This window comes from Dufourea novaeangliae, unplaced genomic scaffold, assembly GCF_001272555.1.
Source record: "Dufourea novaeangliae isolate 0120121106 unplaced genomic scaffold, ASM127255v1 scaffold56, whole genome shotgun sequence".
Classification (NCBI taxonomy): Eukaryota; Metazoa; Arthropoda; class Insecta; order Hymenoptera; family Halictidae; genus Dufourea; species Dufourea novaeangliae.
The window spans coordinates 4,421,467-4,493,555 of record NW_015373942.1 but is presented as its reverse complement, the minus strand read 5'-3'; the positions used below and the strand labels follow the sequence as shown (position 1 = coordinate 4,493,555).

General features: G+C 36.0%; 4 protein-coding genes across 4 annotated transcripts; 3 read left to right on the top strand and 1 right to left on the bottom strand.

Moving 5' to 3' along the window:
• Window positions 1-14,807: 14,807 nt before the first annotated feature.
• LOC107185787 lies at window positions 14,808-26,184 on the top strand. Its single transcript, XM_015573546.1, is given in 5 exon segments — window positions 14,808-15,262; window positions 20,825-21,069; window positions 23,029-23,179; window positions 23,373-23,517; window positions 23,519-26,184. Coding segments are annotated over 5 exon segments (3,309 nt in total). The 5' UTR covers window positions 14,808-15,129; the 3' UTR covers window positions 26,154-26,184.
• Window positions 26,185-31,708: 5,524 nt separating this feature from the next.
• On the top strand, window positions 31,709-33,241 carry LOC107185757 (tigger transposable element-derived protein 2-like). The gene has a single exon (XM_015573514.1). It carries the CDS (start codon window positions 31,709-31,711, stop codon window positions 33,239-33,241), a length of 1,533 nt encoding a protein of 510 aa, XP_015429000.1.
• A 1,026-nt stretch (window positions 33,242-34,267) lies between these two features.
• On the bottom strand, window positions 34,268-34,921 carry LOC107185897 (cysteine-rich PDZ-binding protein). Its single transcript, XM_015573671.1, has 2 exons — window positions 34,845-34,921; window positions 34,268-34,595 (listed from the first exon to the last, which is right to left on the bottom strand). The coding sequence occupies exon 2, from the start codon at window positions 34,568-34,570 to the stop codon at window positions 34,268-34,270; it is 303 nt and encodes a 100-aa protein (XP_015429157.1). The 5' UTR covers window positions 34,571-34,595; window positions 34,845-34,921.
• Window positions 34,922-44,696: 9,775 nt separating this feature from the next.
• On the top strand, window positions 44,697-71,343 carry LOC107185756. The gene is made up of 17 exons (XM_015573513.1): window positions 44,697-45,049; window positions 46,051-46,356; window positions 48,351-48,539; window positions 48,693-49,203; window positions 49,453-49,683; window positions 49,822-50,124; window positions 50,220-50,351; window positions 50,447-51,204; window positions 51,432-51,621; window positions 52,371-52,703; window positions 53,901-53,937; window positions 55,674-55,816; window positions 64,519-64,848; window positions 67,985-67,990; window positions 68,683-69,117; window positions 70,053-70,526; window positions 71,118-71,343. The coding sequence occupies exons 1-17, from the start codon at window positions 44,697-44,699 to the stop codon at window positions 71,187-71,189; spliced, it is 4,803 nt and encodes a 1,600-aa protein (XP_015428999.1). The 3' UTR covers window positions 71,190-71,343.
• Window positions 71,344-72,089: the final 746 nt, after the last annotated feature.

Here is a 72,089-nt window from a genome sequence, read left to right as displayed (position 1 = left end):
AGACACGATCCCGATCGCGTGGATAAAACAGGATTTTCAATGATCCTGATCAACAGGCCACGGATTTACGGAGCTGTCGATCGTTTCAGACTGATACACCGATATCAAAAAAACTATTCACCGTCAGACAGAAATCGTTGTAAACTCTAAACGGATCCACATCGTCGCTCGCGTCCCTCCGACGAGGAAGGTTCGAATGAAGCTTCGCGACGACTGGCAAGGTTCCCCACACGAGGCTCAAATAGTTTGTATTAATATTTTATATAAAGATGACACTCGGCCCTCTATTCGTTCAGTTCTTAGCCGACCAGTCAACTGAACTGTGTACGTAAAAAAATAATTATAAATTAACGGAAGTTCCATGGCACGCTCATCTCTGTAATGCGGATCTTTATGCAAAATAACATTTTATGAAGTAATGTACGAAGACAGAATTACCAAACGGAAACTTCGTTTGTTCTCCGATGGAATTTATCGGGTTCTGAATGAAACATAAAACTATATTAAATCTGATGGAAGTTTCATATTCTATTGCTTTTTACATACTCATAATATGTAAAAAGATACATACGTGTAATATATGCTGTAAATGCATAAAATCCGCAGTCTACTCGATAAATTTGCTGGAAGGTACAGGTGTACGAAATTTTCGACGCGACTCGAACCTTCCTTGCGTGCGTAGAAATCTCACGTTGACGCTTTATCTGCGGGTAAATGAATATTCTGTGATTTATAATTTTGATAACCACTGTGTACTTGTTATCTGATACAGTGGTTCCAGTTTGCAATTGTCGGATGATTCCTAAGGGCGCTATTTTATCAGTGAAATATGATTTCTATGCTGAACGCTATTAGAAGATTATCTTGGCATCCTGCTTTATGTGGTTTGGAAAATGCAGTATATTTTATTGTTATTTCGTGTAATCAACAGTAGATTCAATCAGGCAATTTAAGCTCGTATATTACGACTTTATAACAATCCTTCTGTTTTGTTGAAAAAAACAATGATTGTTAATTTTACATTGTAATTTTACATTATTGTTTGCATAGTATGCTATTCAGCTTGAAATCTTCTTGAATCGTTAACGATGACGAAAACTTTTTCTATCCTGATTTATTAACTTCGCTAAATCCATCGTTGTAAATACTAAACTGGATATCAATTCCAAACAAAACAAGCGTAAAATACCCGCAGTTGAAGAGTTAATAAAGTTTAGACATGCGTTGATCCATGCTGAAGCGCAAACACTAGTGACAGGACCAATTTCCAATATGTACTCATGAACATCAATCAGCTGAATACCTATGATTCGTTTCATCAAGATCAATTAATATCAACAAAATCGAATGATTTAATCAATTTTATGATTTGAAAAAAAATCGTAACAAGACTATTATTATGGAATTGTGTACTACTTGAAAATTACTACTTTTATTTCACGAAGTACCCATCTAGGATTCAAATTCAAGTCTATAGATTACCATATCGCATGCAACATACAGTTGATCCTGTCACTAACAAACACATACACTTGTTTTCCAACAAGAATATCTGGTTTAAACGATTGAACGATAATTCTTTATCAATCAGTCATCGAGTTGCTCTCGCCTTCGCTTGTCTCACGATTTTCGTTCTCCGATCCCGACATATCAAATTGCATAACGTTTGCTCGCCGTTCCTCGAGCCGGTAATTATGGTTACAGATGAAGAAGAAGAAGACAGGGGAAAAATGTTGAAAAAAAAAAAGAAAAGAAAAGAAAAGAAAGAAACATTTCGACGATTCGCCGCGATTAATGGATCGACCGGGAGATCGAAATATTTATGAATGATAAAAGCTCTAAATTCAGGGTTTTATCGCGAAAATGTAAACACATTGTTGTTCCCAATGGACTGTTAATGTTTGTACAGAGTTTATCAAAGAAACACGCGGAAAACACCCTGGTTCCGGAAACGGGGACGATCGGATCATCTCGATCCTTCGATTGTGTTCTCTCTCTCCTATAAACGGGTTCACGATCGTTCTTTCACTCTCGACTATTTCTTCCTTCTCCTCCACTAAACACAATCTGCCTTTGCAATATTCGCCCCGCCCCATCGTTTCTCATAATTAGACTGCGAATTTTGTGCATCTATAGCCTATAGTGCTGTGTGAAATACAGTAAATAACAAAACTTTCATCGGATCGAACGAGTTCTCTATTTTATTTTTAACCCAATAGGGTACTTAAGGAAAAAAAGAATTTCCTACTTTTGTTTCTTGTCTTCGTGAATTACTTTGTAACAATCTATTTTGCATAAAAATTCGCAGTCTACTCATAACCGTTTATCCATCTCTTTTCCACACACATCCGCGGCAAGTAACTCGGCACTCGGCCGAATTATACAATCTTCGAACGATGCAGGGTCGATGCGAAAAGAAAAAAAAACCGCTGCCGGTTGTTTGTAACGAAAGGTAGTGTTTCACGATGAAGGTCTTGTGCCCGTCGACTTGATCCTAATATTTGCTCGACCACGAATCCCGTTGGACGTGCACGCTCGCTTACGATCCCGTCATTACTGGTAAACGTTACAGCCAAACCTGCAGAAAGCCATATTTTGTCCAATGCCTGTTATAAACTTATGGCTACAGGTTTCATGCATGATTTGCTATAAACGACTTGCACGCACATAGGCAGCAAATTGACAGCAACGTATGCAGCAAATTGACTTGCGCAAACCTTGTTCCGTTTTTTCCCTCAACTTGACATACAACTTTTTTAAACAACTTTTGTCATTTCTTGCTGGCAATTTGCTCGAAACTTGTACACAACTGGTTATCAGGGCGTGACTATACCTCGTTACACAAAGAATTGAGCAGAGCTTAATGTGAAAAAGTTCGAAAAATAGATGACGGTTATTGATTTGATAAAGATTCTCTCAAGTTTCCTTTTCGTTTATAGCAATCTAGATTATTTTACTGTAAATACTTCACTCCCTCTACTTGACCGCAATCTAGGACAGGTTTTAGGTTAGGTTAAGCTTCAGTACGATTAGCCTGAGACTTTACACCACTTGTGATTTTTGTAGTTCTATATTTTCTTTATATTTTCTCTTTTTGGTATTGTTCTTGTGTATTTAGTTTTCTATGATATAATAAAAACCTTAATATATGAGGATTTTAATATGGCGACCAGGTCAATGACCAGCGGGGAATGTCTAACGCGAGAACAGTGAGCTGAATGTTTTGTAAAAATTATATATTCTAGGCCACGTTTATTACTTCATGGTAGCATAAAATGTGCATCGAGATTTAACATTCCGTAAACAATATTCATTTCAGATGATCAAAAACTTTCTAATACCTTATAACATTTACTGCGTATTCGATAAGTGTACTTTCGAGCGGTAGTATAAATGTTCGTGCTCATGTTTGTTCCATGTCACTCACTCGTCACAATCTACCCTTATATCCATAAAGAAAAATAGAAATGAGTGCGTCAACTAGTGCGAACAATCGCAAAGCGGGTCATCAACTGTCCTATAAGATCGAGTAATTAAAGCAGGGCAAATTCATTTAGTATGCATACTGTACTTTGTTTGTCAGTAAGACTGAGAAATTGGCATTAATGACGTGGGACTTTCATCAGGAACGACGAAAGTTCGAGCTAACCCACGACCAACGGGATCGTCGATGCAAATCGTACGAATTAGGTAGCCCTTCGGACCTCATAGCCTATTCTATACCTATAAATTTTGTACCTCTTCGTACACGATGATGATACCTTAACTTTAAATCTAAATCTTTCGTATACACATTGTACTCACGGCATATACACACTTTGCACACATACATACATACATATACACACACACACACGTGTATATATACGCATACTTCATCTCTACATTATTAATAATACTATAGATACCATTACGAGAGAATTTTACACTCTATAACTATACAGGTTTTTGTCATAAACGCAGGCTATTCGAAAATCCATACTTATGAACTTATTCAGGTTTTTTCTATCGCCAACTTACTATGGGACTAATATCGCTGAATTCTCACTAAACTCCGTAAAATATATATATTTGTAAATTATCCATTGTGAACGATATGTATCTTCTGGATCGTTTCGTCGGAAGCGGAACCGCGAAGGATGATCGAGATTAATCGTGTTCCGTACGACCGATTTTTCGAGAGTTATGACTACTTTTTCTCGTAGCTTTCACGTACAGATAGAAATCACGTTGAAATTAACATTACATTGTTCTTACTAAATTTGTGTTTATTATTTATACAAATGATTTCTAATATTTATTTGTTTATACAAATGTTTTCTAATGAAAGATCAAAATCATTTACATCCTTATTCAAAATGGCCGGCAGGGAACACGACTAATAAAATTACTATCGCGGTCCACTTTGCACCACACGGGATCGTACATAATACGTAATGTATAATCTGTATACATGTAAGTCGAATTATCATTTACCACTGTTGTACATCAGCACAAAATTCATCTTTTATTCTTAATAACTACAATGTGCACGCACGCACACGCACATGCGCGCGCGCGTGTGTAATCCGTATCGACGCGTGCGTATGCGTGTGTTCATGTACGTGTACTTGGAGATGACTATATAGTGAGGAAATAAACCATAAAGAGAACCATGAAGAACCGTAAAAAGAGGTGTATGTAGATCCTATGGCGAACAAAAGAGAAGGATAGTGTGGTCATAAAGTAAACACCTGAGAAAAGGGTTTTTATCAATTTTACCAATTTCATTTGAATGATTAATATTTTATACTACTTCAAAATACTTGAATGGAAAAAGAATTTACAAATAAATGGAAAACACAAAAATATTTTTTTCTATTTTTAAGAAAAAATTAGAAAGTTCGTCGAACAAACCAAAGGAAAACAAGCGACGTTGTCGCTCACCGCAAAAATGCGTAGAAGATACTACCAATCGCATTGAAACCTAAGTTTACATAATTTCATCTTAATTTTTAGTTTTTATTTGATCGTTAACATATCTTTTTTTTTCGTGCCATCATGATCTTCGTAAAAAAATCTATAACCACCTAATTTTTTATGAAAATATAATTTTTTGTAGCTAAATAAGCAGTGATTAACTTCACATTATAAACCAAAGTTCCGTAAGACTCGTGTTAAAGAGAAATTTTTATAACGTTTCTTTTTCAATAATTTTATCATTGACTTGTCGATTTCTTGGTAGCAATCGAAAGTTGAAGCTTTTAAGAATCTTCTGACAAATTATCAACTGAATTTATAATTATTAAAAATTTGTGGAAGTCACCTTAATTAACGATCTACGATGAGTTAAAGCAGAAGAAACAAAATTTCGATCGATCGAGGGATCCTGAGTGAAGCACCCAACCCTTCCTATCCCATATTCTTGTTATTTTTTTTCCCAGCACCCGAAACAGATTAGTATACAATATATTTAAGAACATAAATTGCATAACAAACAGTATAGCAGCCAGCTCACTTAGCCCTTTGCACTCGATTATTCCCTCTGAAAGGGCAATTGGTAAATCCCGAATGCAAATGATCGGACACCACGCTATATCTCTTCCACCAAGAGAGAAAAATATTCACGTTCAAAGTTAGTTTCTCTCTTAGACAAGTTTTAAGCATTTTTAACACAAACGAGGACTCTACCTGGATCGGACACGGCAATGAAACTTCCATCGACAGCACCATTTTTGCGTTCACCAGATCACTATTATCGTCACCTCCAAGTACGCATGTTACGATACATTACTAAGTTTACTGTTAAACTGGAATATATTAACATACGACGCAGTACGAAGACAGGGAGAGAACAATTGTTGATGACGTTCGATAGCTTGCTTCCCGTTTATCAGAAATTTAGTTTTTCTCAGAGGCTAGCTATAGACGAAGATTACGAAACAGAGAGAAAGATAGGGGAGAGAAAGAGAACGAACGGTAGAGAAGAACAAATGTTTTTTCCGTATGCGTGTGTGCCTTTGTGTTTGTTTGTGTGTATGTGTGACAGAGAAAGTTAAAGAGAGAAACATGAAGAGGCTAACTGATTGGTACACGAATGATTGTGGGAGAATGAGATATTGAAAGAGTGGACGGAATGAAAGGAAGTGTATGGAAGGTAGCAAGAAAGGTAATGAAGAGAATAGAAAAGAAGGAGAAAAGAGTGATGATGACAATAATAATGCTAAGCGGTTCGTACCACAATGAACACGATTGGTAAATGCTGTTGTGGTGATCATGAACACACATTAAAGGTTAGTTCGATTACAAACGTCATTGTAATGATCTTTGCGTTTATCGATCTGTACATTTAGTTTCGAAAGGTGTTACATTTATAGTTTATAAACCGTGGATATTTATTCGAATTCGCGTTATTATTAACTAATTTCTTAAAAATGGATATTTCTTCGAATTCGTGTTTCTATTAACTAATTTCTAGAAACTAGTATCAAATGGAAACTCGATGAATAGATGGATACTAGGTACAGAAAAAAATAATGTCTGTATTAAATTTTTGTGAGACTTTCTGTTTGATTCTGTTTCATTGTGAATATATAATTCAACCCGATTTTTCGTATATATTGAAAAATGTATGCAAGTGTTAAAATATGAAAAAATCAGGAACCCTGGAGCGAGAGATCGATCTGTGAAGATATAAGGTGAAGTAAGAATAAGCACTCATGATGTTAGATGGTAACCACTGTTTTAAATATTGTTCATTCTTTTAAAAACATTGAACGTTTATTTACTTTTGGGCAAGTAATGTCCTTGAAACATCGTTAGCGTTTCCATCGACTGATTTTTATCTATAAAAACTTTCGTAATCGTCATACAGTGGATAAAAAATGTATGTATTTGACATTCAAAGTTCTTACAATAAATACATTAACCTGAACAAAAATTAGTTTAGGAGAAGCAAACACACTGTTTGAAAGCTTGCTGCAATAGAACACAGACGAAAGTAATATAATTTCTTTTTGCGATTTAATCCAAATATCTGTAAAATTATTTTTTAAAAAGTGACCTCGTACCGATATCGTTATTACCCACTGTATGTACAACTTCACTTTTTCATCTTAAAATAATCCTGTTCATCGACATTGATCAATTTTTTCTTTTATTCAGACTCGAAAGGATTCGTTATTGATTACGAGATTCATCGATCATTGTGGGACGAGTCGCGGCGCGTAGCCGTTGCATGAGTGTACGAATCATACAAAAAAAAATACTATAAAAGTTTAAATTGTTTTATATTTTTGTTACGCCTCTCTGTGATATAATAAGGGCACATTCACCTCACCCTGTATATGCATTAATCTTTGTATCGTATTGATTAAGGTGAAAAAAACTTTTTGAAGAACAATCCTTGCCAAGCCCTTTCTAATCACCAATTTCGGGATTATCTGCTCGTGCGTACCGTCGCGGATTGCGAACGGGATAAATCGATAACTTCGGGTGCTCGAATCGAAGGTCTCAAAGTGCAACTCGCAAGTCGCAAAACACACTATTGTACATTAACGGACTTAAGGGAATTGTTAAAAGCGTTTATAGATGACAATGCAATCACGCAGACTGAACCATTTGAAGCGACTACGTGAAATTTCCATGAGTATAACACTATTTCTTCGAACAGGCAACATGTAAATAAATAGGTATTATTATTTGAACGGAAGGAAATGAAATTCGGAAGAGATTGAAACCGATTCTCACGATAGAAAAGTTGTTTTACGACGCATTGCATCGCAGAGTTTATAATGTTTGATTCTCTTGTCGTGAGAAAATCTGCGAATGATAACACTGAAAGAGAAAAAAAAAAATAGAAAAAGATAAGATTTCTGATAGTAGGTTTAATTGGTTCAGTCTGCCCATCACTTTTTTTCTAAACGAGAGAGCTCTGTGAGGGTGAATTATCTGTGTAACCATTAAACAATTCGATTCATCGTGTGTGTACTTTTACTCTTTAAGTTTCATGATCTCGGTGTTATACGTGTCTATTTAAAAGTATAGATTTATTGAATGGAAGAAGTACGTGGGGGACGATTCGTCTAGATTTAATACATTCATTTTAGCAATAGTAACATATCCCTTAAGATAAGGTACGTTCGAGCTTGTGCTTGTGGAAGATATAAAGTGTATCGTTACACACATTAACATTGTACTGTACTTAATTATAAACCAATCCAAAGAAAAAGAAATGAAAGAAAAAACCAAGAAAAACTTTGCATTAATACTGCGAGAAATGAATATATTATAAATGAAAACGTTAATCGCTACACACAACGTGTAAATAAATACACGGAGAATTACGTTCTATTAACTATACATGATCATTGTTAATCATGGTTGCGGTTCTATTTACACGGTTCGTTTACTGAATAAATTCGAAACAAATATATTTGAAGTAACAACTAACGCCTTCTACTTTTGTACTCGACCGAAGGACTTGGAACCCCGTTATCCTGAAATTTTGAAGCAATAATGGTGTATTTTGGTCAGACAAGGCTCTTCTGTCGTTGTATTACCACAGACAAGGTATGAGAAAAGACACATAACATTCGATGCATTTTCATGTCCTGATTTTCTAGGATCTCAGCACGCCCATTGTGACGTCCCGGGTCCCAAATTAACCCCTATGTAACGCTACTTTTGGTTCTTGCTTCTATTCCCACCCTAAAGCATCAAAGTCTGTGGAGCAGACCGAGAATAAAGAAAGAAGGCGAATTAGAAGACAAAAAAGAGAAGTACGTTTGGGTGGACCCTGCTCTAGGCACGTGGAACAATAGGATTTTGGGACTTGTGTTTATAAGAATCGAATTAGGAATGAGAACTTCAAAAAAATCGATGAACAATATCAACTTTGAGGGCCTGTATTTTTTAAAAAATTCGTGGTGTAATAGAAACTTGTTTCGATTGCTCTTTTGATCTGTTATCTTATTTATGTATAAAAGTGTAGAAAAGCACGGGTTAGTGATTGCAACAAATAATGTGCTGGACGACAGAGTGGGATGGACGCACGTGAGTGAGAAATTAGTGTGAGCTATATATTTATATGGTACAATAAAATAGCCTGTAATAAACGAGCGCCTACTGTATGACGTCGTACCTAACCTGTATCACAGACGAGATAGAAAATAGACTTATCATCTTATGGGACTTTGTGTCTCATGTTCTAAAATACCGATCGTGCAAACAGTCAGAGATTTTTTGCTGCCCTCTACGTTATGAGAACGGTGAATTCGTGAATTACAGTAGAAGCCCAATAATTGAGTGTCCGTTAATTGATCACTAGGAACGCCCCTCGCTGCAACGTATCCCTCGACAAGTTGAAAATTTCAACAGAAATATAGCCAAATTCCTTAACATTTCCTCTACAAAATACGAATGTTCGAGCATGATTTTTCTTATCAGTTATGCCTCGTATGTGGTGGTGCGAACAGATTATATACAAAACAAGAAATTCTTGCCACTTGCATCTAGCCAGTAAAGAAACTAACAAGAATCAATTGATCAAAAGGAGCAAAAGCTCGCAGCCAATTGACTCATATTATTTGCTATATAGTTCGCCAACTTGTAAGTGATTATAGTTGCCAATTATATACCAAATAATAATGATTGCCCAGGTCTCACCACGTGGAGGTTGCTGCGAATGGAGACTCAAGGAGGATAGATGGAATCACAAGTTGCACATCTATTCTCCTTGTACAAATAATATAACATGGTACTTGTACAAATAATATAAAAGCACGTATACAACCAGTCGCCCGTGCCGTTTCGGACCAATCGTCCTACGACACGATTGGGGACTGGAGGAATAAAAACATTCACTCACCCGATGACTGAAGAGCTCCCTTTAATATTCTCTCTCGACGAATCTTGAAAAATGGTGCAGCTTCGCCCAAGGACATCCTCTGCAATGTTTGTTTATGCAGCATCTGATAAATCTGAAACAAAGGAACAGAACACCTAAGAACCTCTTCTCAAAACTCTAGCTGTTTCAGTTGAACAGTGTAAGTAATAAAATATAAGGATACTTACAATCTCTATTTGTAGAGCTTCGCCCAAAAATCCACTTCAGTGATGCACTGACTCTACTTTCGCGAACGAGTACTTTCAAGTAGAAAAAAAATGAAAATAAAAAACTATCGCGACCGAAAATCTCAACCGGCGAACAAATGATTCTACTTTCGCAACACACAAAGCAAAGAGTGTCCCGAAACTCTGAAAATAATTTGAGATTGTACGCAACAAACATTGACTCTACTTCCGCGAAGACCATAATACATCTCCGGTGAAGTCCTAATCGGCGCCAGTTCGCTCCGCGTAAACAGAAAAAACTTCGATGTAAACAAACACTGACTCGACTCGACCGCCTTGCACGCGGCCACCAAATACTGTGGAAAAAAAAGGGGGGAAAGAAATACAATACGGCGCACGTGCACCGGCTTAGCCCTTTTATTTTTATATTTTACCAAGTGTTTTTATCATGAAAATACTGTCATTCGACGATAAATATTCAAATATGAATTTAACTACGCAAAGGTACCATAGTTAAAAAATATTCCAAAATAATTCTCCATTGTTTCAATATATTATATTCATTACTGATATATATTTGTTATTAATATATTATATTGAAGACATTCGTCGTTAGAGTTTAAGAATGTTCGTTATTTCTGTCTACATCGCGTACCGAATTTTATAAATATTGAGAAAATCGTTGCAAGGATTAAAGCTTCGTTATTTACTTAAGCTTCGATGAGCATCGTAAACTACGCAGCTTCTATATGTATAATTAAACTTACACCTGAAACCGTATATAAATACAAATACGATGACATCGTAATGATAAACTCGAAAAATTATTAAAATTTAAACAATTTCGCGACCGAGATCCAGTAAACTATGAGTATTTCGAATTGAAACTTCTGGAACATTCCCGTTTAAATTTCCTAATGGTCAAATAAGAAGCCATATTGAATGCTTCAATTGCGTTTGAACGCGAAATATTTCTCAAAAAAATTCTTGTTTGCTTTCAGCACAGTTAATCAGAAAATCGCGATCAAGTTTACGGTCAAAACAGTAAAACTGTACTAAAATAAAAATATTTGGTGGAATATTAACTATTTTGTTGTAATACGTCACCAGAATTCACCAATTCACCATTACCCGCCAAATTGCGTCTAATGGAATTGGCATCGTTGGCGCGTTCTTTCTTGCCGAAATTCTGGAGCAGAAAATAAACGTTACTACCAAGTAATTATACTAAATTAACAATGACTGAGTCACAACGAAACAATTATTGACTCAAAGAGTATCGCTAAAGATTGCAAATTAAACAAAAACTGCGTAAATACTAATTGGTACCGGGAGAGAACAGAAATCGTGAAACCAGTTCACTTTATCCAGCAATACCGAGTTAATTTACGATTATTTGCATTGAATTGAATAGATACTAAACAAATGTAACGATAGAGTGGTAATGTAGATACTAATAGCATAAATAATTTAAAGTGAAAAGTAATAATACTTACTTCGCCACGAGCGAGATCACTACACGTCTAATCAGTCCAGCTTCCCTGAGACGAATGACCGTTAGGCTGGCTGACTGGCTGTCATTGGTTGATTCGGTTATGTATAAGGCCTGTGATTGGTGCGTCGGTTGGTGAAGAACGTGAGGATTGGTCGCTTTCCTGCTTGCTCAACTTTCTATTTAAACGAAATAGAATATTTACCGCCGAATTATATTTCAATATATTTTCTTATATGCACCCGAGATTAATTCAGGAGGGAATGACTATCATGAAAAGGAAACAAAGAGACACACACTATCCTCGAAAATGTGATATTCCACTTCCTAATAGATCGAAAGTATTAATTTTACTCCCGTCTTCTCGAAGTTTTCAATCCTCCAATGGTTCTCTAACGCCATCTATGATAAATATATCCTGTCAATTTGACAATGATGCCAAAATTTATGGAATACAATACAATAGATATTACCAGTTAAATAATAGATCAAAACTATTTTTCATGAAGAAAGCTTGACTAGCTAAGTTCTAGTTGGGTCGAAATTCATTGTTTAATTACTTCCTCGCCAATTACCAGAAGGTAATTGATTATGCGTATTAGGATTCTTATATCACGTTATCAGATAAAAAAAATATAAAAACGAATAAAAAGGATACGTGGGAAACGTAACATTACTAAAATGTTCATTAACGATGAAATTTAGAATAAGTTATCATATTTCATCAGTATTACAATATTCATCTCTTAAACCGAAGCATCGGATATTTTTATTCCCACCAAATCATATTGGATACACGTCTTATGAATGGAATATATAATGCTCCATTTGTGCTAATAATACTCAGAATTCATGCTTTATCGGTAACGTCGGGTATTGGCACTGAAATGGTAAGAGGGTTACGTAGTCCTCCGAACGTGGGACAAAAAAAAGCATTGGATGACAGGTCTATTCTATACCTAGTCAGTGCCTGTATGCAACAACATTATTTCAATTGCTCCTTGTTAATAAGGTATTATTAAAACATCTGTCAATTGAATATTATCAAATAGATCAGGAGCAATTTTTTGGTGCTATAATATTTGTGTAAAAAGGCCATTGCGGACCTATTTTGTTAACAACAAATTTTTGCTTTTTCTTTTGCGAATATCTCATTAACTATTAACAGTGCTGTGGGAACAATTTCAGATTCGGAAGGAGCAAATTGAGAGCAATTTTTTCAGATATAAATCGTTAAGATACGTTAACATTCGGCGCCAACTATTTTCCGGTTGATAGGTTTATCCTATACCTAGTCGGTGTCGCTACCCACCGCAGATTCCCAGCTCTTATAACGTAGAGGTCACTACAATTAGGCTTTTTAAGGTGTCGGTACCACAGTTTAGGTGGGCCACTAACTCCCATAAGATGAAATGTCTACTCCTATACCTCGTCTGTGGTAGGTCCATTCTATATCTTGTCTATGATACCGGCTAGGTGCAAGCTTGAACGTAGACATACAAATAATATTCCTATTTCCATGGGCCTGAACCATTTGTTCAATGTAAGTATCTGACGACACCATCTGGTGATGAGAAATGGTTGCAATTGGCTAATAACTTGAGCAGTTTACTATAGGCGGCATTACCGTAAACATGTAACAAAAAAATTGAATATTAATTCATAAAGTTATAACACCAACTAGGTATCGAATAGACCTATCATACAATGCTTTATTATGTCCCATGTTCGGAGGGCAATGTAGTATCCTTCTTACCATTTTAGTGTTAATACTCGACGTTACCAATAAAGCATGAATTCTGATAAATTGTTGTCACGATCGGTATTTCAGAACATGAGACACAAAATCCCATAAGATGATAAGTCTATTCTATACCTCGTCTGTGGTTATAAATTATAATCGCAATTGTTAATGTATAATACCGATTTAGAGTTAAGCAGAAAAAACCTGACCAAATATCATTATGTATCACGACGTATAAATACTGTAAATGTATTTTGTATAGAAGCATCATTCGCAATACTTTTTTTTTTATTTATTTACTATAAACAAGTTCTAGAATGATATACGTTACATATTATCAATGTTCGAAAAATTTTTTTCATTGTAATTACAAAATTTGAATCGATAACAAGAAAGAAACTCCTGCTATACGCTTTATAAATTGGTAATTATAATTTCACGCTTTAGAATTTCCGGCGTATAGAAATTAGACCGAGTTCTAATGCATATAAATTAGATAGAATCCTGCAAAAAACGGTACGCGATGATACGCTCGAAATAATCAGGCTTGCTAACGTGCATCTAACACCGATGATCAAAGTTAGTTGTAATTATTACTGACCAAAAGTTTCCAAACGACTCAATGATCGTTCAGTAATAATTTTTATTAATTTTATTATTTCCTACGGTATTTTATGATAATAATTTTTAATTTTCCGTTCGATGTCTGTCAAATTCTGTCATGTTCACCAAATTACGTGGACATTTACATTTCTCACCAGATGATTCCAGCGATACATTTCCCCTGAATACATAAAAATTATAAGCAAGAATTTCATGCTCACTGCCTAAAGAAACATCGTTCGTAAGGTTAACAAAATTTTTAATTCAAAAAAACAATACGTTCGATACACTTTGAAATACACACGAGCAAAGTATACACTCAAGTACAATACTAAAAAGCTATTTTATATGAACACTGTGTGGTTTTTGTTACAAAGACAATAAATACACGTGACCGAAGTCACATATGTAAATCTACAAACAAAATCTTGTTCCTGTAATTTAAAAATGGCTGCTACGGACGTTGGTATTCTGGTTCCGAAGAAAAAGGGTAAAAAAAAAAAAGAAAATGTACGAGATCCTGATCAATACACACGAATCGTTTCCTTACACGCCTACGGTTTGCATTCACGCAACGCTTCTAGGCTAGGTACCAGAAAATACGGTCAGCTCTGAAACGGTGAAGGAATGCCAGATTCCCCCACCATTGGTACGAATGCTCGTTTCCACTCCTGCCCCCCCCCCTAACCACGCCGTAAATCCGCGTAGAGGTAGAATCCCCACCTCATAGGCAGAAGCACCTGTTGCGCAGCTACCTGTTTTACTCGATCCATGGGTCCGTTCTCCCTCTCTCGTTTCCTCTCTATCCTTCTCTCACTCCTTGTCACTCTCTCTCTCTCTCTCTTTTTCCAGCAGCCTCCTTCTCTCTCTCTGTTTTTTCTCTTTCTCTTAGTATCGTGCACGGTGTCACGGCAGTAGGACGGTCTCCAATCCGCGGAGTGGTGATTCTTCGGTAAAGGGCAACGACTCGCCAAGTGAAAATAATGTCTCCTTATGCACATCGGAGGCAGTCGCGGTGAACAGTGCGGGCACGCGTGTGTAAAAGACCTCAACCGTCACGACGACGACGACGGTTCACACCACACGGCAGGAATTCCGTGTGATCCCGCCGGTGGATTAAAAAAACCACGGTGTTAAAACGCGCGCACACGGAAAGACGCCTCTGAAACGAAGCCGCGGTGCGACGCGGCCGGCCAACTTGGAAATGCATCGTACGAGAGCAGCTTGAGAAGGAGCAATGGAGGACGAGCCACGGGATACATGTTTCGGGGCAGGAAGCGTGGCAGGGGCTGTGATCGGTACATTTCTCACGACGATACTCCTGCTGATCGTTGCTGCCCTCCTCTACAGACAGTGGCGCAGGCACAAAGGTAAGCATCGAAGGTTGTGTATACATACATACAACCACATCCCTCTCGAGAGTGTCCCGAGGAATTTTGAAAATCACGGCTGCCGGCAACTGTATGTCATATGATCCCCGCCCCTGTTGTGTGTGAAGTGGACCTATCCTCGCTGCTACTGCGGCTGACAGATCGGTGCGCCGCGCGAGGTTTGCATTAGTGTCTGATCCTGTACGCCCGAGCGCGCGCTCTAGATAGTTACCAGGGATCGGAATATAACACATGTATCGGTCCTCGAAGCGAGGTTGCGGTTGTTGACGACGACTGGATCACGACTCATTCTCGCGGAATAAATGCTATTTTACTGTCGAGGACAAAACGGATTTGCCCGTCGTCGCGCGCGCGCGCGCTTACCTACTATACACGACTATGCGCAACGACGAGAAGAGGCGTATACACGAGAGGCCCCGATGGAATTTCTTGCGCAACGAGATGGAATTTATCGCTTGTAAGACCGTTCCCCTGGAGCCCACAACACGGTGGATAGACACGCCGAAATTGTACATACCGAGCATTTCGATCGAAAACCTTTTTTTCAAGTGAATCCTTTCGACAATGGAGGGGGGGGGGACTTTCGGTTCGTCACGAGGCGGCGGATAAGTAGGCACATAAGTAGGTGTAATTATGCAAGGAATTTGCGTGCGCGAAACATCCTGTAGATCAAAATGGCACGTATATACCCAACGTGGAGTGGTTCTATGGCACGTATACAGGGGAATCGAAACGTCTTACTTCGAACAAGTAAGATCTCCGAAGGATTCTGGGTCTGGAATTAGTCCGATGAATTAGAAATCGTGTAACGTTACGGATGAAACGCGTGGTGTCAGCGAGGAACAAGACGCCTGGGCGCCCGGTTATCATCGTACGACAGAGGCGATCCTTTTCGCTATTGCGTCGCAATTGATGCCTACTATATATCCACACGCAAAAGGCCAGACCTTGGAGTGCCACTCGAGATACACCGATGGTGTGTATACCCACCACGAAAGTCTCTCGGACGGGGACTACACTTGGCGCGCGTTGGAATCTCCGTTCGTGGAACGTTGTTTACGGCCTAGAGGACACGGAAAATATTTTCCTCGCGGTGGAAAATGCATTCCGTGTCTCTGTCTCTCTTCCTTCTCGGTTGGCTTTCTGTAACCGAGGTATCACTTTCTGTTAACAGATACATACCTGCTATTATCGTTGTCGTCGTTGCGTCGTGTGGTTTCAGTGGAATGCGGGACGCGACGTTTGAGAATACGAACCGTCGTGTGACGCCGCTGGTCGGAACGAAGGAGAGGAACGGGCGGAATCGTTTCGGAACCGGAGAGATGATAATTTGGCGCCCATCTTTATTCGAGTTATGCAAATCGTACGAAAGGAAACATAATTTGGGCGTTGAATTGTTCAGATTTAATACCGTGTAAAAGAAGGTGGGGAAATGGTTCTTACGCGGGTACAGAATTGGCAATGCGCAAATTGGTGGGGAATTTTGGTCTTTGGGTTTGGAGTAACGGGCAGAAGCTTGAGGTGCAAAATGAACGCGAGGATAGAGGTGGTTGTTATAGAATAATGGATGAATAGCACATGAAAAATAGTGTTTGTAAGGAATGAAAGGTTATAGTTGATTTTGGAGTGTCTGTTGGAGAACATTCTTGGAATAACCGAGATTTTATGTAATTTCACTGAGGTTATGTACATATTTGAGTATTGTTTGGCTCACGACATCTTTGCACATCGATAGAAAAATAAACGTAGGTACTTCTTTTAGGTGAAAAAACTTCGGTAATAGTTTGAAATGTTTTCGTAAAAATTCCATGAATCCTCTAACAGTTATTCTTGGATTAATTGCAAGTTGATATATCTGTTGTCAAATGTCATTGTTATGAAGACCAAAGAGATGTTAAACAGTCGACTTTATCTATAAAATCGTCTCTTCTGCAAAATAACTAAATTGTGATACATTGGCTAAATAACTATCATAAAATTGATACTGTCATGTTAAATTAAACCTACTCGTAAACTTTAAAAATGTACTAGAATTCCATTTGAGTCAGAACTGATCTACATGCTAGTTATTTAAAAACAAGGTCGTAGTTACTCCAGACATGTAAAAAAGCCATCTTGAAGTCTAAGCATTAGTCAATAAATGATTCCTGTGCGTACAGCGATCACAAGAAAATAATCGATAACAATCTGACCGTTTCGCTAATTTCGTTCAATTGGAAATCATCATAATGAAAAAGAAGAATTTCTTAAATCTCAGATCGCTATGTTTGTTACAGTCATAATAAGTCGTTATCGTGTTCTTCGAAACAGCAAATAAGTAACAAAACGCTGAATGAAAATAACAGCATGTAATTATATCCGTTGAAAACGATGTTACCCCCGGCGTATCAGGTTGCCTCATTCCGGATAAATGGATCACGAGATAATCAAAGACTCGGATAATAGAGATTCTATTACAATTAAATCTATTTCATGCAACCAGTAATCGATCCGACGATAAATACTTGCTACCTGTCATTAACTGTATCTTTTGCAAAAAAAAAACAGTAACCTAGTCGGTTTTGTAATTACTATTAAAATGTATTGAGTATTTATTGCTTATCACACGTCATCGATTTATGTGTCGTAAAGCACGTGTTGTGCACACGACAATATCTTTCAAAAATAGAACTTCTTATTCGATGTAATATTACTATTATTATTTATAATAATTTGTCGTTTTTAACAAACACTTTGACTCTTAAAACAACCAATTCAGATGAATTTATAATTCTGAAGATCGTGTTCCAATTAACAGGTAAATTAGATTTTTAGGATTTGTATTATTGTTTCTTTTATTTTTGTTTTTTTTTTGAATGGAATAAGTAAAACTGAACAGTTGAAGCTATTAGCGTCTCAGAAAATAGGTGATAGATAAGGAGTGATAGACGCGGAACGATAAGCGAGCTAAATCACAATGGTGTATTGGAATGTGAGCACCCTGTTCTATGGACAAAGAAAGAAAAATTTGTTGTTCATCGTTCGAAGGTTGTTTGAGAATTTTCCACTAAAAATTCAATTCCTGGTGTCACATGTTCTTATCGCGGTGTGACGAAACTTCTTAACTATTATTACCTTGCAAGAACAAGATATTGTAGCAGGACAATCGTAACGAGTAGTGTACTTGAACAGAAACAATTATATGAAGATTCATACTTCTGACGAAATTGCTTCTTGACGGAAATTAATGTACGAAGTACCTAGTTTAAAAAAAAAAACAAATTCTCTCTCGTAGATATTACCTACCTGTCAATTGGAGTAAAATATAATTGTGTGGGTATAAGGGAATTCTAAACTTACCAGTATTATAGAATAAACAAAAGGCAACTAGTGAATACACTTCGAGGAGTTGAAATAAGAATGTTTTACTTATTACTTAAGTAAAGAAAATATAAACTAATATGCAAAAATCTACAATTTACTACATATTGTTTAATAGTCAGAAGTAAAACATTTGTTTACTGTTCTTTGAACAGCTGGCAAAGAATCGAGGATCACATTAACCAAAATTTTATTATTACAATTAGAACGACGATAATATTATAACAAATGAAATCATTGGGTCAACATTTCTTATGAGTCTGAATTTTAATATAAAGTAACACAAAATTATACTTATTTTAAGGAGAACACGTAATGCATCAGAATGTTTCCGAAACAAAACAAATGTTCTGAATGTGCAAACCTTCCATTCTTTACAATATTCTTCAAATGAAAGGAATACAATTAAAATATAACACTTTTTACATTTCTCAAACGTAAAACGTAAACAAAATTATATTCTTTCCGTTTTGAGAATGTCGTGAAAACTCGAAGGATCGAAAAAAAAAATGGTGGTTCTATTATTCCATTTTGGTTTTCCAAACGTAAAATTCTAATGATCGGAAAATACATTCAAAGAGTGAACGGAAATAAAGTATGGTAGGAATGTGCGCTTTGGAAGCGCCAGAAAGGATTGTATAATTCTTGGTAGGCGCGTGTCCACATCTGCGTGGATGCACGTACACAGGCAAATAGGAGACACCTTGCTAAACATACTAAATAAGTATAAATCTGCGCGATGATGTCACCGTTTATGATGGCATAAACTACATAATAAGGAAACTAATATACTCTCTTAGACCGCCATTTTCAGGGATCACTTTTTTTTCTTAGAGTCTCCGAGAACTTTCCCCAATTTAACCATATAAGCTTCTTTTTTATTCTTTTTTTCTGAACATTTACTTGCGCAATATTGTCTCTATAATTGGAATAAAAACACCGTACGTACAGCGGCGATTCGTACACGAGCGTTTTAATATCATTCACTCGGGGACACACCTAACTCGCCGCTGTTTCTCCCACCACCGGTAAAACTCCACTTTCCTGCCGCTTATTAAGGCTCATCTGTACATGAAAAATGGCCATAAATGAGCACAAGTAAGCGGGATCAGGTCGATTGACAGCAACGAACCGAAAACCATTTCGAAACTGTGCGATATACAAAATATGTGTACGAAAATATCATCGGCCCTCAGTATATTTTTTATTGTCATAGTCGTAGTTTTAACGAACATTTAACACGAGTATTAGAGTATATCGTGACACAGTTTTGTAGGAACGTATTATACATATTACAATTCATTAAAGATTTGATTATGTAACTTATAGACAGTATAAGTTGTTATAAAAATATATTTTGAATAGGTTTGTATGAGGTGTACAATGTATATAATTTGTACATGTGTTATTGCACAAGATATCTACTGTTGATAATTATATAATGTTATTCAGGCCCAAAACTATTCGTCTCGTTAGAAAATGTGTACTGTAGACTTCTTGACCTATTGACCTACATAGAAGGTATCGCTCTATGTTATCAATAAATGAGTGTAATTTTCTAAATGATTATGTGTAACGTTGGAACCGAATCACTGTGTCTTTATGTTCTGTGTTTTTCTGAAAAATATAAGAAGATTTTAACAAATAATACATTTTACTGTTTACGTGAGAAGAAACAACTTACTAAGAGACATCAACGAATATTAATCTTTCAAATGACTTCGTATTTTAATGTTTGCTACCGATAATAATTCAGCGCCAGTGACATTACAACAATTATCTCTTTGAAATTCCCGACAAATCACTGGACAGCTAGGAAACATTTGCAGCAGACATAATAGAAACGACTCGTTTGAAAAACATTAATTTCTTCTGGAAAATTATTCTTAGTCCTCAAAGGGGATTCACAAGTACCCACACTTCGCCACACTCGTTTCAACGAAAGAATTTATTCATTAAATGGAAATAAGGAAGACAGAGATAAACGACTCGAGGAAGTCATTTATTCTTAGAATACCTGACTAACTTTCAAACCGAACAATCTGTTACAAAAAGTTGTTGTTGCACAACATCCAGATGCATAATAGTGCAGAATATTTAAAACTACAAATTTATATGAGAATGCACACGTCTGAAAAATTAACTCTTCATAGTCGTTAATTTTATGGCGAACATTTTCAGGGAAACACCTGGTACTGGTGACAGACCCAGAAATCGTCGAGGAAGCCTACGCCTTCGACAATCCGTGCTTCAAAGATGTCACGGCGTCGACGACGAATCGAGTTCGTGAGGGAACGGTGTCCGTGGCATCCGGAGACACCCCAGGTAAAGATTCTGTACGATGGTCTACCTCTTGGACGTCCCTTGGTCTGGGATCGCCCAACCGCAACGATAAGCGAAAAGCTCTCGACGATTCTTGTGTCGGAGTAAGTATTACATACATTTCCTTTCCTATTCTTCTACTTCTAAGTCCCCAAACACTATTCGATAGTGTTATCAACGCAGAGTAAAAGGGTCTAAACATTATTCATTCGTTACAAGTACAAAAGACTTGTACTATTTTATGCTGTGCACGAGGTCTGTTCAAAAAGTAACGGAATCTGACGGCGTAGAAATTTATATTGTCAAATTATCGACATATCTACGTTATCCCCATCAAGGTAATTCCTTTGGAAAGTCATAAACAGCTGAAGACCTTGTTCCCACTTCTTGAAATAGTGCTGGAAGTCTTTGGCTGATACTGCTTTCATTTGGTCTATAGTCAACCTATTGGACGTTCTTCAAAGTTCGAAGATGACGACCCTTGAAATGGGATTCGATTTTTGGGAATAGGAAGAAATCACATGGATCTAGGCCAGGGGAGTAAGGGAGCTATGAAAGAGCAGGAATACCCTTATTGAAAAAAAAACTCGTTCACTAAAAGTGCAGGGTGATAGTGAGCGTTGTCATTATGCAATAGTCAAGAAACCTCTGTGCAAAAGAATTTTTCACAAATATTCACTATATGAATATTTATTACAACTATAGAATATTTATTATTATAACTATAAATTATTTAAATATGAATAATTTAAAAAAAAGAAACCAAATTCGAGGTCGTCATCTTGGAAGTGTGGACAATATCCAGTAAGTTGTGGCAGACTTACTGAAAGCAGTTCCAATTGAAGACTTCCAGCACTGTTTCAAGAAGTGGGAAGAATGTCCCCAGTGGTTCGTGGCTTCCTAAGGGAACTATCTTGAAAGGAATAATGTTGATTAGTAGATAACTTGACGATACCAATTTCTACGCTATCACTTTCCATTACTTTTCTGACAGACCACGTATGCAATTGCGCAAGACAATGAGATAAAGAATTAATGAACATAAATGAAGGTCTTGTTTTACTTTGGACTCGATAGATTCTTCAGGTAGTGAAATGAATTTTTCTTTGTTTTTGATTTTTGCAATATAGACTAAAACAAGCGGTGCAAAGTGATTTTTTACAAAGCTTTGAAGTATACACGTTTCATTGCAATATGTGCCTAACATACCCGGATATTTTGCACGGCCAAATTTGGATGTGTTTACAGTTAATCTAGCCATGTCCGATACGTGCCTCCCCTGCGTTTCTCGATGAAGAGAGGAAATCCGTTGCGTATGAGCTGAATTACAAAGTTACTGTTTGAGCGAGTCTTACAAGTAAATTGGTTTAATTTGACACTGAAATGTTTCGAGCTACGTGTCTGAATTATTTTAATTATTGTTCTCCGTGTCCTACATGAAGACTTCTAAATATTAATACAATAAATTTATATTATTTCTGAACTCTATAATATTTGATCGTCAAATAATTCGGTTTCATCGTAAAAGAATAATTCTTAGTTAAAACGTAATTTATATATTTTTATATATCTTATGTATCTTCTTGTTTACTAGTACGAGGTCAGTACAACATGGAATAGAAATGCATAAAATTTTCCTCGGTTAACACTAGAACTACTACAGCAGTCAAAATTACTGGTTACTACACTCTTATAACGATGATTAGAATGTTACAGCAATGCATTTCTAGGATATTTCACAACTGTTATTGCAATATAAAAATGAAAAAATGAGTTAATTTGTAACATTGTATATTTTTAATAGTTTGTCGTGTTTGTCGATCCGATAGAAATAGGTATACGTTTATCGTCGGTAGTTCTAGTGTTAATCGGTGATTAAAAATAATTATCCCTGTTTACAGATTAAACATTGACCTAGTCTCTAATTAGATTTTTTACTTTGACTCAACATGTAATAGCTATAGGTTTCTTATGTTCTGTATTTATTACTTATTTAAACCTTTTGCCTATGCCTGACACAGACATAAATTCTGATTGCATAATGCATAATTTCGTCTGTGCAGCCAAAGGCTACGAAGGTTAGCGTAGTCAGCCTGAAAAGCCGGGACTTCACGGGACTTGGATTCAACATTTGCGGTAACATGAGGGAGGGAATCTTTGTGAAAGATCTCTTGCATCGTGGACCTGCCTCAGAATCTGGACGAATACATCCTGGTTAGTAATCGAATCCATTCCATTATAAATCCTTAAAAATATGCCATTTAAAACTAAGAAAAACAATTTGAATTCCCACATCTTGAGAACACACTGGAAGTCGTATGCAAGTCATAATTATTGACTAAATAAAATTATTATACTTTAACAATTACAACATGGATCTCAATCTTTCTACTCTGTATAATTCCAGGTGATCGTATCGCCAGTGTGAAGATCAGTTTCCGAAACATGGTCTACGAAGACGCCCTCACGATTTTGAGCTACGCGTCCCCGTACGACGTGAAGCTCGAAGTAGAAAGCGGAGGTACCGGCTCAAAACCAACGACACTTTTAAAGAATCGTCGCGAAACGGTTGTTCATAGTCGACCCCAATGAATCCGTTTGCTCGAATTACTCGACAATGAACTCGACCCTGAAGTCGACGAAATCGACGCCTATCAACCAATACGAGAAGCGTCATGAGGAATCGAAGAGTAATCACCAAAAATTTGGGATCAAAGTGCTGCCCGCCCTGGACGGCACGGTTCACCGTATCGAGAATCAAAACGAGCACAATACGAACCTCGAGAGACGAAACTCGAAGAAGATGGACACAGAGAAGCATCTGACCAACGTGAACATGACTTCTCTAATTGGCGAGAAGAAGGAGGAATCGCAGCGGCAACAGAACGCTCAGGGATCGAACACACCGAAGACCGACATCTTCGAAGCTCGCAGCGTGGACATGCCGGACAAGGGTGGAAAGGACAGAGAAACGTCGATTCACATCCCCTCAGAGGTACCCGCAGAAGTGCACAATGCGGCCATGGCCGCTCGTAGGAACCGAAAGAACAGCTCGGAGCTATTAAACGTGCAGAAAACAGTGGAACCGGTTGTTGAGACGGAGGATCAGCGGAATGTACAGAAGAACAAACGGAAAGCTCCCCAGCCACCAAAAGGCAACAACGACAGTGACGTTTCTTCTCCGAGAAAGGATTCCCCGGCAAAGGGGTACGATCTGAAGAAGGAAGATGAAATTAATAGTATCACCGATTATGCGGACTCTTTGACCGATTACGTGAACAAGGTGCGCGAGACCACGGAGAAAACGGATCCCCGTGGGGACCAGAAGGTGGACGGTTCGATCGTCGACGCGCGACACTCGGAATCCGACACCGACAGTGAAATACAGAACAGCTTCACAACCATCGAGCTGAATTCGGCTGACATTACTATTCATCGGACACCCATACCGGAGACGAACAACGACGAGGACGATGACGATGACGTGTACCGGAAAGCAGCGAGCTTGGGCGATCTGTCGAAGTACGAGTGCAGAACGTCTGCGACACTGGAGAGAGCTCAGAGTCTAGACATGACGGATAATGGGACCAAGAAACGAAAGGCGCCACTACCGCCGGAGGACATCAACGAGTCAACCGAAGATCTGACCAAGCTCGATCAGATGGACACATTCGACCGACGGCTATTGAAAAAGTCGAACGAGTGGGGCAACTTGGAAGACATGGTCTGGTGTAAGAAGCAGGAGACAGATGATAAATCGAAGATGTCCAGAACCGGAAAGAAGGGCTACGATTCTCTGGAACGGTCCAAGTCGGCCGTGGAAATCAAACTGAAAGACGAAGACGACTCCACGCCGAAGGAAGAAGCTTCTGCCGATGAAACCAGCATCGAGCTGTACAATCTTCCTCTAAGTAAGAGACTAACGGAGGAATTCATTCACGCGGAACGTATGTTCAATCCCGACGAAGACAATTCATTGGCCAGAATCGTCAACGATGGGGTCGTTGTCAAGAGTCCAACACCTGAAGAGATGGAACGGAAATTCAAGCAGGGCACGTCGTTCACCGTGAACGATTCTTCGGACGAAGACGAGAAAACAACCAGCAGAGACTTTGCCAAGGCTCTGAAACATTTCGAGGCGTTCTCAGAGAAATCACCTACTTTCACCGACACGTCGAAGCACCACGATCTGTTCCGTTTCAAGAACTGGAAAGAGGATGGATCGTTGCTGGCCAGCAACGATCCAATTTCGTACGCTGGAAGGAAGGAAGTTGAAGAGGAACCTATGGCCAAGATTCACGTGAAAAGAGGGTGCCACGTGTGCTCGGATAACTGCAATCGCCACGAGACCTGTAAGAAGAGGGCTTTCTCCTCGAAGAGATCCTCCACTCCGATACCATTGCAAGACTATTCCTCCAACTCGACGGAGGGCAATGGTTCCGATTCGATAACTGTCCCGGACGAAGACGAAGCGAACTCTTTACCTCATCCGCACGGGGCGACGTTAAAGCACAGGGGGAACACCAGCGAGACTTCGTCGATCGACTCGACGTCGCCGTCCAGACGAGTGATCGAGACTCCCACTAGTCATAGGATCGACCGGGAGAACGACGAGGACGAGGACGAGTACGAGTTCGGTTCCGGTGTGACCGTGAGCAGCAAGAATCTGTTCGATCGTGAGGATCGTCGTAACATTAACAATATCAGTGTGTCCAGTGGTGAGAACAGTGAGGACAGCGGTCTGGTCGGCGAGTCGATGGATTACAATCCCCAGGACTTCGACAACCGACCGTCCCTACCGAACACGCCGATGCCCCAGAAGATGACGTATATCACGGAGATCAAGCTGTCCCCTAACAAGGAACGACTGGTCCAAGAGGACAGCGACGGGAACAACGAGACGCTTTCCATAATCGGGAAAGAGAAGAAGTCTGCGCAGAACGAAATCAAAACGACGTCGAACGGCAAGGCGTCGAACAAGAAGCCACCCGTACCACCGAGACGAACAGATATCGCGAAGTCGAACAAGAGGGGAAACGGTGAGAAGCAGGTGATCTATGTGTCGGAATACAAGCCTAACGAGTCGAAAGGCAGCGACGACTCGGATACGAATCAGGAACTGAAACAGTCGGATACGAAGAATCTCGAACAATGGACGTTTTTAGAGGACAAGGAACAGAATCGATGAGGATTTTTACCGGTGAACGATATCGATTATTTGAATATCGTTTGGTTCTTGAGAGACGCGAATGCTTGCTCGTTCATAACGTTCTACAAGTACAATTCTTTTTGTTTTTATTGTACCCCATCAATATCGAAAACGCGTTTACAGATGAAGGTATGTAGCTCTAGTTGCAGACTCGTATCTTCCTTGTCATTTCGACGTGTTTCGTTGCGAGTACTGTGATCCAACAATGGGAATTCGATGCCGTGAACGTTGAAGGAACAATTCTGACAACACTGTGCTCACAGCGTTTGTCACAACGGACGAATCAGATTGTCGATCGCTATTTTACGCATGCATATACGTACGTGTTACGCTCATCCTGAATAGATCTGCTCTTGAACTAGTCGAAAAAAAAACAATTTTTATTTAGTATCTTCTTCGATCCCCCCTTCTTAAAAAGACTGGCTCTTGTTTAAAAAAAAACGTGTTTTTTTGATGTTTTGATAAAAGCGTTTATTGTTGTAATTAAATTGTATTTATTTTTCAACGTATACTTCTTTTTTGTGTTCGTAAAAAAAATTATCGCAGTTAGAAATTGTATTATACGTGAATTCCGTCTTTGTAAGATAGTGCAGTATTATGCAGTGTCACGTGTGCCGTTTAATCGTATTCATCTTTAGTCGACGTGTACCCTCTTCTTGAACGTTGATATTTTTTTCTTTATTATATTACTTTAAATCATTTTTTCCAGTGTTATTAATCTGTACTTGTTTCTTGTTTTTTTTTATGGTACGGTCGAGTACCACTTGAACGTAGAATGTATAGTGTATAAGAGTGTCCGTATTGCAACAACACAAGATATTTCAAGTCTGTCCCAAAAGTATCACATTGTTCGAATAACGTTTATCTGAAGTTTCAACGATTAATTGTTTATCTGAAGGATTTTTTACGTGGTTGTAATATAATTACGTGCTATTATTTAGTGATAGTCACTCGGATTTTAAACTTGAAAGATCCTGCTACAACGCCATATTGATTTCGTTTGTCAAAAATCCTTGAATTTCTTGAACGTGTAGACAGTTTTTGTTTTTGTATATTTATTTGTCTACATTGAACTATAACTGGACAATGACGTATAATGTTGTAGATATAAATATATATATATAAATGGAGATTATATTGCGGTTATAATGGTTGATATAATAATGGGATTGAAATTGCTTTAAAGCTACTTAAATGATAACAAAAAAAAAGTACAGTGTGTTAAATATTTGTTTTAAGAAAGTTTTCTAAGAGACTCGATTTAATCTGTAGAATTTAAGAATGGAGAAACAATAAGTTTATTCTTTAAGAGTAGAAGTATTCAAGGACTTCAAGAATTTTAAACTTTAGTCATCAGGGTGCTCCTAAATTATTTAACTAAACGATCCATTAACTAACTGATAAAGTTTCAAGGATAATCGTGGTAATAAAAACTGACAACAGTTTTGTGTAAAGAAATTGGAATTAAATTAGTATATTTAATTATTAATTATTGACGTGTATGAATTAACGAAAATTCATATGTCTTTGTTAAATACGTGCAATTATGAAAAAAAACGTGTCTTTCATTTTAATAATAGTTGTAAACGGAAAAGTTGTCCGGGATAAAAAAAAAGAATTTAATTAGAAATTCTTGTTAATTACAAAATCGTGAACTATACATATATGTATAGTAACAGCCGGGGCCGCGAAAGATTCAAATACCTCATGCTACATTTTTTTTATTACAACTGTATAATAAAGGCAGTCGACACATATTTATTATTTTTAGTCATTACTATAGGTCCGAGACATTTTTTTTTTCGAATGACCCTTGTTTAATCATATAATCTTTTTAAACGTGCCTCTTGTTCAAGTATATCATTCAATAACTTGAAAAATTCATGGTGTTCTTTTAATTCTTCAAACAGATAATATTAAACGGTGGTATTTAGTTGCATAACAAATTACAAGATTGAGCAAAGGATTCGAAAACGTCCTGTATATTCGAAACTGATTTGATATTTATTAAAGCTACCACTGCTTGCAGTTGTGTAAAAGTTTATTACAAACTTAACGACAATCTTAAATTATAAATAAATGATAGTTAAATATGTTATGACTGCGACTGTTGATGCATTTATTGCATCTCTGAATTTTCAAAGCATAGTAAAAAAATGATTTTAACAAAGTTCAATTCTGTTTCTGCATTATCATTAATATTGTGAAAACTCAAGTACATGAAATAAAATTCTGTTCAATTATAGTCTCCATAGTATGTAAAATTTTGAATTTGCCTAAACTTCCACAGTCTAGTCATGACAATGAATATAAAAATGATATGTAGTAATTTAATACTCACAATCAAAATTGCCCGACACACGCAAGAACTACAAATTTCTTCAATTATTCTATTTTAATGTTTAATATATGTAATGTTCAAGTTTTAACAATAAATCGATCACACAACGTGCAACAACTTAATGCTACGGACAGCGATGACTGCATTGCACAAATACTTCGTGACAAAAAATTGAACACGGTACAAGCGATCAGAGATTCGATATCTTTCTTAAGGCTTAAAGCTTAACAGGTACATAATGTATAAAAATAATTAGTGATTATAGTAGTGCACGTAAACGGTGTGTGCAGTTTTGAATGCGATATTGTTGGGACATTTTGCATGATTCTTGGTACATACAGTCGAAGAAGAAAGGTATTCCCACACTAGGGACTCCTATTACTAATTAACAATACTACTTTCACTATAATGTTAGATTAAGAATGATTTACTTCCAAGTACAGTAGAACAAGTTAGCTTTATATTAACGTATAGCCTAATGGAAATCATTCTTAACCTGTCGTTACACTAAAAATAGTATTGTTGTTTGATGGTAAATATTATTAGTGTATATGGGTACCTTTTTCTGCCACTGTACATGATGCTCACACAACTTGAACGACATCAACTCAATACGAGGCAAGAATGTGTACAAAATACTGAAACCACGTGGAACCTTTGTAAAAAATATAAATCCTCACAGGAAACCGTTGTTATCACATTCGAAACGGTTAAGTTGTATTTTTACGTTGCTCTGAGAGTGGACAGTGTGTAGAGTAACACGAAGTGAATCTAACTAATACGAAGTAGTGTTATTATTATATATACGAATGTTGTATGATATCTTTATTACTTTATTAACACAAAGTCGTTACGAATAAGAAAATAAATATGACAATTAAGGGTATTGTCGTTTTCAAAGCGCAGTATAATATTTTTTAATAAAAATGTTTTTAATCACCTAACTTATAAGACGCAAAAAAAAAGAGGAAGACATTGAATGATAATGGGAAAAAGTCATTTGGATTACCGTCGAAAATTGTGTATATTTTGAATATCTCTCGTGAAAATTGCATATCATTGTTTCACCGTGTCGATTGTATCGAAACATACGTAGAAATTAATAGGTCCCCGCTATGATTGTGGACCCGTGTAAAAATTTGTATTACTATATTTGAATTTTAATTATGTTTATTTTATATCATACGCAAGCAATAAGTGGTTTACAATGTTGTGCAATATGAAGGAGACAATCGCCCACGGCAATAAATTGTATAAATGTCTCATGGTTCAGAGAAATAAAAATTGTGCCAGAAACAGTTTCACATCAATTAGTTATACAATTATGTGTGTCACGACGTTTCAGTATAGTTGGCCGTAATCAAAGTTGGGGCACAATTCGAATAATTACAGTGATGCCCGTTTAAGCGTCCAGGCCTCGGAACCTTATTTGGACGCTTATCAAGATCGATAAATTTCCGAGGATTCGACCTGAGCGACAGAGAAATGATGATTATGAGTGAAATACCGATATCTTACACGAAGTAACACAGGCCCAATTCTAAAAACTGGAGGGGATAGTAACGGACACTAAAGTAGGCAGAAATGTGGACGCTTAAGCGGGCACCATTATAGATAGTGAAAAACAACAGTATCTAAGAGTATCTAGACCTTTAAACAGTTTATTAAATCAAATAATTATTTGCCAAGTGTCTACTCATTCCAGAAAAAGTATTATTCTATTATGAAAATTGGAATTTTCTCGTTTCATCAATTAAAAATGGCAATGTACTTTTTTTGATCTTTTATTCGTTATTCGAAACTCTTTATCTAGATGATGAATTTGCCCCCCTCTGGCTGTAACAACAGTGACGTACTATAATCAGCGAGGGTATAAACGAAATCGAATTGTTTGGTCATGGGCTAACAAAGGTACTCGCAAACAGTGGACAATATAATCAGAATGTTAAGCATCGTTGAATGTATCTCAAAATTGGTTGTAGAGATTGTTAATAGAAGAATTATTTACAATTCAAGTTTTAATTTTCAGAAGTTTAGTAGAAAAAATTATAATTTTGTGAACTATAGAAGGAAGAATTATAATTGTTGCAACTATAGAAGAAGAAATTTTTATTTTTGGAACTAGAAGAAGAAATTTTTATTTTTGGAACTAGAAGAAGAAATTTTTATTTTTTGAACTATAGAAGAAGAAATTTTAATTTTGGAAACTCAAAAATATCTCTAATCAGAATTGTTAAACCACCGAAGATTGCGAATTACTGCACACCAAAATGAAGGCTAATCCGGGGAAGATGGAGTTTTTATTTCAAGCCTGACCCAACTTATCTCTAGGTGTCCATTCGACGAAGAGGGTGAACTAGATACAGCAAGAGCAAGCGAGACGGAGGAACAATGAACGGTCTGCGGTCTACCTACTGCAGTCAGATACCAAGAGCAATAAAAGCAAGAAGGGGAGAATGAGTAATTCGCTAATGAAAATCAAATATACAGTACTTTTTATTACACTTTCATACAAATAATGTTACTATGCAGATGCTTGAAATTACTTTTCTAAAAATGAAACCAAACATCATTTAATTCAAACCATTTTTACTAGTATACACTAGTCAAATCCTATTTAACTAATTTAAAAAAAAAACGTGTGGAGAAATAAAAAAAATAATTCGAACGATGTCATGTTTAGACTCATTTTCATCGCAGAAACATCAGCAATTCAATGCTAATAATTTTAGAAAAATATAACGAAAATTCTAAAAATTTAATTTCGACTTGGCGGATGAATCATCCTAACCGCCTAGCATTATCACTCTTAGCAGCCAGCTGTCGGTCGCACGTCATGGAAGGGTCGCTCGAGCGGATTAAGCAAAAAAGCTGGTGGGGATGTCTGCGCGAGCACTAATCCGTGGTGGGAAGGGCGCACTAGTCCGTGGAGCGCTGTGAACGGTATACCACTCGAAACTTCTATAATCGCTACATTTCATACTCATTCTACGTGTTCTCCACCGCCGTGTGCGTATTCCCACATAGAAAAAAGGGAGCTGACAGTGTCCACTGATCCATCAAGCCTAACACATCAACAAAATATTGTATTTCGTAAGGCTAGTACGTTTAACTAACGCTTCCTGGCACACTACGAACGTTACGCGACGTCATATATTTGCAAAGCGTGTGTGCCCTCCGTTTCTCTTATATGATGTCCGCTGAACGTAATAACACGTATATCGTGCTCTCGCTGCAACAACGACTGGAAATTTTAAGGAAGCTGGAATACGGTGTACCGGTCAGCCAATTGATGACGGACTACGGGGTCAGCGTCGCGACGATTCGCCGTATAAAGAGAAACTCGGCCCAATTGCAGCAAACCTCGGCCACTTCGGGGCAGATTCGCAAGAGGATGCGAAAGCCTGTGTTGCACGACCTGGACGATCGTTTGTACGCGTGGTACTTGCAACAACGTGAAATCGGCGAGCGTATCACCGACGCCCAGTTCCACAAGAAAGCGTTGAAACTGAACGAACAGTTCGCCGGCCCGTCGACGTTCACTGCTAACAGAGGATGGATATGGCGGTTCAAGAGACGTCACGGTATCGCCGCCACCAAAACACCCACTGTGACAGAGGATACCGATGTTCCGACGAAAGAGCAGGAGGAATTTATCCAAGGCTTTCTATGGCGTCTCAACGAAGAGAATATACAGATCGAACACATTTATAGTATGGACGAGACGAACCTGATGTGGAAAACACTTCCTCCAAGAGTGTTGGCTCATACTGGAGAAAAGAATATTTTGAATAACGTACAAACGGACTGTGTCACCGTAGGACTCTGTACGAATGTCACCGGTAGTCACAAATTGCCACCTCTGTTCGTTCATAAGTATGAGAAACCGAGGGCCCTGAAGCATTTAAACCAAGATTGTCTACCGGTTGTTTACAAGACCCAGGAGAACGCTTCGATAGACAAGGATGTGTACGACGATTGGTTGGAGAATCACTTCAAACCAGCTGTAAGAAGGCATCAGCTCGAAAACGGTCGCCACGGAAAAGTGTTGCTGCTGGTGGACACTGATGATGCTCACATGCTAGCGAAACCACTAGAGGTGAAAATGGAAGAAGATAACATAAAAGTTGTCTTTCTCCCAGCGGACGCGAAATCGACCTTGAATCCAATGGGTCAGGGAATCGTGGAGATGGTGAAGAAAACCTTTCGTCATCGGGTGTTGCAGAAAGTTTTGGGTCTTCCTTATGGAGTAACTCAATTCTACTCGGATTACGATATAAAGGATTGTATTGATACGGTAAACGAGGTGTGGCAGGACGTGTCCCGGGTTGTCATCCGTGACTCGTGGCAAAAATTACTGGGCAACAGGGCAAAAGAAGAAATCTTAGTGAAGGAAGAAGAGCGCGACGCTGACGCGTCGAGCATTACCGGTATCCGAGAAACAGTCGGCGCCATTGTTGGTACGACGATCAGTCAACAAGAAATCGAAAATTGGCTGTCAACGTGTGAAAAAACGGAGGACGATCCGAATACCAAATGCGAGAAAAAATGTCCCCTCGTTCAGAAGACTCCTTCGTGCCTGGATGAAGAAGAAGTGGATCGAACGTTTTCGAATTTATTGCTCTGGTCGTTGAATCAACCTGAGTTTGTTAAGTTGCAGATACAAGTACTGAAAAAGTATTACGAAGAAATGCATAAACAGAGTGATCATAACATATTGGAATAAACAAAGAAAATTTTTCCGAATATTTTAATTTATAAAATTGAATGAAACTTCTTTACATGGTGTTGTACATGATTGATATTGTGTGGGGTAAGTTGATACCAACTAATACCCACTTGTACCTTGTTGGTTCTTTCCATCAAACCACCAATTTGTGGTAATAGGTTGGACGAATTACCGATAAAAGAACTTTCCCTTCGCTAAAATACTGTTTATTAAGGATACTGAGTTGATCTTTTGCAACCATGTACTGTACCACTTAGCAAATACTAAAAATGCATGTGTGTATGCATTTCAAATGTTTGTATGTATGGACATTAAAATGTAGTATATGAAGACTGCAGGTAGATTTTATATTCAATCCAATAAGATAAATTACCATAAAAATCTACCTATAAATCTTGAAATTTATTTTATAATATTGTTTAATAACAAACCATATACTATTGAACAAAAAACAGTTTTATTACAAAATAATTGATAAGTATTGTACATTTGTCAAATTCACATACATGAAAATATTTAATTAACTCTTATAAATCAAGAAATATGAAAGTGTCTAACTCAATATTTCTGTTATTTATTGTACACTCTTCTGCTACATATTTCCAAAAATATTTTGTAGCCTTAACTTACATTTTAACAGTATTTGCATCTGATTAAATAAGTCTACAGTAGTAAGTCATAATGCGTAGTTGTATCTAATGTATTTGACAGCTCAGTAGTAAAACATATTTTTGTATATAAAATTCAAAAAATTAGATTTCATAGAAAATCATATATTTAGTTTGTACAGAAGCTATACCTAGGGAGCTTTTACCTAGGATCAATTATACTGTTATAAAATGTCATTTCATACAATGTATTTACAATTTGTTGTTACAAGAAAAAAGATTTGATTATATCCTTTTTTTTTGTCAAATTATACAAGGCAAATACTTGCTTACACATTCTTATTATGAACATAATGTTCATTTTCATATGAAATTAATTCATGCCTACTAAACACAAACATGTCTTCAAAACACTTTAAGTAGCAGATTGTTTGTAGTTCTTTGTACTCATCAACTTTTTACCACACATTGCACATATAGCTTTCTTATATGCACATGATTGACAATAATGTGATCCAACTTGATGTACTTTTTGCCTGCATATTCTGCAAGTCTCAAACGCAGCTGTGTATGGATTAAACCTTGCCTTTCCAGCGGAAAGTGCTTTATTTTCTCCAACTTTACGTCCTCCACTCTCTACAGTGTTTCTAGCACCGCTTTTCCATGGATCTGGAGTTATGACTTTTCCCAATTTTTTCTCACACTTTTCACAAACCATTTTCAATCACACTTGAAACTCTATCCTAAAAAATTATGTAAAACATTCCATATTCAGTACCTATTACTATTTCCTTGTACAAGATTGTTAACGCTATTTTACAAAGATTACAAAATTGCATAACAGAGTCACGATATTAACTTTGAAAAAGAACATTTTTCGCAAATTAAATTCTATATTCGTAACAGTTTGATTTATCTTGCTCAGTATACAACAACCATAAATATCATATTATCTAATTGTAAAAAGTGACAACAAAAGTGTCTAACCTTACCAACACAATCGTTTGTGTCACAAATAATAATATGTTGTCGTTTTGTGCTGCGAATATCACAAATAGAGGGCGTATTGTTATTCGCTTGTTACTATGAAATTTCTAAATATTTAAAGATAACGTACACAAAGAGAATAATGTTTGCAAAGTTTATATCATTTTAGTTTACAAATTGCTACCTGAATCTATCAGGAAAACTTCTTCAGTCGATCCTATTTTAAGCATGGGAATATTTCGAAGAAAATTGTTTTAGGAAAATTATTGTTGAACACTAGCGAGAATCTCTAACAGTTTGTAGCCCTCTAGTGACGATCAAGACACATCACTACATGCTTCATCAATAAAAACTACGTGTTAATGTGTGTATGTGTCTGTCTATCTATGAATACACACACGTGTTTCTGATATAGCTAATTTTATATTTAACGTAAATACTGCGCTGTCTATTACGTTAAACAACTTAATCCTGCCACGTAAGGATACTTAAACATTTTCTTTCAACAGTACAGTATTGGTCAGTGTTTTTAATGTTGGTGTTTCAATTTTTAAATTTCACACGCGAAATTAATTAAAAATAAAATTAAAAATTTGCACTATAAAACAAAATGTGTATTCACTTAAAAAATTTTTAAATGTTGAAATGTTCAAAATATACCGCCCTATGTAATAATTTTAAGAAGTGAGACATATTTATTTAAATAACTTTCTATTTTTTTTACGTGTTTTCAACATTTTTTGAAAGCAAATATTCGATTCACATAAGATTAACAAAACAAAACAAGCTACTAAAAACAACAGAATAATCATAACTCTACAGACAAGATAATATAATAATAAAACATTTTTTCAAGTATATTCAAAATTCCTCTCCGTTGCTATCAATAGTTGTAATCAAACCCATTAATAATAGTTCCGTAACAAGTCAATTATAACACATTATTTAAAACATTAAACAATCATATATTTCCATAATTACACATATGCGTAAACATTTCCATCATAACTGTGTTGTCTCCTATTATTAAAAAAACGCTATTATCACAATGACTGATGTCATACTTCAACAAACTTTAACGTTCGTTGCACTTATCATTCAGAGTTTCCTTATCACTTTATCGTTTTATCGAAAGCAAACGTTCATTTCTACCCGACCAACATTTCTGCCTGTTACAGCCGTGGTAAATTGAATGGCAGTTCATCATGCCATAATTTCATTCCCTGTTTGACAAATTTGATCAATTTCATTATTGCATTGTATCGTATTATCATTATCTTTTATTAAGTAACGAGCGAAACACTCGCATTAATGAAATTAACCAAAACCTAAAATCCTGATCACAGTGAATTTCACAGATTTGTAACTAGCGCTGACTTTCGGTGCTTTGACGTGAGTCACACGATCAACCCTCTACCCGAAAGCGATGAGCAATTCTGTAGTGGGGGTAGAAGGGGGTTGAAGGAGAATTTGACGCTAGGGGTGGCGTACAAACGCGGGCGCCATCTGCTCGCTCAGTGCTCGACTATCGTCCGAAGGCCTGTGTACTCGCGAATTGTATTACCAGATATTATTGCGACATTTCGTGTGATAATTCGATTCAGTGTATCGTGCCATAATAAAGTGACCGGTGTACGCTGTAGAACGGATACAAAAAGGTAATTGCGAACGGCCCGGGTGGTCCAGTTTTTTCGTCCAAGACGTATATTGTTCGGGTGGCTGCCATCCTCGATGCCAGACACGCGTTAACATGTTGGATCGATTCCTCTTTCTCACAAGTCGTGATACGATGGGAGACTCCGGTAGAAGACCTGATTACGGTTTTTTACCATTTCCGAACTACGAATCCTCCAACCGTTTTCGCATAACCCCTTTCACGTGAAATTTCTCCGTGAAACGCATAATTCGAGGTTCGAACAAGTTGAGTCACCCTCGAAACCTCTGGATAGAACACAGACGCCTACAACCAAAACCCCCTGTTCTGTTTTTCCTCGAAATTACATATCGAAAACACCGAGAGGGTCTACGAAATTTCGATCGATTTACTCCCATGTTACGAAAGTATATTAGTCCGTCGTACTGTTCGGTATCTGTACGTGAACGGAATGGCACGACCGATTTTTACTTTCGATTTTTCGGTATACCAAAGATGAGTCTATCTCGGCTCGCGAAGTAAGGTTTAGTTAGACAATACGTGTTTCCTGCTCAATTGTCAAACGACTCACTGTACGTTCACGGTGCTCTCATTTCTAAACAGAGGTGACTACCAGTCTCCGTGCGTATCACTTTAATTGAAAATTCTTTTGAGAACAGTCACGTCGACTAATTTTTGTGTTTCATTTATTTTATTTAATACATGTTTCTTCTGTATAAGGTCTAATGTTCTGGAAAATTTTCACGTTCACGTTCATATTGGAATTTGACATTACCAAAGTTTATTATTCGTTACAAGTAGGGAGTCCATATAAATATGAAAATGAACGTTTTTGTATTCTTGATCCATAACGTGTAGGAGATTAGTGTTATTTGGGATATACTGGAAGTATCAGTCCTTTTATTCTTCATGATAGTTTTATTACGGCCACGCAAAGAACGCATCGATAAATATGTAGTGCCATTACAGAGAAGTTTCGATTTGCTTATTGTTGTTTTCACACTATACCATAAAAGCACGAAATGCCGAAATAAGTGGAATTTCAAAAAAGGGGATCAATTTGTAACGTGTACGTGACACAGTGACTTTGTTTAAATAAATATAATTTTCCATTCGTTAATCATTACATACTAAAATAATTTATTATGTTAGGTATTATTCATTGTATATCAGTATTTTTCAGTAAGTTACATACCTTCTATTTTATTTAATATCGAATTTTGTTTGTTTCGAATAAGAGAATGTTTATTAAAATTTCGTTTACTGGACGAAATATAATGTAAATGTTTCCTGCAAAAAGGGATTAGTATGAAAAATAATATAATCATTTCCACTTTATAATGCTTTTAATTGATTCCTGAACAATGAAGTTTTAATTGGTTCGTGGATGAAGGGATATGTAGGTACATATATACATGTGACCTGACGTTTAAAGTGGGGCAAGTTTTAAATATTCGCATTTTTATCCAAAACAACTTATATAGTACAAAGTCGGTCAAACTCACATAAACATAACAAACATAATTATAAATTTAATTTTGTAATTTATAGTCAAAATAAGAATTACTTGTAATACTTTTTGACTTCGTATCGTAAATTCACAAATAAAACATTTACTTTCTAGTTCGAAAATTAGGAACAAAAAAAACTTTAGAAAAGACTACATTCACAACAATATTAATAGAAAAAATAATTCACGTACGTCTGTGATATCAGCTGAAAATTAGTCAGTAATATTTATTTATTTAATCTTCCACCGGATACTGTAAAAAGAACGATATCACGAAAGAAATATCATTTCATTGTTCTGTTACATCCATTATTTATTTATTTACTTATTTATTTAATATTTATTATTAATTATAGTAATTCCTTCCTACACTAGTAACCTTAATATACACATCAACACATATTCTCGTATAAGTAAACCTTAAGTCACTGGACATCCTAATCTTCTGGCTCTATCAGTACCTATCAGTAACAAACCAAAACTGTCAAGAATTCCCCAAACGTGACGTTCTTCTACAATAAAACATCAAAACGAAACATTTTCACTAATTTCCAAAACACTACTCAACTACCCATACTTAGACTGCGGTAGTGTCGACATAGCCGCAACAGTAGATACAAATACACAAAAAAATGTAAATTTTCCCAACATTTGATTTCCTGTACTGCATGTTCCAGTATACTAATACTGATGCATAAATGGTATTAAATGCTACAAAAACATAGGATATCCGTAGTCCACTTATAATTAAGTCAGCAGTGAACAGGAGACACTGGAAAGAACAAACGGTTGCATCCGGCGATATGCTTAAAAGTTAGTGACACTATTGGTTGATCGCGAGATAACTCGAGTAAATACGATATTTATAGATTCACAATTTCTGCGGAACAGAGCGAGCGTATGTTGGATGTTGTACACTCTTTATTCGTCGCGGCGCATCCGAGAGGCCCTCTGTGTGAACGTCGAACGAGAGCGAGAGAAACGCATATCCATGGCAACCTACGGCCGTAAGCTTGTAGCGGAGCATTGCGCGACGCCGGTCAGTGGGGGAAATTTGACATGTATCATAGGTGGACAATGATGTTACGCACTAGGGCCCACAAAACTCCTGCTACTATGTGCTAAAATGATTACCTATATGTATAAAACCAAACAGAATGGGAACGGGGGACGCGTTTGACAATCCCCCACCCATCCCGTTTTCATTAAGCCAACTTCCTCCATCCGTTTTTCCTCTTGTTTCGCGCCTCGGGAAGTAAAAATCATTGGAAACCAATACGTGAACCGTTTCACAGGCCAGAGTGACTAAACCGCTTTTCGAATTTTTTCAAATTTTCCGCGCGAGTGCACTTGATTGGTGCATAACTTTTTGTAACTAAAATAAATGACTACTTATTGTTTCCAAATGAACGGCTCGTGTACAGTTGGTACAAACGGTATACAATTTTTCTATAAAATTCCAAACATTTTTTAATTGCTACATTGTATAACTATAATATCCGACATAATATTCTTTTACTATTATAAGCTTTTTGTAGTTTTTTGGAGAGTAGACATTTTTTTCCAATGTTTTTATTGGATTGTTAACTTGGTGAAACTTTTGATCGAAGAAATCAATTTTTCCTCGAATTTTAGCCTCTGTAGAGTGGTGTATAATAATGAATAATTTGATCATATAATATAAATTGCTTATGGCACTCACTTTACGTATTATTAACGAAAATATAGTTCGTATTAGTAATTTGTCCACTTTAAGTATTAAATGAAAAGTTTGTTATCGTTCTCTCTCTTAAATGGTTTTTATCGTCATTTAGTAAAAAGAATTTAGTGGGATTTTGCACTTGAACTAATTCGATAAACACAGTTTCACAAATGAAAATATTTGCATTGTAAACATTGTGTATTACATGTATACAATAAAAATAAAAATCGAATTATTTAATATAGAATTGTTTTTTTAATGAAACCATAATGAGACTTTAATTAATTTTAGTAATAAATAAAAGGAGCACGAAAAATCCATTGACACAAACTTCGTTAAGTTGCACGACAACAATTTATATCAATTTTACTTAACAAGTGTAATTGATAGGCGTATGTAACAAATTTAATGAGGGCGTTAATGTAAAAAATTAATTAAACTGACTAGCATAATGATTATATTCAATATCATTATTGATGAACACAAAGGGTGAAAATTGTCCGCGATATTATGTTGCGACCTAACGGAACAACTAACATGTATGTTTTCCTAACTTTGAGCTCCATGTTAAATTAGTTGCGAAACGTGATATATGTATAAATAGGGTATACGATAAATTTTATTTTTAACGCTCCCTTTGTCGTACGCTGAAATGCATTACCTGCAATTTAAAGTGCAACAGGCCACAGAATGAAAATTGGTGACGTGCATACAGTGGAATTCAATTAATTCTATTGAAGAAAGGAAAAATGTGAATTTTCACGTGTATGCACATCGAATTACGTTTGGAAATCATAAGCAGTACCCATACAATTCCTTATACGGACGGAGTACTCTGTTGGTACAGCGTAAGATCTTCAATAATTTAATTCCATTAAATCTGTCAATGCATCGTAACATAAGATATTAGTTTTGTTCGTTTTAATTTAAACAATCCCGTCTCTTCCTTCAGTGTTTGAAGATACTTCATTACTGTTCCAGACCCTACTCTATTGATCCATCGAGGATTAAAGCGAATCTGCCTTAAAATAAATTTAGTGAAGCGAATCGATTTACGATAATAATAATTCGAATGAAAATCTTTAGTTAGATTCAGATGTTTATAGACCATTTTCCAAAAATGTGGATTAAATAGTGTTTATTCAACTACTTGATAAAATATTATTGAATATTTTTATTTTATCTGTTCCATTTATTTAGATATGCAATTACTAATATTTAGTTTGATAATAATGCTAGCAGTGCGATTTTACTACACAATACAAAATGAATGTAATATTTCGCACAGCTACTCGATTACATTAAGATCCGGTGACTGTGAAGGAGTACTTAACTAATTGAAAGTGTTTTCCAGCAAACAGTTTTTAACCATCTTTCTTGTATATTTTGGGCCATGATCCCACTCAAAAACCCATGAATACACTTGCAGCTGAATTTGATTTTAAAATATTTCAATACCCAAATTTGGCCATAGTACTATGAACAAAAACCAACTGTCCTACACCCAGAGGTTGCCAGGCTTGCCCAAACCATAATAGGACATTCACCATGTTTAATGATGTTTACAAAATTTTGTGGTTATATAATAGTAATTTATGTGACTGCCTATTCATCCCGAAAATGTTAAGAAAAATCATATCCAACTGTATTACTACCATGATCTTACGATAGTAAGATGTTACAGAAGTATTACACGACTGGCACCTTTCTAAAGTGTATACAGACTCCTCTCGATTATCGTCCGGCTTGTTCTACACGATTATTATCCAGGCGTTATCCCCACCAGTGGGGGGGGGGGCTGGAACCTGTCAAGCGCATACTTTGTTGCCCCTCCGCTTTTAGACTTCGGGCAAAAAACGAATTTACGAGGTTCTGAAGCATTTCTCCCTATAAGATTATTTTCCTAGCGCGGACCCGAGTTCGGGACAATAATCGAGAGGAGTCTGTACTTAATTTTGACTCTCACTATATATGCTATAAACGCATAAAATCCGCAGTCTAGTAACGACCGTACATCAGATTCATTTATCAAACGTTAAAGTTCAGTATCAGGTCGAATCGAGCCCAATAAGGTGCAAGAATGAAAACAATGTCCATAAAAACGGGTTCATGAATATTCGAAGGATCATTTGTGTCGCCCTATCTACGTATTTCCGCGAAACGGGTTCGTTGCAAATTAGACGAGTGGCAGAAACTAGGGGACGGGCATGGTCGGGGGCGAGAAAGGAAAGAAAGGGACGGGGAAGAACACGCATATGTCGCGAATTAATCGTAAAAGGAAGAAGGGTCAATACAAGCCAGCAAGCTGTGCAACACAAACCGAGCTGGACTTAAAATGTGCCGATTGTATCTACTGGTGCCAGTGACCTCCTATTGATTCCACGCTCAACGAAGCACGGGCCAAACCCTCGTCCTCTCTCTCGGTCTGTATGTACTTTCTCGTCTCTTCTCTCATTCTACCACCCATCCACCCCCACTGTTTCATCCCTCTGTGTATGCCTCTTCCGTTAATGTCCTCATGTTTTCTTCGAATCCGCAACATTCCCTTCGTTTTCCCTTTATACCCCCGGTTCCCTTTCGTCTGTGCTCGTTGAAACTGGTGATGTGTCCCTAGCGCGTCTCCTTCAACGTACATCCCTTTCAGCCCCCCCCCCTCCCTCTTATCCCTCTGCTACCCATATTTTCCTCCTTTTTACCGCTTTCCATGTCCTATTACTTCATTCATTTCTCTTCATCAGCTTCCTTCGCCACTTCGTCGACCCCCACATCTCTCTACGTTCTCATTCTGTTCCATCTCCACACGGGATGGAATTTCTTCCTGCGACAATGTCTGTGCAACATCGCGATGATAACGCGCGCGCACTAAGGGAAATGATTCTTGCCACGTTTACATGGGTGTCTTATGGGTTGAACCGGTACGGAATTTATTCGAGTATCGTGTTGGCCTCGTTGGATCGGTGGTTCATTTGGTGGTTACCTGATGTTTATTTATACTTTATCATACTTTGTACATTTAATTTGTGGGGGGTTACCTTGTTTATGTTCCAATTATTAAAATGGTTTGTAACTTTGAAAATATTGTTTTCTTGGCCCATATTCATTGGGACTTTTTTTCCCCTCCATTTGGCGGGTACTACCTTTGAGCGTTAAAGTTCTGAACACTTTTCTTTTTACCACCCTGTATATAGCGTGATCGTAAAATCTGTTAGGAGTTGAAGTTTACATGTTTCGAGCGCCGAAACAGCAATTAAGGGGAGATAAGGAGCTGGAGTTCGGGATCGTACGATGTCAACTCGGAACAAGTATGCGTCCTAATCCGTAACAACTCCAGGTTTATTGTTACTAATGCGGCAATTGTTATTGAGCAAGGGGCGATGAAGACTTAATACCGTTAACCCTTTAATGAAGGATTTTTTTTTCTCAACCATGAAATTGAGAATACAATAGTACAGGCTGTAATGCACTCAAATATGAAAAAAAGATAGGTTAAACGTAGTTTCGAAAATAGGATGTACAGTATTTACGTACAAGTTGTATTTTAATTTCCAAATGACATGCATTTATTTTCTTGGGCAGCTTGCAAAAGTACCGAAACTATAATTACCTCAAATTTGTATCTTGTTTTCTTTATTATTTGTACCTTGTTTTATTAATTAACAGTAAAGTTTTTGTACATATGTTGTGGTACATATATACAGGGTAAAAAAATTCCACATGCAAAAACGAATTATAAATATGAGATAAACATTCTCATAGAATATAAAACGAATGTAATGCTTTAAAGGTCCTGTCACACAGATAAGAATCTGTCCCAGCCTAATATGTATCGTAGTTGATTTCATTAATAACTAATTAAAAATTACGAGACTATAATCAAAATAACATTTTCAGTACATATTTTGTACTTTCACTATTTTTTCCTTCGTTATATGTTTCAACTTACCTGAAACGTGTCACCACATCGTCCACGATTGTAACCTTTCGATCTTTCTGTCACATAATATTTTTATTTACATGAAGAAAAGGACTCCTTTTCCCTTAAATAAACAATTATCCCGATCGATATAGTCTCATTGGAAAATATGTTTGCTCTTGTTTTTTTCCTGAAGTTACCAACGAGAAAACAACGCAACTTCTCACGTTCTCCAGGATCAAGGGCGCAAGGTTGTGCGCTGAAAATATCCCATGCAATGCACGTACTCAGCTATCAATAACTCAATCAATAACTCAGTCACCGGTTTACGTTTACTTTGGGACTAACCGGTTTTATATTTATTTACATGCATCGTAACGGGAGCGTTACCAGCGGGGCACGTACCACACGAATCCAAATCGAATTTTTCTTGCTTCGCTTTGCCTCTATAAATATACTTTGTTGCGAGTCTGTGATACATTGAATCTATCAGGTGGTTTATACTACTCTTTAAATACTCGTAAGTAGGATATTTATGCAAATATTCATTTCCATAAGGTACTTTACAAAGATGAGTCTCAGTAAAGTGTACATGTACAGTAAGTGTGTAAAATTTTGTCATTCTCGGCTTAGTTTTCGAAAAAAATCGACTTTGAATATTGCTGGATACGCGTGTAATTGAATAGGGCTTGGCTAGCACGTCTGGTCATTGCATTCCGTTTCTACTTATTATCATGACGAATACACGTGCTTCAGATTAATTTTCAAATTCCATTTTCTCGAAAACTAAACCGAGAATGACAAACTTTTATTCTATATTTTTTCTTACTTTTTCATAAGACATCACGTGATGCCCGCTTTTACATATTATTTAGTCGGATCCTATATGTAGTTTCGGAGTCAGTATTCTTAAAATATTAGGTAATGGAAAAAGTTAAATGGTTAAAGTTAAAATCAAGACATCTTGTCAGAAATCAAATATAGGGTACCAAAACAAACCTAAGCTTTCGACAGAGATAATATATTATGGAAGAGGATGCGTAATGTTTCTACATGTACTGATGTGCAATGCGTTACGATGTTTCAGAATGGACAGGCTATTAAAAGATATGAACGTGGCGTGGCGATGACAAGCCTGATCTTGGAAAACGCAGACTTGAACCGACTTTTCCCGAAATGTCGGCCTAGGGGTGGCCCACCCCCGAGTCCGGGGGCCTCCACGCAGATCAGTCAGCCGCATGAGAGCCTCTGCCAGAAGGAGGCCGCCTCTGTTACCACCAACCTCACGACCAGCCTCACGAGTACACTCGCGACCACGCTCGCAAACACACTCACGACCACCCTCGCGATCGCCTCCAAGAACACACACACGAACCACTCACGCCCGACACCGGAAGACATGATCGACCTCGAGCGCGACATCTCCGATAGGTAAGCGAACCGCGGATCTATAGATCGTCGCCCCTCACAGGATATAATGAATGTGAAATTCTAGATCCCTGGCACCGATGGAATCGTTATTGAATTACGGTTTTATCCCGTTATTGTATGGAATAACAATAGAGTTCGGTAATTAGTTTGTTTATTAAAGAGACGCGGTAGTTCCGATTGAATTGCAGACATTGAACAACACACGAATAATATGTAAAATATATTTAAATGTTATAATAGTATAAATGTAATTTATAACTTACATTTGAAAATCGTTATCAGTCACTAATTTTTGTAAACTTAACTACTACAGGTAGTTCATAGTTCTATGGCTCCAAGTTGTTTTTCAATTCAAATGACTCTGTATAAATCTCTGAAACAGTTGTAGACGAACAAATTTTAATCAATCGTGCAAATAATAAAATTAACATTTGCATTTCAAAACAGACAAATTTTTATAGAATGAATGACTTCGAAAATTTAACATTAAAAAACTTGTCCCCACACTGAAGTACCCGAAATATATATTTAGAATAAGAGAAAATGAGTCTTTTTCACCATTCATGAATCACCGTTTGTAGAATTTATGGAAGTCATTAGAATAATTAAATGAAAAGGTAGAAATATTATTCAATGTAGACCAGTTTATTGAAATTTTTTCTTTAGTGACTTTTGCTTTAACACTTTCTTTGTTTGTGTATAGAATGAAAGCCCTAAACTCCAAGGGCCACTGTTAAACAAGTTTTAAGTCGGTATTTATGTTAGCAGAAGACTAACAAGAAATAATTACTTTGACGAACCACTTGGTACGGATTTTTACTCCATATGTGACTTGTTAAAGAGTTAATATATATTTCAAACTGGATAAAATTCTTGAAATACTTAAATAAACAACAGTGACCAGAAATGATACCGTAATAGCACAATTATAACATTTTATAAATTTTCTAGAATAATATTTGTAGATATAAAAAAAACCTGTAAATATTTATATTTCACAGGACAACGAGCATGGTGTCCGGTTTTGCAGGTGATAGTCAGCTATCCGTTGGTGTCAGCGGTGGCAATGGCAGTGTTAGTGGTCCACTGGGAACATTTAGTTCTCTTGGCACACTTAATACAAAACCACTGTCTTCGAGCTCCTCCTCTGCCTCTGGGCGTAGCGAGGATGCACCACAGTATGGTAGCCTTCCAGGTAGTGATCACCAGGGTCACTCACAACAGGATGACAGTGGCCCTGAAGAAAGCCCTGTGTACATATTAACATCTGCCAAGGGTGACTTTAGCTACAAATTAACAGATTCCAGGTTAGTCATTTTTTTTTCTCCACTGTACAGATAATAATACTAAAGAACAATATTTGAGGAATAAGAAAGCATCCACCTTACATTGCAATTATTAACTGTGTGAAAAAAACTTAATCAAGTTTATTAAATATTGAATGCTACCCAAAGAACTCATAATCAAATGTTTCTTATTCACATTAGTCGACGTAGAAAGAAGCATTATAATATAAATTATAATTCTGCTTAGAAAAATTTAATAAAGCATACAGTTTGCTTGTTTGACCTATAATATTATAAATATAAACATTTTATAACTCAATGTTGTAAAATACATCGTTTAAAAACAAACTTAATAAAAAATGGAATTAAATATAAAATAGCACTGCCTTTAATATATTATATATTTTAAATACAACAATTTTTATATTGAAACAATAAGTTAAAACACACGAGGTGTTTATTAAAAAAACTACACTGATTCAGTATGTTAGATTAATTACAATGTCATTTCTTTTCCTATGAATATTTTTTGTATTAATTCTTAAATGAGAAATTGATAATTAATTGCTGTTTTTATATATTTATAATATACATACAATATGCAATAAAATAAAAAGTGGAACATATGCAAAGTTTTTACCCGCATTCAAAAGCAATCGATAAACATGTCAATGACAATCGAAGTGTATATAGTCGATAAATATTATGCAGAAGTGCTGTTAGGTTAGATGCATCACTGTCGTTCATGAGTTTTATTTACGACATTCATTGCAAAAGAATATAACAGTGAGTGTAAATTAAATGTAACAATGAAAATGAAATCTTAAACAAGCAGTTTCATTGAAAAAGTGTAAGTGATACGTAAATACACGGTGAAAACTTCAATATAGCCTTTGTTTATGCTATTTTGAGAGTGCATTATCATTAGCTCTTAAATCAAAATTTCAATTAATGTAAATAAATTGTTTGATATACATTTCAAAATCACATTGTAAGAAATCAAATCACGTCAACTAGGAATTTATTGAAAAATGTATACAAAAATTATAAAAAGGTTTTGACTTTACAGTTTTTTTATATTTGTAACATGAACCTTTTTTTAAACGATAAGATTATAAATATTCGTCATAATTTCATTAAATTATTTGTCATTTAAATATATATACTTTAATGCAACATAATTAAATTTTGTAATTCAATTATTAAAAGTCTGTTAAAATAAATAACATTTATTTTAGTAATTATGTGACATTATACAATTATAATAATAAAAGTAATAATGATAATGTATTTTGGAGAGGATCATTCTTTATTAAAATGTTATAAATACAATATTTGTTTTTTGTTTTAATGTCTATGGTTTATTTTTAATAATGTGATTTGAAATGTAGCAGTGATAAATTTATTGTTAAATAATATAAATATCATTATTAATATATATGGAAAAAATAATGGTATTTTAGAAACTGATACAAATTATATATATTCTGTCATTCATATTGTCATTTATGTAATATTTTTTCGCTTTTATAAAGTATAAAATTAAAAGTATTATAGTCTATACATTTATACATAAAAGCTTTTATTATATTATGTTACAAGACTCTCATTGAAATTGCATTAAAAAACATGATGTGGATTTATGATTACTACATATCTATAAGTAATATTTTTCTACTTTTTATGCTTTCTGATTTTTTAGTTTCTTATTTAATAATTTCATATCTATGTTTAATGTTATTGTGTTTTAAAAGTGTACGAATAAGTAACTTTGTTTTGAACATGCTGAAAGTAAGAAGGTATTTTAAAATATCTATTTTGCAAGTATGGATTTTTACTATGTTTTTTTGCACGTATCATGCAACGACTAGATAAGAACATATTAACATTCGTTTTAAAGGAAAATATTCCTCAGGTAATGTCTTACAACCTGTGAACAAAGAATTAAATACAGTCTAACATGTTGAGTGTGGAAGTGTAATACTTATAACGAAGTAACATTTGCTTTTTTTCAGAATTATAGAAATTGCTGGTGGCCGAGAAGTTTTTTCTCAAAGTAGAGGTAAAGTAGCAGCTAGAAAATCGCGGTTTCTTGCTGCATCAAATTCTTTAAATAACGAAGACACTCAGACAGATAACAAGTTATCAGTTAAAAGAAATAATAAGTCTCCAAATACACAAACGATATGGGAATTAAGGAGCCGGTAATTTGAATATTTTTAGTAATTTTTTAATAACAAATTTCGCTTGTAGAATATATTATGAAATTTATTATTCATTAAGGTATTTGTTATAGATTTAATAAATTGTTTGCATACTTATTTTATTACAAGTGTACATGCATAAATGTTTTTCAGATGTGGTGACACAAGAAAGCAACGCTCTAATAGAGAAGTAACAGAAACTGTCTTTGCATCGGAAATACATTCGGTCCGACATAATCCGGCAAAATCTATTCTTGACTATGATTCCCCTAAGAGCAATCACAGCAATCGTATTATTAATTATGACTCAATTTTGAATAGCAATAATGTAGAATATGGTGTACCAAAAAATATTACGGATATTGATTATGGATTGTCAAAGAGTTGCATAGATTATCAATCGAATCACACAACACCAGCAAGAAGCATGGCTATTGTCAGTGACGGTGAAGTGGTCGTTTTTGACGATATCGACGATAACTGGCAAAATTTGCGACTAGATTTATCTTCTACTAATACGAACCAAGTTACATCTACTAATTTAAATCTTGAGTCTGAAGAGTCTCAAAGAGGTCGTATTCCGCCAGAACCTCTGAGTTCTAGTATTGGAAGCACTCCTAGCCCGACAACGGCATATCATCGTAATACTTCAGATTTCTTTAAGGTATCTTTCACATTTATTCTTTCTTCCATTTTTCTATTATCTAGTGTTATGAAGTTTATGTCTATAATATCATATTCGATATGTATCTTTAAAACAAATGCATTTGAGTTAAGTGTGTATGCTTGTAATAATGAAAATTATATTAAATAACGCAAAGAGAAGATGAATTCAGTATTTTAACAAAAAAAAAACATTACATAAAATACATTTTGAAGGAAAAATCTTGTACATTGAACTGTATACTTTTAGGTGATTACTCCAGCTAGCGATTGCGAAGTAGATTCGCCGTCTTCTGAACGTAATCACAAAGTAGCAAGAATAATTGGTGAATTACCAATAGCACAGTATTCAGAAAGTCCTAGACGTTATGGAGTACGTGACACTCAACTTCCTTGCCTTTTATCATCACCATCTGTGTACATGACACCAAGACCTGGTTTTCCACAGAGAGTGTTACCAACAACACCAAGTCACAATGAGGTATATTTAAATCTATCAATAAATCTATATGTATCATAAGTTTCTAATATATACATTATAAGATAGTTTCCTCACATTTTTTCGTGTTATTCATAGAAAACGTTTGATAATACAAGTTATATCATTTTTTATTTCAAGAAGGAGGATACTTCTGCAGATATCATCGTAGAAAAGGCTGTGGTAGAAACAAATATGAATTATTCTGATGATCAAACTGTGAACGCCTCTCCTCCGTCTCCGAAAATCGAAGATGAAGACGAAGACTCTTTAAAACCGTCGACTTTACCCACTGACAATATAAGCAATTTAGTATCGTCTGGTGGTAGCACTTTTGATTATTTGTATGAGTTCTCAGAAACTCGGAAAGTCCTCGAGGAATTTTTCAAGTGTCCACCACCGTCGAAAGAAAAAGAAAACAGCACGGAATCTTTTCCATTTCAGGTATGAATCTGTTGCCTGTTATGTTTTGATTGTTATTTAAATAGTAAAACAAACTGTATTGGTTATATCGTACATACAACTTATGTTCACTAAAGGATCTTGATTATGAACTGCGAAGACAAGGAGGAAGTGCTTACGTTGGTCAACGCTTAGCAAGCGGGCCACCGACAGAGGAAGTTTTGGTACATGAATCTCCCAAAAAACAAAGAACTGAATTTTCACAAAACGTAAATATATATTTCTGCGATTTAAAATTATACGAGCATATTTTTTACTTAGCCGTACTTTTATTTAAACTGAATTATTTATTTTTTCTTTTCAGACTGGTGAACACGAAAATAATTTCTTAGATCTTTCCGTCGGCACTGGTAGCAGTGAAGATCTCGGCGAAACAGAAGTCGGTTTACAAGTCGGACATTCTCGCAATTTTACGTTAAGTCCCGAGATGACTGATTGTGATAGTAACTGTGGCGATCTCGATAGTGAAGTTTCATTGATGATGATGGATAATGAATTGATACCAGCCAGTGGACTCCTTGGATCGGTCGGCGACTTAGGAAATAATTCAGATTCTTTGAGAATATATACCAGCATGCCGGTTCTGGAAGATGGTTTGTCCAGCGGTCATGCTAGCGACACTGATAATAACAATCCAACTGTGATGTTGATGAAACGGCAGATGAACGAAATTGAGAAGGAGATCATTCAAAGAAGTCGTGTAAATGATACTGGCTACCCTACTGCAACAGACAGTGACTCGGTCGGAAAAGACCTTTCCGGTTTAACTGTCAGCAAAGACATTCTGCATTCGTTGAAATCATCGTCGCCTGATTTATTTGTTCCTAAAAAAGAGAATTCATATGATGCAAATGAGTTACAACTCGATGGTCTGGATCCTCTTGGTACACCTCCACCGCCAGCACCTCAAGCCAGGCAAACTATCAATTTAGAAATAGGTGGCGAAGTTGAAGCTGCTATCAAAGATATTAGAATGGCTTTACAGAGGACTAAGACTCTACCTGTGAAGCCGTCTACGGAAGAACCAATAGAACCTAATGTCAGTCCGATTTGGATACCAAGGTATTTTACTTTCTTCTTTCGTAAACTTACATTTTTCGTGATCCCTAATTTCTTAAATATTTTCACTATAAATATTAATGGACAAAATGTCATCTGCCCAGAACGGCGATAATAGATTTGTAGTTTCATTATTATTCAGAAATTTCTATTGATTGAATTGGTTACGTGTTTAACTTTGTATTTGTAAAATAATTCTTAGTTTTTAAGTACATCTAATTAAAATTTAGTATATCGGATGACAGGCGGAGAATTTGCGTAGAAAATAATAGCGAAGATTCGGAAGTTCGACGTACGGGTGACGATGCTGACGTTGAAATCGAAGATGGTCCGGATGAAGAAGAGGCGGATACTGATCTCGAGACCGATCGTTTACTTGGCCAACAAAGAACAGATGATCAGGGTTTTTATGATGATAAGGTAAGACTTCCAGTAGAATGAATAACAGTATATGCATAATCTTTAACGATATTTCATGGAAAATAATATTCTTATTCGGTTTCTTAAAAGCATGATCTAACTAACTGATGGAATAACCCAAAATATTAAAATCTTATTCCTATATGTATAAAGTGAGACCGTTGATATAAATTTTACGATGTAAAACTAAAGAATTTAGCAAGTTGATTTTTACTAAAATAATATTCTTTTGGATATTATTCCTAACTTTTACGCTACAGTTTTACTTAATAATATACATAAATAGTATATTCACTAATGCATGCGTACGAATACTGTAATTTTTGGATTCAATACATCGTTATTAATTAGTGATACATTTCAACGATGACTATTTTAATTTATGATAATTTTATGAATCTCACATTATACAATTTTATTAACATTCTCTTAACATATTGGGCAGTAACAAATGGAAAATTTTTAACTTTTAATACTTTATTTGCTGACTTATAAAGGGGTAATAATGAATAGGGAAATATTTTGAAGGTAGGTCCATGACCTTTGCTACTTCCGTTGGACAATAATTCTTTGTACATTCTTCAAAGAAACGAAATTTAGAATGAATCAGCCAAATAAAGAATTAAGGTACCAAAGGAACCGTGAGACACGCGTATAAAATTAAGTTCGACGGGTGATGCACGACTTGAGTAAAGGTAATTTAATGGTCGGCCGACTAACATAACATAAATATAATTGGTGTTACATAGGGGTGGAGGAAGCCTAAGACTAGGACAATGTTACCACCGATAAGTGGCAAACTGTCGACTCCTAAGCAAACTCCCCCAAAAAGCCTGATTGTCGCTCCGGTAGAAAGTCCGCTCTCACCTTCAGAACCTTTAGCTTCGACCTCCGCCTGTGTATCCACATCCGCTTCTGTCTCTATCTCGCCTCCTCCAGTAGTCTCCATTATTCAACCGCCACCCTCCGATCGTGATGTTACCACTCCCACACAAACCACAACGAGCCCACAGAAGACTCCAGCCAAAAATTCTCCCTCGTCCCCTCAGAGTCTCAAGGAGTCCAGCAACAAGGTGAAAAAGGTGCCCTTTCAATTAAATTTACTTCAAACCTATCTTCTTCTTATGATTTCTCTGCTGCTGTGGCTGCCGATGATACTGCAATTGCTTCATTTTTTTCGTTGTTTCAGTTACTCTTTGTAGGAATTTTATTATTACTGTATTCCCTCCCTATGCCCCAATTGGTTGGACTAATCAGTCGAATTCTAGAGAATAGGAGATACATTTCATTGGTTGTTTCTATTTTGCTTTCTCTCGTGGGCTTATTGATATCCTTTTATATTCCATGATATATGGTGGAGGTGTCGATGTGATTATAAGGAGGCCAACGAAATGCGTTTATAGGAAGGGAATATTCTAATATCAAGTGATAGCAAAAATTTTCTACGAGTAACTGACTGCGATAGCATTCTAGTAGAGTTAGTACGGTCTTACTTGTTTAGTCCCAACAGATACGAATTCTACGCATGTTTCCTATCTTTTCTTCCTATTCACAGAAATCTCTCTCTCTCTCTCTCTCTCTTTGCAAACTAATAGTAAACTAACAATGGCTGTAACATATAAATCTAAAACATTAGTACACGTTCATTCAATTCAAGTGTCAAATGAAATTTAGTTAAATGTGATGAGAAATTGAAAAAATTGGTACATCATGACATTTTTATCAAGTTAGAAAAAGTGTTGTATTGAGTCAATTAACAGGTGTTTTACTGTATCAAAGGAAAGTATAAAACATACAGTGATGCTTCAATGATGACTCGCTTATTCAAGAATAGCTTGCGAGCGATTTTCATAGTCTGGATCATTCGCAAAGTGTTATAAAAATATTTAGGAGCAATATAACAAAGTAGAAATATTAAAAATATTCTGCTTCTTCTTACAAAGTATTAAAACCATGTTTATTGATCGAATGTCCCTTTTTTTGTTATATTAAAAAAGCAGTTTATTTATATATAATTTTTTATATCGTGAGTTTGTATAAATTCATATTAACGTTTTTTTATGCGGTAAAATGATAAAAAAATTGTTTAATTTAATTACAATTACAAACAAATTAGATTTCAAACCATATTAATTGAGTTTGCTCGACATGTGAAATTCGCTGCATGAACGAAGCTTTGACAGCCCGTATGGGGCATGTGATTTGCAAAAAGCACGTAGACATTGTTCAATATACCTGTAATTATACAAGAAGTACATTCAATATTTTTTGCTTCACAGGACAAGGAAGAGAAGAAGAAGAGCAGGAACAAAGAAGGTAATTAACATTATTTTTTTTTTCTATGAGTACAAACAAAATCATAAATATCATACATTTATTAGAACCGGTCGTGCAAATTTTGTTATATTACAAATGTTTTTAGAGGACACGTGGTTTCCATTTACAAAGTAAAAAATGTCTAAAAGTAAAAAATCGTGAACTCATTTTAAAGCCATAAAAATTAGTATATTGACTAGACAATATACTAATTTTAACAATAACTAAATTAGTTTATTTGTACATACTTAGACACTAAAATTAGTGTATTGTAAAGCTATACTATTAGAATAATCCATTTTCTTTCTTTTATTTGCTGCATTCCGGTTGGATACGTTTGGTAGGTACTCCCAAGTAGCTTTAATTAGTGTTTTTACTAATTCATGACTAAATTTAACCAGTCAAGCTATTATTAAAAGTTCCATATTCTTTCTCTCTTCTTTAGTGTAATTAAAATGACACATTTTATGTTTAATCCTTTTTTTAAATTAATTAATTCTTATTTAATTCGATCAATTATATTTTTCCAAATTTAATATTACGTGCCCTTAATTAGTAAAGAGTGTTAATTTTTCATCTCATTTTCACGTCTCTTTCATTTATGATTGCTCATTCGCGGTTGAATTGTTTATATTATCATACGATCACAACAATAAATATTTATGCATCGTGTTATCTCACGATAAATCGTGTTGCTGGTGCTTGATTGATTAATCAATAGTAACGTTACTGAGCACTGTTAGAACATAAATCTGTATCTCTGCAACGAGTACTTCAGTCGATATGTCACAGATACAAAGTAAACAGAAATTCGAAAAACATTTTGAAATGAAACGAAATGATTCGTAAGCATGACGATAAGATATATCTGGAATTTTTCGTTGATACGCGATGTATGCCCACGTGCTTTATTTTTTCTTTTTTAGTACGTTGATTGCTGTTGATCAGTGTTCTTGAAACGATTTCCAATAGTATTTAAAAACTTAGTCTTTCAATCGAATTCTATTAAAGTGATCTTCTCTCCTTCATCTCGATCGAAGATTGTGTAAAATTCTTTAATTATAAATCTTAAGGAGCAGTACCAGAAACACAGAAAGATATAAGAAGAACTCAAGCAGAATAGTATACCAGATTTTCTGAAGTAGACGTTCATACAGTGATGTTAAATTCAATTGTAGTTATGTAAATTAATTATCTGCTTATAGAAAATAAACTGATAAGAGTAAAGGTGATGCGGACCAAAAAATCGTTGAATTTAAAAAAGTCAATAACAAACTTACCAAATAAAATTCAACAAACACAATATGAGTCAATGGACTCCGAATGATCCTGTTTAACAAACTCGGATCAGCTGCTATTCAGAGTAACAGAACAAGATTAAAACAACAAAGAGATTCATCAGGATAGTGTTTGTATTCATTAGAAAGAGTTTCCGTTAATTTTTATTCGAAGGAAACAATACCATCGATTTCTCAACATGAGAGATACAGATATTATGTTACAAGATGCCCTCAGCAAGGATGACATGAAATTTTTCCATAAACATGATATGGACATCGTGTTAAATGTCATTACGCCAACAAGTGAAACGTTTTTGGACAGTGAGCCTATTGCTGTTCCCATGTCCTCGATCAGACTTCTTCGATCTTCAGTTGACTATCTAACAGCGTTCGGCTGCCTGAACGACGAAACGTTCCGGGACACGACTAAACGGTGTGTTTCCGTGGCCATTTCAGCTCTCCTCGACGATCCTTCAGTTCTGATCGAGGGTGTCCTATTCCGGGCCAGATACCTTGGATCCACTCAGCTCGTTTGCGAGGGAGAACCTACAAAATCTACCCGTATGTGCCAGGCGGAAGAAGCTGTCTCCAGGATAAAGGTACGCTCGATATTCGTCCCATTCAATGTTTGCATATCTTATACGTCTCCTCCGTCCACTTATTCTCTGCTTCTTCGTTCTCATAGTTATACGTATTTATCGATTCTGATCATTCCACATTAAATTATCCAGACTCAGAACCGAAAGCTTGCAGCACGCAACGTTTCTCGAAACACTTGTTCATACAATTATACTTTATATTATGTTTAGCTACTTCTAGGAGCCGATTATGGCCAATTTTATAAATATTTTTCATTTCATGGATATGAACGTGTCTCTGTGTACTAGGTTGTTTGAAACTACTGTGTTTAATTAATTTTTAGATTGTACAGTTCAATGTTACCAGAAGTTACAGATGACTGAAGTTTTTGTTTGTCGCAAACACAGCTTTTTAGGTTGTGCTTGGAGAATTTGGAATACTTGGGAAAATGATTTGTTGTTTGATATTGTTTTTATATGTTTATTAAATATTTCTTTGATGGCATATCACTGTCTATACTGTACATGTACATTATACAACAATATTTGTATACGTGTTTGGAATATTTTAATTGAGAGATAATATAAACGTAACTTTAAACAAAGTGTATACACTCATACCTCGCTTTACGGCCTAGATACGTTCCGGAAAAGTTGCCCGTAAAGCAAAAAGCCGTATAACGAATCAATTATTTTGATACAGACCCATACAAATTCAATTGTAAAGTTTTTTATAAAATAATATAGTTTTTAGTATACAGTTTTCATGCTGTGTAATTTGATGTGGAATTATCTGTACACTTCATTTTAATGAAGTACCTACTTGATATATGATAGACATGATCTTGCATCGATAACAAGACTGTAGATATTTATGCAAACACTTAGTTTTATGAATTATTTCATAACGACAAGAATTATATAGACAATTATTACTTTAGCGAATGGTCCTATTAAGTAAACAAGGAAACAAAATTTGTGTGAAACTTCACCAAAATATTTAATGCATTACTTTTCATTCGGTTGTACATACTATAAATGCATAAAATCCTGCAGTCAAGTGATCATGTGTTTACTATTATCCTTACAATCGAATATGTTAGAACATCCATAATACCGAATTGAACGTTCTCTGCACTCACTTGTGCTCTACGCGCGTGCAATCAAAATCACATACACTACTCATGGTCCTCACTGTGTACACATCTATCACGTGTTTCTTGTTTCATTTACACTGTTGCATCTACAAAGTGAAGATATACTATCCATATTTAGATACTCACTATATCTGGTACCTGTGCACAATCTACTTGGTAAATGCATGACTAATTTTTAGTTTTGAGTTAGCAGATAAACATCCTCTGCTCTCCTATCCATACTGTTTTCTTTCGCTGATTCTATAATTTATTAGCAAGTAGAATGGGTTGGATGGCTGGTACATAAATCTTTAATAATTCCTAGTTGGCCAACATGTACATTCCACATTCTATGTTACAACATAAGTTCGGAGCATCCTTCTTCGTCTTGACTTTGAATACACATGCACAGATATTGTTGTAAATTATTTGACACTTGGTATCCACATAATTACAGTTCTTTCTTTCTAAATATTCATATTGTGCAAATAATTTCAATTATTAACGAAATTGACTAATATTCTTGAAAATAAAATTCTGAGAATATTATTTCCAAACATACTTATGTACAATAAAAAGTTGTAGCTGTAGAGATGAAAAAAGGAATACGTACTGATTTTTATTGACATATTGAAAAATAGAAATATTTTTTAAAAAATGTTAATTATGTTTCTACTTCACTTTGAGAAATTTTCAAATAACTCATGTTTGTGAGAACCGAAAAAATAATTCATTTAGAAAATGAAGGGTGCTCCAAACTGTTGAAAAGCACTATAGTATAAATTACAAAAATAATCATTAATATTACATGTACAACAGCGACAAAAAATCGAGACCTTTCACAAGAAAACATCTCACTTTATGCTCGCTGTGTTTTTCCTAGCACACTTTCAGTTATTATACACACTGTTTGACCGCTGGTGTCAAAAATTTGAATAGTCGATCCTATGTATTAAAATAAGGCAAAAATCAAGAATGACGAAATTGTGTTCGGGGCTTCGTTTTCAAGTTATTAGCAATCAAACTTTGGGTCAGTAACGCCCGAAACCAGTAGGTGAACACTTTGTATAATTAAACCGTGTTTGTATTATAAAATTATTTTTTTATTTATATGTAATTATTTAAATGTACTGTGAAGAAGAATAAGAAGCATACAGTGAACAATCTTCTTATGTGAGGTCGGATTCTCTATCACATATTAAACAACCATACAGAATGTGGTTCCTAGCGTGAAAATGATTTTTCTGATAATTCAACAAAATTATTTAATATGAAAATTTGAAAAGTACGTTGCACCTTCTATTCAATAGAACCACAGTTTCAAATATAAAATAATATGATATACATATGTAACAAAGCTCTCACAAGTTCTAAATATTGTCTCATAAATACACCTGGGCTAATGTATTATTTTTTCAAACAATTTCTTTGCTTATGGACTTATTGCAATGTCTGTGTAGTATAACGTAGTTGCTATGAGGGTCCATTCGAATGCATTACTCGGAAGTTTATATAAAAAATGTCTATGTGATTACACTCGGAGAATGTAATCCTTTTTTTTTTTGTGGTCGATCTACAACATGTATGTAATTCTTTTTCGTATTAAGCTGATGCATATGAAACGTCTAATTTTTTGTATTAAATTTTCACCGTACGACAGAAAAAATCGTGCAATCTTTAATTATAACTTACTCAAAGTATAACACCCTTTAATTATAAATTCTGATGCTAGTAAAATTTTCGAGGTCACATTAAAAATATCAATTTTTCCGAAGATATTGATAATCGCCGTTCGTGTACAAATTTGACTCCCATTCTTTTGCTTTAATTATGCAAAAAGGATATCCCTATTTGGACATTTCATAGGCTACAGTCTAATGCAGCGATACTATAGTGCTCTAACACGCTCCTGCATGTATAGTGAACTGCTACGTTTTATAATTGCAATGCGATAATTGTATTGTAATCAGTTCTTAAGTATTCGGTCATTGAATCTACGAAGTTAAAATTATTTGATCAGCCACTTCGGTCGAACCTGAGAGTTTTTTTTTTCGATAGAATATAGGGGTACTGCGAAGTATTTGAAACTTGTATTTAAATGTGTGTATGCTTCCTGAGACAGTTTTACGAGAGAGATAAATCAGTGATTCGTAGAATTTATTGAACACTGTTTCAACACAGTCCCTATGACGATCGAAAGTATTACTTTCATTTGTGGAGCATAGAAACTTTCGAAATGATTTAAAAAATAATCAGTACAATAAGTAGTTACTAGCGAAAGTCAAAATTTGCATACCTATGTATTGGGAGAATCTTCGTATAATTTTAAACATTTATAATTATATTTATATGAAATATTTATAATTGAAAGGCACAAACGAAGAAAATGATGTACGTTTCAACTGGCGCGAAGAGATCGATATTTTTCATGGGTCCACTTCCTGAATATAATATATAAATTAATTGAAATTAACAAATTTACTCTGTATAAAACGCAAGAGTCAGCTGGTTTCATATTTATCGTTTCTCATAGAAATGCTATTATTCAGCACGAAAGAAATGTTAAATGATTAGCACTTAACCGTGCTTTCTCTACGCACATGCCTTAATCAATGACTCTCCTTTGAGAAGTCAATTTTTCTTTTTTTTTTTCAAAATATTTTATTTAATTGAAACTCACCCTCTGTACTATGAAATTCCTCTCGCAAGTTTTAGACGCTCAGTATTCGAATTGTTTTCTTGTTGCGATCTCACGCGAAAAACATCATTATCATGAATAGTTAATGACAGTGATTTTTGTATTAACGTGTCTTCGAGCCATATATGTTAAAAGAAACAGTATTTATTTTTCGAAATATTAAAATATGGTGTAGGTGCCATTTCCTAGCATTTCGATAATAACAGGAACTAAGGAGATCTCAAAACTCGACAGAAAATATAGAAAATGCATAAAGTAACTTCGCATAAACATTACATTTTTGTCTAAGTTTTAAAATACGGTATAAGTGTCACTTTGAAGCATTTCGTCAATAAAAAAAAATTAAAAGTTGCTCGGTCATTCTGTTGCAAGTACCTCGCTATGTCTAATGATATTTAGAAACCGAGAAGTTTAACAATATTACACCCCTGCGGAAAAAATGTCACGAGTTAAAAAATGTTCAATTTTCATTTTATACAGTGACATATCTTCTAATACGTAGACGATCCACCATCTAGAAAAATGTCATGAGTTGAAGTCCAGTACTTCAAACGAAATGGCACCTAGCGTCACGTTGTTAAATAATATTAAATATTACGTAATAAATCAATTTCTTCTCGCTCTTCTGGGTAATTACGTGGTTCTCAACTTGTGACACTTTTCTTGCCGCATTGTGCGATATGTAGAAATATTTGGGGAAGTCTCATTTAAGAAGATATTGAAAAATATTCGAATACTATTCACAGTTGATTTCGACAATGTTAGATTACTTCTTGAAATTAATGACACTGCGTAAAGAAGTCTGAATGTTTTTCTATAGCCACCCCTTCCTCGTGCTATTACCACCACCACTTGACCACCGAACACACATATCTTTATGTGGTTTTGATGTCTCTCTGTGTTAGTTTATCTGAGAATAGGAGCTGGATAAAATAGTGCAAAATAAATCGAACATATTTTTTTTTTGCTTTGAAGGCTTTCATATGAACAATCAGCATATACGATCAAAGAAACATAGTCAAAAGGAAAATTTTTGGTTAACAACAATACTACTACGTTATTAATATTTAAATACTAAGGTCACAAACTGTATTTTTCTTGTTACTTTTTTCGGTCTTTCAAAATGCATGTATTGAAATTTTTAAATTGATTTCCCGATACGTTTAATCCGTGACAGTTAATGAAAGCAGATAATTTCAGTGGCGAATTGTATTTATTATGATTCAGGTAAAAATGGAAAAATTCATTTAGATCAGATTAAACGATGATTCAAGTTGAATATTATTTTGCGGGAAAATCGACAATCTGTACTTATCAGATGTGATCGAAACTATTTTTATTCGGCTCCTTTACGACTATTCTCTTGTGTATAGTTGTCTGTCCTTCTTTGCTTCGTAGATTGTACGCAGCACTATATCTTCTACTGCACGATCGTGTATTATAAAAAAATTCGTGTAATATATATATACATATATATGTGAAATAGAACGGGCGAAAATATTTATGTTTAATGGATTCGTTTAAGCGTAAATAACAATGTTACCGAACTAAAATTTCAATTTTTCTTCACGAATGATTTCATTTCCGTCGTCACTGTACGACATTGACCGACTTGTAATATAACAAAATACATGCTTTGGGATTGAAATGCAGTTTCAATAAAAAATAATACAATAAATATTCTGAAAAACTTAGGAATATGAAAGTTATTGTATTTAAAAGTGATACATAGTTTAAGAAGTGTATAGAAAATTGTGCAACTATTTCTTCCTAAGATTTAAGACACAACATACTAAAGTAGAGCCAAATATGCTAAGTCCCCTGAACTCCTACAAGACCAGTGGAATAAATGTAAAAATACAAAATGTATAAATACATAGACAGTTCAAGTTCTTAACGTATTTATTTCCAAAGTAAATATTGTATACACAGGGTGTAACAAAAGTGTTCGAGGTCCCCGAAATAGATCACTCGTGAGGTGATTTGGAACAAATTTTTCCTTAGAAAAAATGTTATTCGAGGCTCTGTTAAAATTTTTGCTAAGCAAATACTTGTTCCAAATCACCTTACGAGCGACCCATTTCAGGGACCTACAACACTTCTGTTACACCCTGTATAATACAAAAGATAACACAAATTTTATCAGTCTTTAACAAATATAAAAATCATCATCATCGATCATGTCTATACAGACACCGATAAAATGAACATTAAAGTTTACGTTCAAATCGAATTCAGGTTATATTTATCACAGTCGTGGAATGCCGTAAAGTGAACGAAATACATACGTATTCACCATATTCCGAAACGTGTGATCATATTGCAAGAGATGATTAAAGATTCTCGAAAGAAGATTCCTAGCTGTATCATAGTCCTGTATTTAGACTTAGAGAAACTCCTCTCTTGTGAAGCCAAACACTGCAATGTTGGATGTTCAGTGTCCCCTAAAACTGTCCACACTGGTCCGTGCAACTCTGCATACCGTCCTCGAACGTTTGACGAATGTGGGATCTAAGTACACTGTGTATGAAACGATACCTCGCGAGAAAGCATGACGCCAGTATCAGCTTCTGCTAAAGGCTCCATAGATGATACGATTTGTCGTATCACAAGTTGCACAGGAAGTTGGACAGACGATTAGAAAGACAGATTTTTATCCTACGGTATTGTCCAGAAGTTGTACGACCGCGCCCCCAAACGTAGGAATTGTCGTTTAGACGATCGAAGATTAATTAAGTCTCAACTTCTTGACTGAAGAACTAAATTGTACGATGAGTTGTACGACAAATCGTATCGTCCATGGAAGCCTTTACGACTCGATGGTTCTGTATAGTTTGTTGACCTATCGACGCTTCTCACGAACCTCAAACGAGATCCCCACGAAATCGGAATTATCTATCCAAGTGATATTAGCATGTAAGGTCACGGCTGTCTCTAATACACTGATCAGACGGTGAAAAACCATAATACCGATCGTGTGTGAGTGTATCCGTTCGGTAGCTAATTACAGATTAGTACGTGAGATAATTATCTGTTCGATCTCGTAATTGATACGTTTCACTTTGAATGAAGGTAGTACTGCACGACAGTGCTGTGTATCGTTCGATAGAGGAAAGAATAATGTATAATGTGTGTCGATGATAAAAGAACACCGTGGAGAACGCTAGAGTCTCGCGTTCGTGGTGTCGGGTGGTGCGTGGTAATGTGACTATAGTCGGAGCAAAAGATTTCCGCCGATCAAGGCCACCAGAACGACTGTCCTCCATCACACTTGTTTGACTGCCCCCTCCCCGCCATTTTGTCTCGTCCTATTTGTTGGTTGCTAGGGGAGAATCGAGACTGGTTCCACGTGGATTTTAATAAAATCGTGCAGGATAGTGGCCATGTATGCCCTAAAAGGCATCAGTAAATTTTAATCTTTTACGGAAATATACTGTTGAGGAAACGGGATTCAATGTTTTGGGAAAACTGGCTGGCGATTGGGTACTGTTATAGTTGTTGGACAAGATATAGTGAACTGGTGAAGTTTTCTTTTAGGTGATCACAAAGATCTTTTTCATATACTGTAGGAGAAACAGAAATCGAACCCAGATCTTTCAAGACTAGGCTATTTAGCTACTTTGCTACCTGGATTATGAGTGATTCTTCTTCTGTTAATTCACATGACACAAACAGAGATAGCTGCCGCCCCTACCGCTTATAAAATACCTCGGAACAACCCCTTTTCACAGAAATTTGAAAAGGGTAGATCTCGAAGATCCGTTAGGTTTGCAGAAAATGTATCCACTTTAACAGTTTTACTGCCACGTTACCCAAATATGGATGACACGTATATTGCAAAGAGGGCCGGGAATTATTTAAATTTTGGTAAAATTAGTATCAGTAGTATAATTTAAAATAAGACAAACACCCTCTATTAACTATGTAAACGAATATATCTTCGGCGATTTATGACTTGAAATACAAAATAAAGTGTGTCTGGCTACGTACGGCCTTTTTCACTGTGGCAATGTGTGGATGCCAAATTGTACCGTAGACTCCGTTAGACTAATCGTCTGCAATACATTGTTCTTTATTCATTGAGCCATGTTATAAGTGGAATGCCATTTACAGGCCTGGCCACTGCCTAAGTCGAACGTTCGACCTGGTTGGGTCTCAGCCCACAAAAGGGGGGGTAACTTTGCGAGTTCGCTGTATATCTTGTCCACCAGCTAGACGAACAGCAATAAGGAACATAGACAAAAGCTTTCTAGGGATTGGTCGATATCAGAATCACCAATAGACTCTCCTAGTCCGACATAATTTCTCGTCTACCTTGCTATGGGAATCCACAACTGCTTCCAGTAGAGATGTCACAAAATTTCATAACCCTTTAACGTCCAGACCCTTAAATCGATATTAAATCAACCGCTTTTACGAATTTTTTAAAAATTTATTTGTAATCTTTTAACGTCAAAACACCTCTTCCAGGGAAGAATTTATTTCTCGTTATTATTTAATTCAAAAATCGTTCCAATACGTGCATCTCGTCTGTATCTTCACGACAATTCTAGATGTGACATATACACTGTATGTCACACTGGGCGTCAAAGTTCATCTTCACTTGGGATCGTTAATTTTCCAACAATTCTTTGAAAATTCAAACTTTCAATAATTCCTTGAAAATTCAATCTTTCACTGGGGATCGTGACACCAAATTTCACATTGTCGACCAGTAGAGTACACCCGACAGAAGCGTAAAAGTTTAGGGGGTGTGTGAGGGGGCACGTGGATTGAGCGTGTGTGTGGATTCTGGATCGAGAATAGGTGACCTTGACCGGCCCCCACGGGAAATCTTTTGGCCCCGTGACTATAGCAAAGCGCATTTGTCTGTTTATACGTTACGAAAGGAGGGGCCAGTGGCTACGGGTACGCAGGCTGCTACGCAGTTAAACTATGGGGGGCAGCATGGGTTTGGTCGGTGCAGCGTTGCCTCGCAAGGAAGCCTAGACGAAGATGAATGCGACTCGAGCGAAGAACTGATAGGGAACGCGTCTGGTGGGGGCCAGTCCGAGTCGCAGACCGCGGGACTTCAACCGAAACTGGCCCCGATCAGTGGCTCTATGAAGCCCACCACCGTTTTCAGGCTCCATTTTCTCGGCTCGGTTGAAGTTGAAGAGGAAGGGAGACGTAAGCGCCTTAACAACCACATAGTGCGGGAGGCTGTGACTAAGATAAAGGTCCGCCCTCCAACCCTTTAGATGTATCATTATACTACTACTATATAATTGTTGTTATCTTTTTCAAACTATCCTATCTAAATTCGATCGGCTTTTATTTTTATCTCGCTCTCTCTCTCTCTGTCTCTCTCTATTTGTCTCTATTGTCTCTCTTGGTTCTTGTATTCTGCATCGCATCCCCACTTCTTTTCACTGACAACGAGTGAAATTCGATGATGTTACCGAAAACTTCTCTGTACCCTCGAAATTCGTGGTCAAATTGATGTTCTAGGTTGACTGGTCTTATTACTTTACACGTTCACGCCGACTCATAAATTCCTAGACTATATTGGTCATAAGTATTTGCCCTTCCATTAAAGAAGGGTTTGTTTCGTTTTCATTTTACATTGTCACATTTTGAGATTGGTAACAAATGAACATTGATTTTGCTTGCATTGTGGGCCTTATTGTACAGAAAAATAGTTCCTTTGGAAAATTTGGCGCCTTTTTGGGTGATAGTCATGGGTGTAGGCAGGGGGGATGGCCTTAGAGGGGACAAAATTGAATCCCCCCCCCCCCAGGAGAAAATTAGTATATTATATTAACTAATATCTTGTACGTAAAAATAAATCTAAAATCCATTTATAGTAATACAAAATTTACCTTAAGATAAATTTTGTCCCTCCCCCCCATACATGTGGTTACATATGGAATTTTTATTTAATACAGTAATTTGTGATCAATAGTAATAGTCTGACTAGCACAAACGTGAGAATACTTGATGGTTCATGGCGGCGTGAACGCGTGTTCACGTGTTCCCTGTGCGTGATTTTCGGTTCAGATCGTTTGAAATTTTGACTCCAAAAAAAGATATAACAGTGACCCACGTTGGATGACAAATTATATAAAATTGCTGCGACACGGATGATGTTGAATAGATGATTTTGTATTGAATCAGTGAATTACAGAAGCATTCGTACACGTAGAGATGTCAGTTCCGAGTTATTTCGTGTTTTTACGGAAAACTTTAATGGAATGCGTTATAGCTAGATAGACATAGTCGTAATTAGCTACTAGTTGAATGTAGGATTAGTTCACACTTACACCGAGAACTTTAACACGACTTTGTTCCTCTCCATACTATACCCTCGACACAGTATACAGGAAATACAGTGCTCCCTTCCTATAAGCACGCTGCTTGGATCTGATAATGTGATTATAGTCGTTGATAGTCGTATGATTGGGTCGTTTAGGATCGCTTCCGTGCCAGTGATCAAGGAAAGAACGATTCTCATATTATCAGACTCGAATAATACGAGGTCAGACGTAACGATCCTATCAGCGAGCATCAGAATTATAGTCCCTGGGCAAGAATATAGGTAACTTATCACATTTTAGCGATTACCATAAGGATTTTCTTTACACGTCGAAACGATCCTTTTTATAGAAATTTGAGAATATATGTATAGAAACTACTTTAAAGTCCGAGGAAACATTTTCACTGCAGTACAGTCCTAGTTAGCCCCATTGGGAAATATATTTTTCCTGTTTAGTTTTATATCTTGTCCAGGGACTATACATCGAGTAAGGAGATACCTACTTCGTCGTAATTAAAGCGGTTGATATACAGTGACTCACAAATCTATTCACAGAAGGCAGTCCCATTTATTTAATTGCACTACTTACCAAACTACGAATTTCGTTTAAAAATTAAGAAAAAATCGTCACAAATGATTGATGAAAACTAAACGTAATGAGAATAGTTAAATAAAAATTGTATGGAAATTTGTACATTTAATTGTTATTTTGAAAGCATGTGAATAAATGTGTGAGTCACTGTAGCATGATGGAGTTGCACCTTGTGCTTACTCACAGATTTTCGTTTCTATTTTTCACAAAAATATTTTTGACGCATTATTTACACAGAGGATCAAAATAATTAAACACGTAACAACTATATAGATAACCCTGGGGAACAGTCAATCTGTGGCCAGGGATTTAAGAGTTGATTTTGAGTAATTTAATGCTCCTGATCCTGAATGTGCCATTATTTTTTCTTGATTGGCTCTAGTTTTTAAGATATGATTATGTCTTAAATATTTACGTACAATAAGGGGAAAAAATGAAACATAGGAAGTTCTATGATTCTAAATTAATTTTATTTATAAAATTACAAAGAAAGTTATGAAACAAATTACAAAAAAATACACGATCATTTACATAAAATTCGCCTTTGAAACAAAATAAAATCACTTATTTTATTTTTTACTTTGGAGATCACTAACCCAAAAGTAAACAAATAAGAGGGTTTTGAGAAAAGCATAGGTAACAAAAAAGCAAATATAGTAGGTACTTCAAATCGACACAAACGTTTAATTTCAACAGTTTTGAATACTTTGAAAATCGCAATCAATTTAGCTAAAACGAAGATTTATTCTGAAATCAGGATCCTCGAGTACCTACACTGAAACCAATCTTAAATCCCTAACAACATGAAAACAATTTTTTTTTTGTTCCCCAGTGAAACGAACGACTTGAAACTTGAACAGTTGCATTGAGTTTTCCATATTAATAATACTTTGCATTTACGTCTATGCATGCAGTTTTTCTGAGCCAAAGCTTATGTTTCTTATCGCACCGTTAAATTCAGCCTTTCGTTGTCCGATACGAGTACAGTATTCCCTCTTTTATAGTCTCACAGGGACCAACCATGCGCGTAGAGACGCGAACGTATCAATTTCATACAGAGAAACTGAAATAATTGGATTTAAACATGACACAATGATTTTTACTCGTTGCCAGTGGAAAATGGGTGCAGTTGAAACGTATTGATTGAAAAACATGAAGCGTGATTTTCCGTACTGTTACTCGATAGATTCTCTTAAAAGACTCTCAGGTTTACTGACGAATTTTCGTTTTTGCTCTTCTATTCCTTCGCAATGCTGACGCAGTACCTACGATTTGATATCTATCGATATAAGTTCAAACGAACGTGTTTCTGTCTTACCAAATAATTCATTGTTAATTGCAAATTTTCAACGTGTTACACATTCTTTCTTACAGTTATTTCTGTTCTGTACTCTGTAGACCATTTTTCACCTTAATTAATCAAATGATTTTTCCGTTTTATTGTACATGCTGCTTCTCCTCATGATAGGCACTGGTACGTATACTTCCACGTTATCGTTGTGTTTGTGACGTATAAGCATAAATTACAAGTCCGAACGGTCGGAATACGAACGTAACAAGAATAGATTTTTTTGAATAGAGACAAAGGAATAATTTTTTAAGAACAATAAACACGTGTGCCCAAAGGATTCGTTAGAGTATATTTGTTATATTACACTAGGTGTACCAATAAGTGAAGATTTTGTCAAATTCCATATTTAACCCTCGGACAACGATGACCAGGTCAGTTTGAGCCCAGTTTTTCAAGAACTTCATCCAACTCAACAGTTTCCAATAACTAATTTAAGCTAATAATTATTCATATTAATTCAATTAAAAAGAAAGCCAATTCGCAAAGAAGTTTGTTCAAAAATACATTTAGAAGGAATTATGTACGTGGGTCCAAACTGACCCACGTCATCAAAACTGTTCGTCTTCCAAGGGTTAATTCCTTCAGCGAAATATGTCCTCGTTCTCCAATACTCGTCGCCATTTTGAAAGAAGTAGAGAACAGAAATACCAACTATTATTATCAATTTATGAAGAAGAAACAGTAGATTACTTATTGATACACCTAATGGTATACGAAAATAGGACTGAAACGGTTCATAAATTATTTATCTCGAAGTCGTGTCGCGACTGCCAGAACACATGACAATAAATTGGATATAATAACGTAACATGCAGGCACCGGACGGCGAAACGCAGCCGAGCACAGAGGTTGACCTCTTCATCTCGACCGAGAAGATCATGGTTTTGAACACGGACCTGAAGGAGATCATGATGGATCACGCGTTACGAACGATATCGTACATAGCGGATATCGGGGACGTGGTGGTGTTAATGGCGCGAAGACGTTTCGTGCCACACGAGGTCGAGGAAGCGCCGAAGATCAATCGAACGCCGAAAATGATTTGTCACGTGTTCGAGAGCGAGGAGGCCCGATTCATTGCACAAAGCATCGGGCAGGCTTTTCAAGTAGCGTACATGGAATTCCTCAAGGCGAACGGTATCGAGGATCACAGTTTCGTGAAAGAGATGGACTACCAAGAGGTTCTCAATTCCCAAGAGATATTCGGCGATGAACTGCAGATGTTCGCCAAGAAAGAGATGCAGAAAGAGGTAAATGCATCTTGATCGTTATTCTCTTTACAGAAACGTTTTGAAATTACTATTCTTTGTATTAAGAAAGTCAGGGACCACGGAGAGTTCAGACAGAACTGAGGACTTTAGATAGATAGTAATCACTGAGTTGTGTGAAAAAATCTTAAAATCCAGTTGAAACAAGCAATTTTTTATGGTAATCGTAGGAGGGATTTGCTTAAGGAACTTTCTGAAGAGTTCAGTCCAAGGACCCTGAGACCCCAATATCCTCTCCTGTCTTCTCAGCGCTAGGCTATGCGGATCCCTAAGTCATGAAGGCTGTGCAACACCAATACTCCTACTTCGCATTGATTGGACACTTGGTTTTATAATCCATAGTAGACTTGGCCTGTCTGGACTCTTCTCGTCTCATCAGTAGGTTCAACTCACTTGTACCTATCTCTACTTACCAGCTAAAGAGGATATTCTGTCACCCTAATACCTTGTCCTCCCTTCTTAGTGTTAGACTACGTGGACTCATAAGTCATAGAGACTTCGGAACTCCAATATTTCCACTTCTCATTGATTAACCATTTGGTTTCATAGCGTACAGCACTCCTGAACTGCCAATACTCTTTCTTTCCACCAGTGAAATAATCTTCTACTGGCACTTCACGTCTGATGGCTAGAATCAAGCAAATTGCTCCCATTTTTGAATATAGTATCTTAGAACCTTCCTAAGAATCCCAGGACTAATCATTTTAGGGTATTCTATTGTCGTACAATGAATTATCGATGAGTGCTTGAAGGCTTCTCGGCACTGAGTGTCATCCCCACCACTGGGGGATCCCCTGTGGAACCAGTCAAGCGTCCAGCGGGGGATATGACGTCTGAACACTCATCCATGATTTACTGTATATCTTTTTTTTCTATTCACATTGAAACTAAGTGTCTTTGTTACGAAATGTCTGCAGGTAGTGGTACCAAAGGCGAAGGGAGAGATATTGGGCGTGGTCATTGTCGAGTCAGGTTGGGGTTCCATGCTGCCGACGGTGGTGATCGCGAATCTGGCACCGGCCGGTGCTGCTGCTCGTTGTGGACAGTTGAACATTGGTGATCAGATAATCGCGATCAATGGCGTCTCGTTGGTCGGTCTACCCCTGTCCACTTGTCAGACCTACATCAAGAATTCGAAAAACCAGACGGTCGTCAAGCTGACCGTTGTACCGTGCGCGCCGGTGGTCGAGGTCAAGATCAAACGACCCGACACCAAGTATCAATTAGGATTTAGTGTACAAAACGGAGTAATATGTAGCCTGTTGAGAGGTGGGATCGCCGAACGGGGTGGTGTTCGAGTGGGTCATAGGATCATTGAGATCAACAATCAAAGTGTTGTCGCTGTACCGCATGAGAAGATTGTCAATCTTCTTGCCACATCAGTCGGTGAGGTACGTACAATTTTGTTCCCCAATATTAGTGCAAGGTATACACATACATATTCTTTGTAATTTCAAATGTACCTGACACTTTTCATTTAATGCTGCTTGATTCATTTTCATTTCAAATCAACCTGAACTTTTGAACGTTTATTAAATTATGAAATCTTCCGTCAAGCATAACATTCTGAAGCTCTTTTCTAGAAAGACAATATTGCCCAATCGACAATTGGTAATTATAGTTTTTGAAGAATTCATACCACCTAAAGACACCAAGTGTATCGATTAGTATGTTGTTTGGAGAAAATTTTACATTCTGGTGGTTTGTTCTCTTGAATAAAAATTATTTTCTCAAAAATACAGTACAACATAATATAACTAGATCTAAGAATCCTTATAAGGAAATACAACATTTAGTCAAGTCATTGAGTTAACTCAAATTTCACATTGCATGTGGGATATGCTTCTTGTATGTGAAATATGGAAAGATACGTATCAAAAACAGTGATGCTTGATACTTTAGAAATGTAATATCATCAATAGATCTCGCAATGTGCAAGTTTTCCAATAAAAATATGTTATGTAATTTATGTATTCTTCCAGATACTAATGAAGACGATGCCCACGTCGATGTTTAGGCTGTTAACTGGTCAGGAGTCTCCAGTGTATATATAAGCGTTTGGTTACCTGGCTGATATGCGTAGTGAACAGACAATACATTCGCCATCCACTACCAAACTATTCACTACTTTACTCTCTGTACAGATTTATTCGACGCAGATAATCGCATTCTGTTTCGATTCTTATGGAATTCTATTCGTATACTCTCACCAGCTCCTGCTTAGCAAAAGCAACAAAACCTTACGTAAAACACGTTGCGACAAACATTAATATATTGAATATTTACATAAAGCAAAAAAAAAAATATATATATATATATATATACGTAATATATACATAATTATTTTATTTATGAATGGGATTCTCGCTGTCTGTTTTTCAATTAACTAGTCGAATAACGGAATAATTTACAAGCACTGATCGTCTTCACCGTGATTTCTGTGACGCGCGTGGTAAGTCTTCAATGAACTTTTCTCACGTGTTCTTCTATTCATGCATTTTGGTAGAGGGAACAGCAAACTAAAAGAATAACGTTCTCGATATTATCATTATTAATTTTTCTATACGATGTTCTGTATGGAGTGTCTACAAAAATGATGATTATCTTCAGGGTCCACCAATGCAGACTTAAAAATGTTATGTCAAAATAAGATGAATGAAAGCATGAGAATAAGAATTCATGATTTTTAGTAAAACAAAAAATGTCTCGATTCTATGAAAAGTCGAAAAAAAACACCTCTTTGGAGGTCCACAGTTAATTCCATTATAGATGAACGACTAAATATATCGCAACTGATATTTAACACATATTCACACATTTTCTACTTATTACTTTTAGTTTGCCATTGCAGAGATGGAAAACGTATGAATATATTAAGAAGACCACATGTCTTATCTAAAATGAACCTTGCAGATCCATCTTTTTCAATAGCACTCTGTATGACATGAAATAAC

Excerpts from the sequence above, each read along its gene's own strand:
- LOC107185757 (XM_015573514.1), top strand. The coding sequence starts at position 31,709 with ATGTCCGCTGAACGTAATAACACGTATATCGTGCTCTCGCTGCAACAA.
- LOC107185897 (XM_015573671.1), bottom strand. The coding sequence starts at position 34,570 with ATGGTTTGTGAAAAGTGTGAGAAAAAATTGGGAAAAGTCATAACTCCA.
- LOC107185756 (XM_015573513.1), top strand. The coding sequence starts at position 44,697 with ATGTTTCAGAATGGACAGGCTATTAAAAGATATGAACGTGGCGTGGCG. Across the intron at positions 50,352-50,446 it reads GAACTGAATTTTCACAAAAC|ACTGGTGAACACGAAAATAA; the intron begins GTAAATATATAT and ends TTTTCTTTTCAG. Across the intron at positions 51,205-51,431 it reads AGTCCGATTTGGATACCAAG|TATATCGGATGACAGGCGGA; the intron begins GTATTTTACTTT and ends ATTAAAATTTAG.